Source organism: Cuculus canorus, chromosome 2 (assembly GCF_017976375.1).
Source record: "Cuculus canorus isolate bCucCan1 chromosome 2, bCucCan1.pri, whole genome shotgun sequence".
Classification (NCBI taxonomy): domain Eukaryota; kingdom Metazoa; phylum Chordata; class Aves; order Cuculiformes; family Cuculidae; genus Cuculus; species Cuculus canorus.
This window is the reverse complement of record NC_071402.1, coordinates 115,232-177,095: the sequence shown is the minus strand read 5'-3', so window position 1 is coordinate 177,095 and position 61,864 is coordinate 115,232. Positions and strand designations below refer to the sequence as shown.

The 61,864-nt window shown below is 59.5% G+C and overlaps 7 protein-coding genes and 3 long non-coding RNA genes across 21 annotated transcripts; all 10 read left to right on the top strand.

The window, feature by feature from the left end:
- The first annotated feature begins 3,463 nt into the window (after positions 1-3,463).
- LOC128851470 (glutamine-rich protein 2-like) lies at positions 3,464-7,354 on the top strand. The gene is made up of 7 exons (XM_054060547.1): positions 3,464-3,610; positions 3,780-3,977; positions 4,372-4,811; positions 5,775-5,840; positions 6,634-6,763; positions 6,927-7,014; positions 7,220-7,354. The coding sequence occupies exons 1-6, from the start codon at positions 3,464-3,466 to the stop codon at positions 6,990-6,992; spliced, it is 1,047 nt and encodes a 348-aa protein (XP_053916522.1). The 3' UTR covers positions 6,993-7,014; positions 7,220-7,354.
- A 3,100-nt stretch (positions 7,355-10,454) lies between these two features.
- Positions 10,455-13,778, top strand: LOC128851370 (glutamine-rich protein 2-like). Of its 4 annotated transcripts, none has more exons than XM_054059708.1 (8): positions 10,455-10,768; positions 10,910-11,004; positions 11,140-11,207; positions 11,368-11,473; positions 11,643-11,840; positions 12,235-12,399; positions 12,556-12,674; positions 13,631-13,778. In XM_054059708.1, exons 3-8 carry the CDS (start codon positions 11,143-11,145, stop codon positions 13,698-13,700), a joined length of 723 nt encoding a protein of 240 aa, XP_053915683.1. In that variant the 5' UTR covers positions 10,455-10,768; positions 10,910-11,004; positions 11,140-11,142; the 3' UTR covers positions 13,701-13,778. The 4 variants fall into 4 exon arrangements, with proteins under 4 accessions (XP_053915683.1, XP_053915682.1, XP_053915681.1 ...); XM_054059707.1 differs by having other exon boundaries at positions 10,886-11,004; XM_054059706.1 differs by having other exon boundaries at positions 10,845-11,004.
- A 755-nt stretch (positions 13,779-14,533) lies between these two features.
- LOC128851106 (uncharacterized) lies at positions 14,534-15,210 on the top strand. The gene is made up of 3 exons (XR_008448362.1): positions 14,534-14,619; positions 14,786-14,870; positions 15,076-15,210. It is a non-coding gene; the product is annotated as an uncharacterized LOC128851106 (long non-coding RNA).
- A 3,226-nt stretch (positions 15,211-18,436) lies between these two features.
- LOC128851374 (glutamine-rich protein 2-like) lies at positions 18,437-21,760 on the top strand. Of its 5 annotated transcripts, none has more exons than XM_054059723.1 (7): positions 18,437-18,750; positions 18,892-18,986; positions 19,122-19,189; positions 19,350-19,455; positions 19,625-19,822; positions 20,217-20,656; positions 21,613-21,760. In XM_054059723.1, the coding sequence occupies exons 3-7, from the start codon at positions 19,125-19,127 to the stop codon at positions 21,680-21,682; spliced, it is 879 nt and encodes a 292-aa protein (XP_053915698.1). In that variant the 5' UTR covers positions 18,437-18,750; positions 18,892-18,986; positions 19,122-19,124; the 3' UTR covers positions 21,683-21,760. The 5 variants fall into 5 exon arrangements, with proteins under 5 accessions (XP_053915698.1, XP_053915697.1, XP_053915696.1 ...); XM_054059722.1 differs by having other exon boundaries at positions 18,868-18,986; XM_054059721.1 differs by having other exon boundaries at positions 18,827-18,986.
- A 665-nt stretch (positions 21,761-22,425) lies between these two features.
- Positions 22,426-23,194, top strand: LOC128851101 (uncharacterized). The gene is made up of 3 exons (XR_008448358.1): positions 22,426-22,602; positions 22,769-22,853; positions 23,060-23,194. It is a non-coding gene; the product is annotated as an uncharacterized LOC128851101 (long non-coding RNA).
- A 2,974-nt stretch (positions 23,195-26,168) lies between these two features.
- Positions 26,169-31,050, top strand: LOC128851356 (glutamine-rich protein 2-like). 4 transcript variants are annotated; one of them, XM_054059595.1, is made up of 11 exons: positions 26,169-26,608; positions 26,726-26,844; positions 26,980-27,047; positions 27,208-27,313; positions 27,483-27,680; positions 28,075-28,239; positions 28,396-28,514; positions 29,471-29,536; positions 30,330-30,459; positions 30,623-30,710; positions 30,916-31,050. In XM_054059595.1, the coding sequence occupies exons 1-10, from the start codon at positions 26,251-26,253 to the stop codon at positions 30,686-30,688; spliced, it is 1,395 nt and encodes a 464-aa protein (XP_053915570.1). In that variant the 5' UTR covers positions 26,169-26,250; the 3' UTR covers positions 30,689-30,710; positions 30,916-31,050. The 4 variants fall into 4 exon arrangements, with proteins under 4 accessions (XP_053915570.1, XP_053915569.1, XP_053915568.1 ...); XM_054059594.1 differs by having other exon boundaries at positions 26,750-26,844; positions 28,075-28,514; XM_054059593.1 differs by having other exon boundaries at positions 28,075-28,514; positions 30,626-30,710.
- A 3,836-nt stretch (positions 31,051-34,886) lies between these two features.
- Positions 34,887-39,672, top strand: LOC128851469 (glutamine-rich protein 2-like). Its single transcript, XM_054060539.1, has 9 exons — positions 34,887-35,225; positions 35,602-35,685; positions 35,931-36,846; positions 36,985-37,079; positions 37,215-37,282; positions 37,443-37,548; positions 37,718-37,915; positions 38,182-38,307; positions 39,229-39,672. The coding sequence occupies exons 1-9, from the start codon at positions 34,887-34,889 to the stop codon at positions 39,670-39,672; spliced, it is 2,376 nt and encodes a 791-aa protein (XP_053916514.1).
- Positions 39,673-40,997: 1,325 nt separating this feature from the next.
- Positions 40,998-42,330, top strand: LOC128851404 (uncharacterized). Of its 2 annotated transcripts, none has more exons than XR_008448767.1 (4): positions 40,998-41,061; positions 41,592-41,721; positions 41,888-41,972; positions 42,177-42,330. It is a non-coding gene; the product is annotated as an uncharacterized LOC128851404 (long non-coding RNA). The 2 variants fall into 2 exon arrangements; XR_008448768.1 differs by having other exon boundaries at positions 41,885-41,972.
- Positions 42,331-46,137: 3,807 nt separating this feature from the next.
- LOC128851468 (glutamine-rich protein 2-like) lies at positions 46,138-53,580 on the top strand. Its single transcript, XM_054060534.1, has 16 exons — positions 46,138-46,476; positions 46,853-46,936; positions 47,182-48,097; positions 48,236-48,330; positions 48,466-48,533; positions 48,694-48,799; positions 48,969-49,166; positions 49,433-49,558; positions 50,124-50,192; positions 50,479-50,643; positions 50,800-50,918; positions 51,875-51,940; positions 52,209-52,310; positions 52,841-52,970; positions 53,134-53,221; positions 53,427-53,580. The coding sequence occupies exons 1-15, from the start codon at positions 46,138-46,140 to the stop codon at positions 53,197-53,199; spliced, it is 2,649 nt and encodes an 882-aa protein (XP_053916509.1). The 3' UTR covers positions 53,200-53,221; positions 53,427-53,580.
- A 3,742-nt stretch (positions 53,581-57,322) lies between these two features.
- LOC128851466 (glutamine-rich protein 2-like) lies at positions 57,323-61,561 on the top strand. Its single transcript, XM_054060530.1, has 10 exons — positions 57,323-57,661; positions 58,038-58,121; positions 58,367-59,282; positions 59,421-59,515; positions 59,651-59,718; positions 59,879-59,984; positions 60,182-60,352; positions 60,619-60,744; positions 61,312-61,380; positions 61,541-61,561. Exons 1-10 carry the CDS (start codon positions 57,323-57,325, stop codon positions 61,559-61,561), a joined length of 1,995 nt encoding a protein of 664 aa, XP_053916505.1.
- The last annotated feature ends 303 nt before the right edge of the window (positions 61,562-61,864 follow it).

Genomic DNA, 61,864 nt, shown 5'->3' with positions numbered 1-61,864 from the left:
AAGGGGGGCTGGGAGTGTTCCTTAGAGCTTGGTGTTGTTTGCCTTGAAGAGCTTGGAAGTTGAGAAGGAAGGAGCCAGCTAGCAGAAGTTGACTGATAAGTGGTCCTGGGAATGCAGTCCTAGACAGGTATGGTTGGATTGAAGATCTGAAAGGTTTTTTCCAACCAAACCATTCTATGATTCTATGAAAATGAATGTTGCTGAAGGTGAGAGCTGACCTGCACCGATTCATCCTATGGCAGCAGAGAGGTGGCCTCACTATGTCTAAGAGGATAGTTTTCCTGTAGGTTGCTCCATAAGAGAGAATTTGTGGCCAGCTGAGTTAGGCCTAATTGCTGCAGCTGTAAGATCCTTAGAAGTGGCAAATCACCGGGGTAGCTGCTAACGAGGTGCTAAAGGTGTAGAAAGCCTTGCTTGGGCATAATAAGGAGGAGTTGGTGGTTGCACCACCCAAAGGGAGGCTGGGCCTTTACTTGCTCCAAATGGTGCCCAAAGAGGGCCACAAACCCCGGAAGCAAATGCCTGATATCAGTCAGGGGAGGAATCTCGGAGAAACAGCAATGCCAATGACACTCGGTTGAACGTAATAAAGCCAGTGAAGAGTACCGAAGCAGTAGAACTGAAAGAAGATGAGGAACCAGGAATGAAACAGGGATAGGGTCCGGAGACGCTCAGTTGAACGTGCTAAAGCCAGTGAGAAGCACTGAAGCAGTACACCACCTGAAAGAAGGTGAGCAACCGAGAACTGGGTGCTAAGTACGATGAGCAGCTAGTACACCAAAGATAAGGAGCTAAATGAGAGATTACAGGCCCAAGAAAAGAAGTTCCAGGAGAAGATAAAGGCAGCTCTTGGGGGGGGGCGGGGAGAGGCAGGGGGAAAAAAAAAGGGGGGAAAAAAAGCTTCTCCCTCTCCTTCCTCCCTCCGGAGGCCTGGCGCTGGTGGGGTGGCCACGGGACATTTTTCTGTCCCATGACCCAGGAGGGGCGAGGAGAGCAGTTATCGGTGAAGACTGAGGCAAAAGATCCCACCCAAATCCCTTCCCCCAAAATCACCCCCAATCCCTTCCCCGAATTCCCCCCCAACCACATCTTTCCCCTCAAGTCCTCTTACATTTTGCTTTGAACTACCCCCCTTTGTGGGTTTTTACCCCAAACCCCCTCGCTACATCCACCAGAAAGCAACTTTCATCTCAGATCTCCTCACAACTCCCCCCAAAAGATGACTTTCACACAAATCCCTTCCCCAAACACCCCCAAACCACGTCTTTCCCCTCAAATAGTCTCAAATTGCCACTCAAACTCCCTCCAAATAGGATTGGTTTTACCCCAAGTCCCCTCAAAAACTACCCCCAAACGTAACTTATGACCACGCGTCTCCTTTCAAATGCCCCCAAAAGACCACCTTACACCCCAGTTCCCTTCTCAAACTCCACAAGACCACGACTTCCACCTCAAATCTTCTTCAACTCCTCCAAAATAGGACTGGTTTACCACAAATCACCTTCCAAATCCCCCAAAACGCAACTTCTACCACAAGTCTCCTTACAAAATCCCCCAGAGGAGCACTTTCACTCCAAATCTCTGCCCTAAATTCCCCACAACCATGTCTTTCACCTCAAATACTCTCAAACTTCCCTTCAAATGACCCCAAAATATGTTGCTTTTACCCCAAGTCGCCTTACAAGTTACCGCCAAACGTGACTTTCACTGCAACTCTCATTATAAGTGGCCCAAAACAACAACTTTAAACTGAAATCCCTTCCCAAAACTCCCACAAAACACGGCTTTCACTTCGAGCCTTCTCGAATTTCCCCTCTGGGAAAACGGTGGGAGGGTGACCTGGGCTCTGTCCTCACCTCTGCAGGGCTGCTTCTAAACGTGCTGCCCTTTGCCTCCTCTTCCCAGCAGGGCAGTGGGGGCCATTCAGGCCCTGTCAAGAGCTCCAGGACAGAAGAGGACACCCAGCACGGGACCAGATCAGCGCCTGGCACCCAGACCGGCAACCTGGGGACACAGCCAGGGTCCCCTGGCACTTCGATCCCCACCCTGTGGACAGAGCTAGGGTCACCCAACACCCAGACCCCGACGCTAGGGGCACAGCCAGGATCCCCTGGCACACAGGTCCCCACCCTGGGGACACAGACAGGGTCCTCTGGCACTTCAACTGCCACTCTGGGGGTAGAGCTAGGGTCACCCAACACCCAGACCTCGACTCTAGGGGCACAGCCAGGATCCCCTGGCACACAGGCCCCTACCCTGGGGACACAGAGAGGGTCCTCTGGCACTTCAACTCCCACGCTAGGGGTAGAGCTAGGGTCACCCAACACCCAGACCTCGACTCTAGGGGCACAGCCAGGATCCCCTGGCACACAGGCCCCTACCCTGGGTACACAGACAGGGTCCCCTGGCACTTCGACCCCCACGCTGGGGGTAGAGCTAGGGTCACCCAACACCCAGACCTCGACTCTAGGCACACAGCCAGGATCCCCTGGCACACAGGTCCCCACCCTGGGGACACAGCCAGGGTCCCCTGGCACTTCGACCCCCACGCTGGGGGTAGAGCTAGGGTCACCCAACAACCAGACCGTGACTCTAGGGGCACAGCCAGGATCCCCTGGAACCCAATCCCCCACTCTGGGGAAACAGCCCGGTTCCGCTGGCACCCATATCCCTACCCGGGGAGCAGAGCCAGGGTCCCCCAACACCCAATCCGCCACCCTGGGGGCAGAGTCAGGGTCCTCTTTCAGCCAGACCTCCATCGCAGGGACACAGGCGCAGGCGTTTCAGGAGATCGGGCAGCTCGGCATCCTCTATGCCACCCTGAAGGAGCAGGTAGCCCATCTGGCAGCCAGCAAGGCGGAGCGCTCCGAGCTTGAAAAGCTCCACCAGCTCTTCGCGGAGGGAGGTGAGAGTCCTGGTGGGGCTGGTGGGAGCTGTTTGGGGTGGGGGCACTCTGGGTGAGAGAAACACCATGCTCACAGCCTGGCCCCGAGGGCGAGACCTCCTCACCAACCATGTGTAGTCCCCTTGGACCACGACTCTCCAGGTCAGAAGAACATCACCAGTGCCCTGTCCGACCTCCAGAGCCAGCTGTCCTCTCTGCAGAGCCCAGCCAGCGACCTGCAGGGTGAGACAGGCAAGGTGAGCCAGCGGCTGGCCCCGAGGGGGCTGCGGGGATGCCAGGGAGGAGTTGGGCACGGAGGGGGCAGGCAATGAGCCCCTGTGCCGGGACGATAAGGGGGTTGTGCCCTGACTCTGCCCCACCACCGTTTCCAGATCATGCAGCTGGAGCACGCCCTTGGAAAGCTGCAGGTGCCTGGAGCTGAAGGGAAAGAGGACGTCAGGTATGAGACCACCCTGCAACTGGGGTGAAAGGGTGGGAGAGGGTTTCCCATGCTATGGGGCTGCATGGGAGCTCGGGGTGCTGGAACCATGGCGCATTGGGGCACACTGCAGCAGCCCCATGGAGGCTAAGCCTGCCTGTGCCTCTGTCTCTCTGTCCAGGTTACTGCTGCAGGAATTAAAGCAGGAGCTGGGAGAGCAGCAGCAGAAGAGCCAGGCTGCGCTGGAGCAGCTGGTGGACAAGAGTGCCGACCAGCTGCAGGCACAGGTGAGGTGCGGGGGCACAGTCCTACCAGCCACTGGCTGAGTGGAGTGATCCTGGTGGGTTTCCCAGCCACATCGCTGGGATGGATGGGGCCATGCAGCCTCCATGGCACCTAGGCTCGCTGGCTGCGTCCATCCCACCTCAGAGCCTGTTCCTTCTCCACTTCCTGCAGCTGGATGAGTTGAGGGTGGTGGTGGAGAGCCTGAGGCAGGCAGAGGGGCACGCAGCGCACCCCATCTGCAGCAAGGACACCGGCACGCAGGTGGAGCAGCTCCTGCAGCGCTATGAGAAGCTGCAGGAGCAGGGGGACTCTGTCATGTGCCAGCAGGCAGCGGGCAAGGTGGCGAGGCAGCAGCATGAGAAGAGCCAGGTAGGGAGGTGGTGGCGTGGGGACCTTGGGAGGGGCTGCTGGGACCCCACCACGACTGGCTGTGCTTTGCTGAGATGTGGAGGAGTCCCTCGCTGCTCCCGTGCTTGGCTTCTACAAGCCAGCAGCATGGAAGGAAAAGAAAGCCTTGGGCGAAATGTCCTGCTGGCACCGACAGCCCGTGGCCGCTGGCCAAGTCACCGGACAGAGGGAGGGAGGATTTCCAGACCAACTGTGGGCCCCTCACCAGGCCTCGGTGTCTCCCTGCAGGGACCAAGCCCACAGGGCTGATGGGGCAAGGGGGGCCATATCGCCACTTCTCCTTCCGACACCGGCGGGCCCTGCCCGTCTCCCATCAAACCTTCCTCACCTCTCTCCTGCCTCTCCCTGTTGCCAGAAAGCAACCAAATCCACCGCGGGCAGCCAAGTCAGCCGAAGCCAGTTTGAGGCCAGTATGGAGCAGCTGATGGAGATAAGAAAGAAGATCCAGAGCCAGGGGATGGCCCAGGAGCAGGGCTTGCAGCAGGTGCAGCAGCAGCTCAGGGAGGTGATGGACTCCAAGGTGAGGGCTGATTCGTCCCCGCTGCCAAACGCAGGCACTTTTGGGCCGGGCAGACTAAGGCAGCCTCCGTCCGAGGGTCTCCCCTCCCGGCTCTCTCCCGGGGACCACCACGTCCCACGCCGGGGCAGCACGCTGAGGTGGTCCACCTGTCCACAGCTGGATCGCCCGGAGCTGGCGCCTGTCCAGAGCCAACTGGAGCACTGTAACAACACCCTGAAGCAGCTCAAGGACATCGTGCCACAGACAGGGACAGCCGATGGAGCAGCTGGGATGAAGTGAGTGTGATGGGCACAGGGGTGGCTTTGGGGAGAGCCACCTGTTTATGCCCTGTTTATGCCCTGTGGCCATCGCGGCCAGCATGGTACCCTGGCACGGGAGCGATTTAGCCAGCAAACAGTGGGGATGGAGAGGAAGCAGCTGGGTCTTCTCCTCCCACCAGGAGCCAGCAGCAGCTTCCCCATGCCAGAGAAGGCACAAGGAGGGGATACTGGGGTGTGGGTACAAAGGCTTTTCTGGGTTGAGGGTCAGGGCTGGTGGCTTGTCCTCCCGGGCAGGGCTGTGACACGCAGTGCCCTGCGGACCTGGCTTGTGACCTGCCCTCCTGGCAAGGCCCAGGGGTGTAATTAGTGCTGAGGCAAGCGCTGTGAGGGCCACTTGGGATGGCAGGTGTGGGTGCCTGTGCCCTTCACTCCATGTCCCTGCCAGCCCTGGGCAGCTGCCGGGTTTCGGAGTTGGGTGGCAGGGCAAAAGCAAGCATGTGCTGGTCCTCAGGCAGTGGTGACAAAGCCTATACTAAACCCATGGGAACGCTGCATCCCCCAGGCTCAGCGCTGGCTCCCAGGCTGGGAGCATCCCGTCCCAGTAAGGTCTACTATAATCGCTTCCTTTGGCCTTGCCAGCACGCCCAGATCCCATGGGACTGCAGTGGTGTGGGTGTCCGTAGGAGCAGTTCCTGTGCTTCTGGTGGGGTTTGGATACTCCCCTCTGTGGATTCCCTGGTGCCTAATACGAGGTTGAGCTGGTTCCCAGCCCACAAACAACTGCTCTCCCTACTCCACACCCCTCGGTTCTGGAAGCAGACAGACCGTGTTAGGCTGGTGGCAGACAAATCGGGCTGAACGCCCGGTGGCCCCCCAGCAAATGTGGTAACTCCCTACAGGGCAGTGCCCGGCTCCTTGCTGCTGCCTGTGAGCCGTGTCCCCCCTGGAGCTCACCCAGCCTTTCTCTCCCCTCCCCAGGTACCCGCAGGCCCATTCCCCCTACCTGTCCTGTGACCAACCCCTCGCTGTGACGGCACCCGGACCGTGAGTAACACCCGGCACCGTGGGTGGGATGAGGGTGATGGGTGCTGGCACTGCCCCGCTGTGTGGGACACGGGGGCTTGGGTGTCCAGCCCTGCCAAGCGCCCTGCAAAGCCCCCTGGACCGCCCTGTCTGGCAGCAGGGGCACAGGGGGCTGCCATTGGGTACAAGCCCAAGGCTCTGGGGTGCTGCCCTGAGCCAGGGTGGGTCGATTGTCCCAGTCACCCACACGCAGCCTCTGCCATCCCCAGGAAAAGGGTGACCCTCCCATTGCTGCCGGCGTTGCCCACCCGCCTCACTGCAAGCTCCACCACCAATCCCGAGTCCTGGCAAGGGGGAGCTCTTCCTGAGGGCAGGGTAGAGGGCTTGGGGAGGAGATGTCGCAGGGGGTCGGCTGTGCTTGCCCCAGCTCTGCGGGGTTTTACAGCTCCCCCCAAAGCTGCCCTGCCCTGCCCAGGTCCCCGTCTCAAGGGCGTTTGAGCTGCGCATGATGAGTTGTGTCTGGTCTCAGCCTGACTTCAGGCTAGGGGCGGCATCAGGTGCCTCCTGTGAAACGCCTACCCGAAATGCAGCCCTGCAGCTGGGGCAGCCCAGCTCCTGCCTCCTGGTGTCCCTCGCACGGGGTGCAGGGACTGACCACAGGCACAGCCAGTTCACTGGCACCTTGGGGAGAGAGCAGATCCAGTGGGATTGGGGGAGCTGGGAGGGCTTGATCCCAGCAGTGAGTGCCCCTGTGCCCTCCGCCTGGCACAGGGCGCACACGCTATGCCGAGCGCTGAGCACCCCCGTCCCACAGGGAGCCATCAGCTGAGTGCAGGTTCCTCAGCAAGGCACGGAGCAGCGGAGGCCTGCACATTACCACCTACCCACTGCAGCAATACCCGTTCCTCCAGCCCAAGCCACCCAGCACCCTGCCGCCGAGCCAGGTAAGAATGGTGAAGGTAGGGACACGGCAGGGACGAGAGAGGCTGAGAGGGAACACTGAGCCCGCCGAGGGGTCCATGCCTCAGTTCCCCCAAGGAGAGCTGGCGGTGGGAGGGTTGCTGGATTCAGCTCCGTGTCTGAGCCAGCCCGCCCTCTCCTTCCCAGCAGGAGGTGACAGCAAGAGTGGGCAAGGACGGCTGTGTCTCCCGAGGCTGGCGGAAGAGACGGTAGCCTGCTCTGGCGGGCAAGGAAGGTACAGCTGGAGCAGACTGGCACAGGGCCCCTGTGGGTGGGAAGGGGACAGCGCAGTGGGGGGGGTCCTGGACACCAGCACCCCTGCATCGGGGTGGGGGCAGGACCCCATGTCTGGGTGTCTGCTGCCGGGTAGGGGCCCTGTCCTGGGCTGGCAGAGCTGCCCTGGGGCTGCAGGGGTGCTCAGCCCTGCCCCTCGCCCCCAGGTTCTGCCACCTCAACAGAGGATGAGCCAGCACCTTCTCACAGACACCTCTCCTGGACACCAGAGAACCTCCGGCCGTAACCCAGCACCCAACAGCTGGGCAGCACGGGCAGCAACAGATGCTGGGAGAAAAGCGACTTTCTGATTTTAGTCGTTTTGGATCAATAAAAAACCTTCAACATCTTGTTATTGTTTTATTATTTTCTTTTTGGTTTTTTTTTTGTTTTTTTTTTTTAAGCAAGATTGGTTTCAAAACTAAAATCCAGCTCCGCTCTTCCCGAGGAAGGGCCATGGACAGCAGCGACAGGGATGGGGAGCATCAGCTTGATTAACCCCATCCCCCAGTTCCAATCCCCCCCCCCCCGGCCCTGTAGGGGTGGAGAAGGACAGAGGGAGGGTGGAGTGAAGTGGGGTCTGTGCAAGAAGCCAGGCTGAAATTCAGAAGCCAGAAGAGAAGTGTGCTTTGCTGCAACAAGGTGCTGCAACAAGGGCCTGGGAAATCCAGAGCCTGGAGAAAGAGGCCTTAGCAGCTTCCAGTATGCAAAGGGGCTCCAGGAATACCTGGGAGGGGCTCTTGCTCAGGGAGTGCAGGGATAGGACGAGGGCAACAGTTTTGAGCTGAAAGAGGGCAGAGGGAAAGCAGACAAGGGGGGCTGGGAGTGTTCCTTAGAGCTTGGTGTTGTTTGCCTTGAAGAGCTTGGAAGTTGAGAAGGAAGGAGCCAGCTAGCAGAAGTTGACTGATAAGTGGTCCTGGGAATGCAGTCCTAGACAGGTATGGTTGGATTGAAGATCTGAAAGGTTTTTTCCAACCAAACCATTCTATGATTCTATGAAAATGAATGTTGCTGAAGGTGAGAGCTGACCTGCACCGATTCATCCTATGGCAGCAGAGAGGTGGCCTCACTATGTCTAAGAGGATAGTTTTCCTGTAGGTTGCTCCATAAGAGAGAATTTGTGGCCAGCTGAGTTAGGCCTAATTGCTGCAGCTGTAAGATCCTTAGAAGTGGCAAATCACCGGGGTAGCTGCTAACGAGGTGCTAAAGGTGTAGAAAGCCTTGCTTGGGCATAATAAGGAGGAGTTGGTGGTTGCACCACCCAAAGGGAGGCTGGGCCTTTACTTGCTCCAAATGGTGCCCAAAGAGGGCCCCAAACCCCGGAAGCAAATGCCTGATATCAGTCAGGGGAGGAATCTCGGAGAAACAGCAATGCCAATGACACTCGGTTGAACGTAATAAAGCCAGTGAAGAGTACCGAAGCAGTAGAACTGAAAGAAGATGAGGAACCAGGAATGAAACAGGGATAGGGTCCGGAGACGCTCAGTTGAACGTGCTAAAGCCAGTGAGAAGCACTGAAGCAGTACACCACCTGAAAGAAGGTGAGCAACCGAGAACTGGGTGCTAAGTACGATGAGCAGCTAGTACACCAAAGATAAGGAGCTAAATGAGAGATTACAGGCCCAAGAAAAGAAGTTCCAGGAGAAGATAAAGGCAGCTCTTGGGGGGGGGCGGGGAGAGGCAGGGGGAAAAAAAAAGGGGGGAAAAAAAGCTTCTCCCTCTCCTTCCTCCCTCCGGAGGCCTGGCGCTGGTGGGGTGGCCACGGGACATTTTTCTGTCCCATGACCCAGGAGGGGCGAGGAGAGCAGTTATCGGTGAAGACTGAGGCAAAAGATCCCACCCAAATCCCTTCCCCCAAAATCACCCCCAATCCTTTCCCCGAATTCCCCCAAACCACATCTTTCCCCTCAAGTCCTCTTACATTTTGCTTTGAACTACCCCCCTTTGTGGGTTTTTACCCCAAACCCCCTCGCTACATCCACCAGAAAGCAACTTTCATCTCAGATCTCCTCACAACTCCCCCCAAAAGATGACTTTCACACAAATCCCTTCCCCAAACACCCCCAAACCACGTCTTTCCCCTCAAATAGTCTCAAATTGCCACTCAAACTCCCTCCAAATAGGATTGGTTTTAACCCAAGTCCCCTCAAAAACTACCCCCAAACGTAACTTATGACCACGCGTCTCCTTTCAAATGCCCCCAAAAGACCACCTTACACCCCAATTCCCTTCTCAAACTCCACAAGACCACGACTTCCACCTCAAATCTTCTTCAACTCCTCCAAAATAGGACTGGTTTACCACAAATCACCTTCCAAATCCCCCAAAACGCAACTTCTACCACAAGTCTCCTTACAAAATCCCCCAGAGGAGCACTTTCACTCCAAATCTCTGCCCTAAATTCCCCACAACCATGTCTTTCACCTCAAATACTCCCAAACTTCCCTTCAAATGACCCCAAAATATGTTGCTTTTACCCCAAGTCGCCTTACAAGTTACCGCCAAACGTGACTTTCACTGCAACTCTCATTATAAGTGGCCCAAAACAACAACTTTAAACCGAAATCCCTTCCCAAAACTCCCACAAAACACGGCTTTCACTTCGAGCCTTCTCGAATTTCCCCTCTGGGAAAACGGTGGGAGGGTGACCTGGGCTCTGTCCTCACCTCTGCAGGGCTGCTTCTAAACGTGCTGCCCTTTGCCTCCTCTTCCCAGCAGGGCAGTGGGGGCCATTCAGGCCCTGTCAAGAGCTCCAGCACAGAAGAGGACACCCAGCACGGGACCAGATCAGCGCCTGGCACCCAGACCGGCAACCTGGGGACACAGCCAGGGTCCCCTGGCACTTCGATCCCCACCCTGGGGACAGAGCTAGGGTCACCCAACACCCAGACCCCGACGCTAGGGGCACAGCCAGGATCCCCTGGCACACAGGTCCCCACCCTGGGGACACAGACAGGGTCCTCTGGCACTTCAACTGCCACTCTGGGGGTAGAGCTAGGGTCACCCAACACCCAGACCTCGACTCTAGGGGCACAGCCAGGATCCCCTGGCACACAGGCCCCTACCCTGGGGACACAGAGAGGGTCCTCTGGCACTTCAACTCCCACGCTAGGGGTAGAGCTAGGGTCACCCAACACCCAGACCTCGACTCTAGGGGCACAGCCAGGATCCCCTGGCACACAGGCCCCTACCCTGGGTACACAGACAGGGTCCCCTGGCACTTCGACCCCCACGCTGGGGGTAGAGCTAGGGTCACCCAACACCCAGACCTCGACTCTAGGCACACAGCCAGGATCCCCTGGCACACAGGTCCCCACCCTGGGTACACAGCCAGGGTCCTCTGGCACTTCGACCCCCATGCTGGGGGTAGAGCTAGGGTCACCCAACAACCAGACCGTGACTCTAGGGGCACAGCCAGGATCCCCTGGAACCCAATCCCCCACTCTGGGGACACAGCCAGGGTTCCGCTGGCACCCATATCCCTACCCGGGGAGCAGAGCCAGGGTCCCCCAACACCCAATCCGCCACCCTGGGGGCAGAGTCAGGGTCCTCTTTCAGCCAGACCTCCATCGCAGGGACACAGGCGCAGGCGTTTCAGGAGATCGGGCAGCTCGGCATCCTCTATGCCACCCTGAAGGAGCAGGTGGCCAAGCTGGCTGCCAGCAAGGCGGAGCGCTCCGAGCTTGAAAAGCTCCACCAGCTCTTCGCGGAGGGAGGTGAGAGTCCTGGTGGGGCTGGTGGGAGCTGTTTGGGGTGGGGGCACTCTGGGTGAGAGAAACACCATGCTCACAGCCTGGCCCCGAGGGCGAGACCTCCTCACCAACCATGTGTAGTCCCCTTGGACCACGACTCTCCAGGTCAGAAGAACATCACCAGTGCCCTGTCCGACCTCCAGAGCCAGCTGTCCTCTCTGCAGAGCCCAGCCAGCGACCTGCAGGGTGAGACAGGCAAGGTGAGCCAGCGGCTGGCCCCGAGGGGGCTGCGGGGATGCCAGGGAGGAGTTGGGCACGGAGGGGGCAGGCAATGAGCCCCTGTGCCGGGACGATAAGGGGGTTGTGCCCTGACTCTGCCCCACCACCGTTTCCAGATCATGCAGCTGGAGCACGCCCTTGGAAAGCTGCAGGTGCCTGGAGCTGAAGGGAAAGAGGACATCAGGTATGAGACCACCCTGCAACTGGGGTGAAAGGGTGGGAGAGGGTTTCCCATGCTATGGGGCTGCATGGGAGCTCGGGGTGCTGGAACCATGGCGCATTGGGGCACACTGCAGCAGCCCCATGGAGGCTAAGCCTGCCTGTGCCTCTGTCTCTCTGTCCAGGTTACTGCTGCAGGAATTAAAGCAGGAGCTGGGAGAGCAGCAGCAGAAGAGCCAGGCTGCGCTGGAGCAGCTGGTGGACAAGAGTGCCGACCAGCTGCAGGCACAGGTGAGGTGCGGGGGCACAGTCCTACCAGCCACTGGCTGAGTGGAGTGATCCTGGTGGGTTTCCCAGCCACATCGCTGGGATGGATGGGGCCATGCAGCCTCCATGGCACCTAGGCTCGCTGGCTGCATCCATCCCACCTCAGAGCCTGTTCCTTCTCCACTTCCTGCAGCTGGATGAGTTGAGGGTGGTGGTGGAGAGCCTGAGGCAGGCAGAGGGGCACGCAGCGCACCCCATCTGCAGCAAGGACACCGGCACGCAGGTGGAGCAGCTCCTGCAGCGCTATGAGAAGCTGCAGGAGCAGGGGGACTCTGTCATGTGCCAGCAGGCAGCGGGCAAGGTGGCGAGGCAGCAGCATGAGAAGAGCCAGGTAGGGAGGTGGTGGCGTGGGGACCTTGGGAGGGGCTGCTGGGACCCCACCACGACTGGCTGTGCTTTGCTGAGATGTGGAGGAGTCCCTCGCTGCTCCCGTGCTTGGCTTCTACAAGCCAGCAGCATGGAAGGAAAAGAAAGCCTTGGGCGAAATGTCCTGCTGGCACCGACAGCCCGTGGCCGCTGGCCAAGTCACCGGACAGAGGGAGGGAGGATTTCCAGACCAACTGTGGGCCCCTCACCAGGCCTCGGTGTCTCCCTGCAGGGACCAAGCCCACAGGGCTGATGGGGCAAGGGGGGCCATATCGCCACTTCTCCTTCCGACACCGGCGGGCCCTGCCCTTCTCCCATCAAACCTTCCTCACCTCTCTCCTGCCTCTCCCTGTTGCCAGAAAGCAACCAAATCCACCGCGGGCAGCCAAGTCAGCCGAAGCCAGTTTGAGGCCAGTATGGAGCAGCTGATGGAGATAAGAAAGAAGATCCAGAGCCAGGGGATGGCCCAGGAGCAGGGCTTGCAGCAGGTGCAGCAGCAGCTCAGGGAGGTGATGGACTCCAAGGTGAGGGCTGATTCGTCCCCGCTGCCAAACGCAGGCACTTTTGGGCCGGGCAGACTAAGGCAGCCTCCGTCCGAGGGTCTCCCCTCCCGGCTCTCTCCCGGGGACCACCACGTCCCACGCCGGGGCAGCACGCTGAGCTGGTCCACCTGTCCACAGCTGGATCGCCCGGAGCTGGCGCCTGTCCAGAGCCAACTGGAGCACTGTAACAACACCCTGAAGCAGCTCAAGGACATCGTGCCACAGACAGGGACAGCCGATGGAGCAGCTGGGATGAAGTGAGTGTGATGGGCACAGGGGTGGCTTTGGGGAGAGCGCTTGTCCTGTTTATGCCCTGTGGCCATCGCGGCCAGCGTGGTACCCTGGCACGGGAGCGATTTAGCCAGCAAACAGTGGGGATGGAGAGGAAGCAGCTGGGTCTTCTCCTCCCACCAGGAGCCAGCAGCAGCTTCCCCATGCCAGAGAAGGCACAAGGAGGGGATACTGGGGTGTGGGTACAAAGGCTTTTCTGGGTTGAGGGTCAGGGCTGGTGGCTTGTCCTCCCGGGCAGGGCTGTGACACGCAGTGCCCTGCGGACCTGGCTTGTGACCTGCCCTCCTGGCAAGGCCCAGGGGTGTAATTAGTGCTGAGGCAAGCGCTGTGAGGGCCACTTGGGATGGCAGGTGTGGGTGCCTGTGCCCTTCACTCCATGTCCCTGCCAGCCCTGGGCAGCTGCCGGGTTTCGGAGTTGGGTGGCAGGGCAAAAGCAAGCATGTGCTGGTCCTCAGGCAGTGGTGACAAAGCCTATACTAAACCCATGGGAACGCTGCATCCCCCAGGCTCAGCGCTGGCTCCCAGGCTGGGAGCATCCCGTCCCAGTAAGGTCTACTATAATCGCTTCCTTTGGCCTTGCCAGCACGCCCAGATCCCATGGGACTGCAGTGGTGTGGGTGTCCGTAGGAGCAGTTCCTGTGCTTCTGGTGGGGTTTGGATACTCCCCTCTGTGGATTCCCTGGTGCCTAATACGAGGTTGAGCTGGTTCCCAGCCCACAAACAACTGCTCTCCCTACTCCACACCCCTCGGTTCTGGAAGCAGACAGACCGTGTTAGGCTGGTGGCAGACAAATCGGGCTGAACGCCCGGTGGCCCCCCAGCAAATGTGGTAACTCCCTACAGGGCAGTGCCCGGCTCCTTGCTGCTGCCTGTGAGCCGTGTCCCCCCTGGAGCTCACCCAGCCTTTCTCTCCCCTCCCCAGGTACCCGCAGGCCCATTCCCCCTACCTGTCCTGTGACCAACCCCTCGCTGTGACGGCACCCGGACCGTGAGTAACACCCGGCACCGTGGGTGGGATGAGGGTGATGGGTGCTGGCACTGCCCCGCTGTGTGGGACACGGGGGCTTGGGTGTCCAGCCCTGCCAAGCGCCCTGCAAAGCCCCCTGGACCGCCCTGTCTGGCAGCAGGGGCACAGGGGGCTGCCATTGGGTACAAGCCCAAGGCTCTGGGGTGCTGCCCTGAGCCAGGGTGGGTCGATTGTCCCAGTCACCCACACACAGCCTCTGCCATCCCCAGGAAAAGGGTGACCCTCCCATTGCTGCCGGCGTTGCCCACCCGCCTCACTGCAAGCTCCACCACCAATCCCGAGTCCTGGCAAGGGGGAGCTCTTCCTGAGGGCAGGGTAGAGGGCTTGGGGAGGAGATGTCGCAGGGGGTCGGCTGTGCTTGCCCCAGCTCTGCGGGGTTTTACAGCTCCCCCCAAAGCTGCCCTGCCCTGCCCAGGTCCCCGTCTCAAGGGCGTTTGAGCTGCGCATGATGAGTTGTGTCTGGTCTCAGCCTGACTTCAGGCTAGGGGCGGCATCAGGTGCCTCCTGTGAAACGCCTACCCGAAATGCAGCCCTGCAGCTGGGGCAGCCCAGCTCCTGCCTCCTGGTGTCCCTCGCACGGGGTGCAGGGACTGACCACAGGCACAGCCAGTTCACTGGCACCTTGGGGAGAGAGCAGATCCAGTGGGATTGGGGGAGCTGGGAGGGCTTGATCCCAGCAGTGAGTGCCCCTGTGCCCTCCGCCTGGCACAGGGCGCACACGCTATGCCGAGCGCTGAGCACCCCCGTCCCACAGGGAGCCATCAGCTGAGTGCAGGTTCCTCAGCGAGGCACGGAGCAGCGGAGGCCTGCACATTACCACCTACCCACTGCAGCAATACCCGTTCCTCCAGCCCAAGCCACCCAGCACCCTGCCGCCGAGCCAGGTAAGAATGGTGAAGGTAGGGACACGGCAGGGACGAGAGAGGCTGAGAGGGAACACTGAGCCCGCCGAGGGGTCCATGCCTCAGTTCCCCCAAGGAGAGCTGGCGGTGGGAGGGTTGCTGGATTCAGCTCCGTGTCTGAGCCAGCCCGCCCTCTCCTTCCCAGCAGGAGGTGACAGCAAGAGTGGGCAAGGACGGCTGTGTCTCCCGAGGCTGGCGGAAGAGACGGTAGCCTGCTCTGGCGGGCAAGGAAGGTACAGCTGGAGCAGACTGGCACAGGGCCCCTGTGGGTGGGAAGGGGACAGCGCAGTGGGGGGGGTCCTGGACACCAGCACCCCTGCATCGGGGTGGGGGCAGGACCCCATGTCTGGGTGTCTGCTGCCGGGTAGGGGCCCTGTCCTGGGCTGGCAGAGCTGCCCTGGGGCTGCAGGGGTGCTCAGCCCTGCCCCTCGCCCCCAGGTTCTGCCACCTCAACAGAGGATGAGCCAGCACCTTCTCACAGACACCTCTCCTGGACACCAGAGAACCTCCGGCCGTAACCCAGCACCCAACAGCTGGGCAGCACGGGCAGCAACAGATGCTGGGAGAAAAGCGACTTTCTGATTTTAGTCGTTTTGGATCAATAAAAAACCTTCAACATCTTGTTATTGTTTTATTATTTTCTTTTTGTTTTTTTTTTGGTTTTTTTTTTTTAAGCAAGATTGGTTTCAAAACTAAAATCCAGCTCCGCTCTTCCCGAGGAAGGGCCATGGACAGCAGCGACAGGGATGGGGAGCATCAGCTTGATTAACCCCATCCCCCAGTTCCAATCCCCCCCCCCCCGGCCCTGTAGGGGTGGAGAAGGACAGAGGGAGGGTGGAGTGAAGTGGGGTCTGTGCAAGAAGCCAGGCTGAAATTCAGAAGCCAGAAGAGAAGTGTGCTTTGCTGCAACAAGGTGCTGCAACAAGGGCCTGGGAAATCCAGAGCCTGGAGAAAGAGGCCTTAGCAGCTTCCAGTATGCAAAGGGGCTCCAGGAATACCTGGGAGGGGCTCTTGGTCAGGGAGTGCAGGGATAGGACGAGGGCAACAGTTTTGAGCTGAAAGAGGGCAGAGGGAAAGCAGACAAGGGGGGCTGGGAGTGTTCCTTAGAGCTTGGTGTTGTTTGCCTTGAAGACCTTGGAAGTTGAGAAGGAAGGAGCCAGCTAGCAGAAGTTGACTGATAAGTGGTCCTGGGAATGCAGTCCTAGACAGGTATGGTCGGATTGAAGATCTGAAAGGTTTTTTCCAACCAAACCCTTCTATGATTCTATGAAAATGAATGTTGCTGAAGGTGAGAGCTGACCTGCACCGATTCATCCTATGGCAGCAGAGAGGTGGCCTCACTATGTCTAAGAGGATAGTTTTCCTGTAGGTTGCTCCATAAGAGAGAATTTGTGGCCAGCTGAGTTAGGCCTAATTGCTGCAGCTGTAAGATCCTTAGAAGTGGCAAATCACCGGGGTAGCTGCTAACGAGGTGCTAAAGGTGTAGAAAGCCTTGCTTGGGCATAATAAGGAGGAGTTGGTGGTTGCACCACCCAAAGGGAGGCTGGGCCTTTACTTGCTCCAAATGGTGCCCAAAGAGGGCCCCAAACCCCGGAAGCAAATGCCTGATATCAGTCAGGGGAGGAATCTCGGAGAAACAGCAATGCCAATGACACTCGGTTGAACGTAATAAAGCCAGTGAAGAGTACCGAAGCAGTAGAACTGAAAGAAGATGAGGAACCAGGAATGAAACAGGGATAGGGTCCGGAGACGCTCAGTTGAACGTGCTAAAGCCAGTGAGAAGCACTGAAGCAGTACACCACCTGAAAGAAGGTGAGCAACCGAGAACTGGGTGCTAAGTATGATGAGCAGCTAGTACACCAAAGATAAGGAGCTAAATGAGAGATTACAGGCCCAAGAAAAGAAGTTCCAGGAGAAGATAAAGGCAGCTCTTGGGGGGGGGCGGGGAGAGGCAGGGGGAAAAAAAAAGGGGGGAAAAAAAGCTTCTCCCTCTCCTTCCTCCCTCCGGAGGCCTGGCGCTGGTGGGGTGGCCACGGGACATTTTTCTGTCCCATGACCCAGGAGGGGCGAGGAGAGCAGTTATCGGTGAAGACTGAGGCAAAAGATCCCACCCAAATCCCTTCCCCCAAAATCACCCCCAATCCTTTCCCCGAATTCCCCCCAACCACATCTTTCCCCTCAAGTCCTCTTACATTTTGCTTTGAACTACCCCCCTTTGTGGGTTTTTACCCCAAACCCCCTCGCTACATCCACCAGAAAGCAACTTTCATCTCAGATCTCCTCACAACTCCCCCCAAAAGATGACTTTCACACAAATCCCTTCCCCAAACACCCCCAAACCACGTCTTTCCCCTCAAATAGTCTCAAATTGCCACTCAAACTCCCTCCAAATAGGATTGGTTTTACCCCAAGTCCCCTCAAAAACTACCCCCAAACGTAACTTATGACCACGCGTCTCCTTTCAAATGCCCCCAAAAGACCACCTTACACCCCAATTCCCTTCTCAAACTCCACAAGACCACGACTTCCACCTCAAATCTTCTTCAACTCCTCCAAAATAGGACTGGTTTACCACAAATCACCTTCCAAATCCCCCAAAACGCAACTTCTACCACAAGTCTCCTTACAAAATCCCCCAGAGGAGCACTTTCACTCCAAATCTCTGCCCTAAATTCCCCACAACCATGTCTTTCACCTCAAATACTCCCAAACTTCCCTTCAAATGACCCCAAAATATGTTGCTTTTACCCCAAGTCGCCTTACAAGTTACCGCCAAACGTGACTTTCACTGCAACTCTCATTATAAGTGGCCCAAAACAACAACTTTAAACCGAAATCCCTTCCCAAAACTCCCACAAAACACGGCTTTCACTTCGAGCCTTCTCGAATTTCCCCTCTGGGAAAACGGTGGGAGGGTGACCTGGGCTCTGTCCTCACCTCTGCAGGGCTGCTTCTAAACGTGCTGCCCTTTGCCTCCTCTTCCCAGCAGGGCAGTGGGGGCCATTCAGGCCCTGTCAAGAGCTCCAGCACAGAAGAGGACACCCAGCACGGGACCAGATCAGCGCCTGGCACCCAGACCGGCAACCTGGGGACACAGCCAGGGTCCCCTGGCACTTCGATCCCCACCCTGTGGACAGAGCTAGGGTCACACAACACCCAGACCCCGACTCTAGGGGCACAGCCAGGATCCCCTGGCACACAGGTCCCCACCCTGGGGACACAGACAGGGTCCTCTGGCACTTCAACTCCCACTCTGGGGGTAGAGCTAGGGTCACCCAACACCCAGACCTCGACTCTAGGGGCACAGCCAGGATCCCCTGGCACACAGGCCCCTACCCTGGGGACACAGAGAGGGTCCTCTGGCACTTCAACTCCCACGCTAGGGGTAGAGCTAGGGTCACCCAACACCCAGACCTCGACTCTAGGGGCACAGCCAGGATCCCCTGGCACACAGGCCCCTACCCTGGGTACACAGACAGGGTCCCCTGGCACTTCGACCCCCACGCTGGGGGTAGAGCTAGGGTCACCCAACACCCAGACCTCGACTCTACGGGCACAGCCAGGATCCCCTGGCACACAGGCCCCCACCCTGGGGACACAGACAGGGTCCTCTGGCACTTCAACCCCCACGCTGGGGGTAGAGCTAGGGTCACCCAACACCCAGACCTCGACTCTAGGCACACAGCCAGGATCCCCTGGCACACAGGTCCCCACCCTGGGTACACAGCCAGGGTCCTCTGGCACTTCGACCCCCATGCTGGGGGTAGAGCTAGGGTCACCCAACAACCAGACCGTGACTCTAGGGGCACAGCCAGGATCCCCTGGAACCCAATCCCCCACTCTGGGGACACAGCCAGGGTTCCGCTGGCACCCATATCCCTACCCGGGGAGCAGAGCCAGGGTCCCCCAACACCCAATCCGCCACCCTGGGGGCAGAGTCAGGGTCCTCTTTCAGCCAGACCTCCATCGCAGGGACACAGGCGCAGGCGTTTCAGGAGATCGGGCAGCTCGGCATCCTCTATGCCACCCTGAAGGAGCAGGTGGCCAAGCTGGCTGCCAGCAAGGCGGAGCGCTCCGAGCTTGAAAAGCTCCACCAGCTCTTCGCGGAGGGAGGTGAGAGTCCTGGTGGGGCTGGTGGGAGCTGTTTGGGGTGGGGGCACTCTGGGTGAGAGAAACACCATGCTCACAGCCTGGCCCCGAGGGCGAGACCTCCTCACCAACCATGTGTAGTCCCCTTGGACCACGACTCTCCAGGTCAGAAGAACATCACCAGTGCCCTGTCCGACCTCCAGAGCCAGCTGTCCTCTCTGCAGAGCCCAGCCAGCGACCTGCAGGGTGAGACAGGCAAGGTGAGCCAGCGGCTGGCCCCGAGGGGGCTGCGGGGATGCCAGGGAGGAGTTGGGCACGGAGGGGGCAGGCAATGAGCCCCTGTGCCGGGACGATAAGGGGGTTGTGCCCTGACTCTGCCCCACCACCGTTTCCAGATCATGCAGCTGGAGCACGCCCTTGGAAAGCTGCAGGTGCCTGGAGCTGAAGGGAAAGAGGACATCAGGTATGAGACCACCCTGCAACTGGGGTGAAAGGGTGGGAGAGGGTTTCCCATGCTATGGGGCTGCATGGGAGCTCGGGGTGCTGGAACCATGGCGCATTGGGGCACACTGCAGCAGCCCCATGGAGGCTAAGCCTGCCTGTGCCTCTGTCTCTCTGTCCAGGTTACTGCTGCAGGAATTAAAGCAGGAGCTGGGAGAGCAGCAGCAGAAGAGCCAGGCTGCGCTGGAGCAGCTGGTGGACAAGAGTGCCGACCAGCTGCAGGCACAGGTGAGGTGCGGGGGCACAGTCCTACCAGCCACTGGCTGAGTGGAGTGATCCTGGTGGGTTTCCCAGCCACATCGCTGGGATGGATGGGGCCATGCAGCCTCCATGGCACCTAGGCTCGCTGGCTGCATCCATCCCACCTCAGAGCCTGTTCCTTCTCCACTTCCTGCAGCTGGATGAGTTGAGGGTGGTGGTGGAGAGCCTGAGGCAGGCAGAGGGGCACGCAGCGCACCCCATCTGCAGCAAGGACACCGGCACGCAGGTGGAGCAGCTCCTGCAGCGCTATGAGAAGCTGCAGGAGCAGGGGGACTCTGTCATGTGCCAGCAGGCAGCGGGCAAGGTGGCGAGGCAGCAGCATGAGAAGAGCCAGGTAGGGAGGTGGTGGCGTGGGGACCTTGGGAGGGGCTGCTGGGACCCCACCACGACTGGCTGTGCTTTGCTGAGATGTGGAGGAGTCCCTCGCTGCTCCCGTGCTTGGCTTCTACAAGCCAGCAGCATGGAAGGAAAAGAAAGCCTTGGGCGAAATGTCCTGCTGGCACCGACAGCCCGTGGCCGCTGGCCAAGTCACCGGACAGAGGGAGGGAGGATTTCCAGACCAACTGTGGGCCCCTCACCAGGCCTCGGTGTCTCCCTGCAGGGACCAAGCCCACAGGGCTGATGGGGCAAGGGGGGCCATATCGCCACTTCTCCTTCCGACACCGGCGGGCCCTGCCCGTCTCCCATCAAACCTTCCTCACCTCTCTCCTGCCTCTCCCTGTTGCCAGAAAGCAACCAAATCCACCGCGGGCAGCCAAGTCAGCCGAAGCCAGTTTGAGGCCAGTATGGAGCAGCTGATGGAGATAAGAAAGAAGATCCAGAGCCAGGGGATGGCCCAGGAGCAGGGCTTGCAGCAGGTGCAGCAGCAGCTCAGGGAGGTGATGGACTCCAAGGTGAGGGCTGATTCGTCCCCGCTGCCAAACGCAGGCACTTTTGGGCCGGGCAGACTAAGGCAGCCTCCGTCCGAGGGTCTCCCCTCCCGGCTCTCTCCCGGGGACCACCACGTCCCACGCCGGGGCAGCACGCTGAGGTGGTCCACCTGTCCACAGCTGGATCGCCCGGAGCTGGCGCCTGTCCAGAGCCAACTGGAGCACTGTAACAACACCCTGAAGCAGCTCAAGGACATCGTGCCACAGACAGGGACAGCCGATGGAGCAGCTGGGATGAAGTGAGTGTGATGGGCACAGGGGTGGCTTTGGGGAGAGCGCTTGTCCTGTTTATGCCCTGTGGCCATCGCGGCCAGCATGGTACCCTGGCACGGGAGCGATTTAGCCAGCAAACAGTGGGGATGGAGAGGAAGCAGCTGGGTCTTCTCCTCCCACCAGGAGCCAGCAGCAGCTTCCCCATGCCAGAGAAGGCACAAGGAGGGGATACTGGGGTGTGGGTACAAAGGCTTTTCTGGGTTGAGGGTCAGGGCTGGTGGCTTGTCCTCCCGGGCAGGGCTGTGACACGCAGTGCCCTGCGGACCTGGCTTGTGACCTGCCCTCCTGGCAAGGCCCAGGGGTGTAATTAGTGCTGAGGCAAGCGCTGTGAGGGCCACTTGGGATGGCAGGTGTGGGTGCCTGTGCCCTTCACTCCATGTCCCTGCCAGCCCTGGGCAGCTGCCGGGTTTCGGAGTTGGGTGGCAGGGCAAAAGCAAGCATGTGCTGGTCCTCAGGCAGTGGTGACAAAGCCTATACTAAACCCATGGGAACGCTGCATCCCCCAGGCTCAGCGCTGGCTCCCAGGCTGGGAGCATCCCGTCCCAGTAAGGTCTACTATAATCGCTTCCTTTGGCCTTGCCAGCACGCCCAGATCCCATGGGACTGCAGTGGTGTGGGTGTCCGTAGGAGCAGTTCCTGTGCTTCTGGTGGGGTTTGGATACTCCCCTCTGTGGATTCCCTGGTGCCTAATACGAGGTTGAGCTGGTTCCCAGCCCACAAACAACTGCTCTCCCTACTCCACACCCCTCGGTTCTGGAAGCAGACAGACCGTGTTAGGCTGGTGGCAGACAAATCGGGCTGAACGCCCGGTGGCCCCCCAGCAAATGTGGTAACTCCCTACAGGGCAGTGCCCGGCTCCTTGCTGCTGCCTGTGAGCCGTGTCCCCCCTGGAGCTCACCCAGCCTTTCTCTCCCCTCCCCAGGTACCCGCAGGCCCATTCCCCCTACCTGTCCTGTGACCAACCCCTCGCTGTGACGGCACCCGGACCGTGAGTAACACCCGGCACCGTGGGTGGGATGAGGGTGATGGGTGCTGGCACTGCCCCGCTGTGTGGGACACGGGGGCTTGGGTGTCCAGCCCTGCCAAGCGCCCTGCAAAGCCCCCTGGACCGCCCTGTCTGGCAGCAGGGGCACAGGGGGCTGCCATTGGGTACAAGCCCAAGGCTCTGGGGTGCTGCCCTGAGCCAGGGTGGGTCGATTGTCCCAGTCACCCACACACAGCCTCTGCCATCCCCAGGAAAAGGGTGACCCTCCCATTGCTGCCGGCGTTGCCCACCCGCCTCACTGCAAGCTCCACCACCAATCCCGAGTCCTGGCAAGGGGGAGCTCTTCCTGAGGGCAGGGTAGAGGGCTTGGGGAGGAGATGTCGCAGGGGGTCGGCTGTGCTTGCCCCAGCTCTGCGGGGTTTTACAGCTCCCCCCAAAGCTGCCCTGCCCTGCCCAGGTCCCCGTCTCAAGGGCGTTTGAGCTGCGCATGATGAGTTGTGTCTGGTCTCAGCCCTGACTTCAGGCTAGGGGCGGCATCAGGTGCCTCCTGTGAAACGCCTACCCGAAATGCAGCCCTGCAGCTGGGGCAGCCCAGCTCTTGCCTCCTGGTGTCCCTCGCACGGGGTGCAGGGACTGACCACAGGCACAGCCAGTTCACTGGCACCTTGGGGAGAGAGCAGATCCAGTGGGATTGGGGGAGCTGGGAGGGCTTGATCCCAGCAGTGAGTGCCCCTGTGCCCTCCGCCTGGCACAGGGCGCACACGCTATGCCGAGCGCTGAGCACCCCCGTCCCACAGGGAGCCATCAGCTGAGTGCAGGTTCCTCAGCGAGGCACGGAGCAGCGGAGGCCTGCACATTACCACCTACCCACTGCAGCAATACCCGTTCCTCCAGCCCAAGCCACCCAGCACCCTGCCGCCGAGCCAGGTAAGAATGGTGAAGGTAGGGACACGGCAGGGACGAGAGAGGCTGAGAGGGAACACTGAGCCCGCCGAGGGGTCCATGCCTCAGTTCCCCCAAGGAGAGCTGGCGGTGGGAGGGTTGCTGGATTCAGCTCCGTGTCTGAGCCAGCCCGCCCTCTCCTTCCCAGCAGGAGGTGACAGCAAGAGTGGGCAAGGACGGCTGTGTCTCCCGAGGCTGGCGGAAGAGACGGTAGCCTGCTCTGGCGGGCAAGGAAGGTACAGCTGGAGCAGACTGGCACAGGGCCCCTGTGGGTGGGAAGGGGACAGCGCAGGTGGGGGGGGTCCTGGACACCAGCACCCCTGCATCGGGGTGGGGGCAGGACCCCATGTCTGGGTGTCTGCTGCCGGGTAGGGGCCCTGTCCTGGGCTGGCAGAGCTGCCCTGGGGCTGCAGGGGTGCTCAGCCCTGCCCCTCGCCCCCAGGTTCTGCCACCTCAACAGAGGATGAGCCAGCACCTTCTCACAGACACCTCTCCTGGACACCAGAGAACCTCCGGCCGTAACCCAGCACCCAACAGCTGGGCAGCACGGGCAGCAACAGATGCTGGGAGAAAAGCGACTTTCTGATTTTAGTCGTTTTGGATCAATAAAAAACCTTCAACATCTTGTTATTGTTTTATTATTTTCTTTTTGTTTTTTTTTTGGTTTTTTTTTTTAAGCAAGATTGGTTTCAAAACTAAAATCCAGCTCCGCTCTTCCCGAGGAAGGGCCATGGACAGCAGCGACAGGGATGGGGAGCATCAGCTTGATTAACCCCATCCCCCAGTTCCAATCCCCCCCCCCCCCGGCCCTGTAGGGGTGGAGAAGGACAGAGGGAGGGTGGAGTGAAGTGGGGTCTGTGCAAGAAGCCAGGCTGAAATTCAGAAGCCAGAAGAGAAGTGTGCTTTGCTGCAACAAGGTGCTGCAACAAGGGCCTGGGAAATCCAGAGCCTGGAGAAAGAGGCCTTAGCAGCTTCCAGTATGCAAAGGGGCTCCAGGAATACCTGGGAGGGGCTCTTGCTCAGGGAGTGCAGGGATAGGACGAGGGCAACAGTTTTGAGCTGAAAGAGGGCAGAGGGAAAGCAGACAAGGGGGGCTGGGAGTGTTCCTTAGAGCTTGGTGTTGTTTGCCTTGAAGAGCTTGGAAGTTGAGAAGGAAGGAGCCAGCTAGCAGAAGTTGACTGATAAGTGGTCCTGGGAATGCAGTCCTAGACAGGTATGGTTGGATTGAAGATCTGAAAGGTTTTTTCCAACCAAACCATTCTATGATTCTATGAAAATGAATGTTGCTGAAGGTGAGAGCTGACCTGCACCGATTCATCCTATGGCAGCAGAGAGGTGGCCTCACTATGTCTAAGAGGATAGTTTTCCTGTAGGTTGCTCCATAAGAGAGAATTTGTGGCCAGCTGAGTTAGGCCTAATTGCTGCAGCTGTAAGATCCTTAGAAGTGGCAAATCACCGGGGTAGCTGCTAACGAGGTGCTAAAGGTGTAGAAAGCCTTGCTTGGGCATAATAAGGAGGAGTTGGTGGTTGCACCACCCAAAGGGAGGCTGGGCCTTTACTTGCTCCAAATGGTGCCCAAAGAGGGCCACAAACCCCGGAAGCAAATGCCTGATAGCAGTCAGGGGAGGAATCTCGGAGAAACAGCAATGCCAATGACACTCGGGTTGAACGTAATAAAGCCAGTGAAGAGTACCGAAGCAGTAGAACTGAAAGAAGATGAGGAACCAGGAATGAAACAGGGATAGGGTCCGGAGACGCTCAGTTGAACGTGCTAAAGCCAGTGAGAAGCACTGAAGCAGTACACCACCTGAAAGAAGGTGAGCAACCGAGAACTGGGTGCTAAGTATGATGAGCAGCTAGTACACCAAAGATAAGGAGCTAAATGAGAGATTACAGGCCCAAGAAAAGAAGTTCCAGGAGAAGATAAAGGCAGCTCTTGGGGGGGGGCGGGGAGAGGCAGGGGGAAAAAAAAAGGGGGGAAAAAAAGCTTCTCCCTCTCCTTCCTCCCTCCGGAGGCCTGGCGCTGGTGGGGTGGCCACGGGACATTTTTCTGTCCCATGACCCAGGAGGGGCGAGGAGAGCAGTTATCGGTGAAGACTGAGGCAAAAGATCCCACCCAAATCCCTTCCCCCAAAATCACCCCCAATCCTTTCCCCGAATTCCCCCAAACCACATCTTTCCCCTCAAGTCCTCTTACATTTTGCTTTGAACTACCCCCCTTTGTGGGTTTTTACCCCAAACCCCCTCGCTACATCCACCAGAAAGCAACTTTCATCTCAGATCTCCTCACAACTCCCCCCAAAAGATGACTTTCACACAAATCCCTTCCCCAAACACCCCCAAACCACGTCTTTCCCCTCAAATAGTCTCAAATTGCCACTCAAACTCCCTCCAAATAGGATTGGTTTTACCCCAAGTCCCCTCAAAAACTACCCCCAAACGTAACTTATGACCACGCGTCTCCTTTCAAATGCCCCCAAAAGACCACCTTACACCCCAATTCCCTTCTCAAACTCCACAAGACCACGACTTCCACCTCAAATCTTCTTCAACTCCTCCAAAATAGGACTGGTTTACCACAAATCACCTTCCAAATCCCCCAAAACGCAACTTCTACCACAAGTCTCCTTACAAAATCCCCCAGAGGAGCACTTTCACTCCAAATCTCTGCCCTAAATTCCCCACAACCATGTCTTTCACCTCAAATACTCCCAAACTTCCCTTCAAATGACCCCAAAATATGTTGCTTTTACCCCAAGTCGCCTTACAAGTTACCGCCAAACGTGACTTTCACTGCAACTCTCATTATAAGTGGCCCAAAACAACAACTTTAAACCGAAATCCCTTCCCAAAACTCCCACAAAACACGGCTTTCACTTCGAGCCTTCTCGAATTTCCCCTCTGGGAAAACGGTGGGAGGGTGACCTGGGCTCTGTCCTCACCTCTGCAGGGCTGCTTCTAAACGTGCTGCCCTTTGCCTCCTCTTCCCAGCAGGGCAGTGGGGGCCATTCAGGCCCTGTCAAGAGCTCCAGGACAGAAGAGGACACCCAGCACGGGACCAGATCAGCGCCTGGCACCCAGACCGGCAACCTGGGGACACAGCCAGGGTCCCCTGGCACTTCGATCCCCACCCTGGGGACAGAGCTAGGGTCACACAACACCCAGACCCCGACTCTAGGGGCACAGCCAGGATCCCCTGGCACACAGGTCCCCACCCTGGGGACACAGACAGGGTCCTCTGGCACTTCAACTGCCACTCTGGGGGTAGAGCTAGGGTCACCCAACACCCAGACCTCGACTCTAGGGGCACAGCCAGGATCCCCTGGCACACAGGCCCCTACCCTGGGGACACAGAGAGGGTCCTCTGGCACTTCAACTCCCACGCTAGGGGTAGAGCTAGGGTCACCCAACACCCAGACCTCGACTCTAGGGGCACAGCCAGGATCCCCTGGCACACAGGCCCCCACCCTGGGGACACAGACAGGGTCCTCTGGCACTTCAACCCCCACGCTGGGGGTAGAGCTAGGGTCACCCAACACCCAGACCTCGACTCTAGGCACACAGCCAGGATCCCCTGGCACACAGGTCCCCACCCTGGGTACACAGCCAGGGTCCTCTGGCACTTCGACCCCCATGCTGGGGGTAGAGCTAGGGTCACCCAACAACCAGACCGTGACTCTAGGGGCACAGCCAGGATCCCCTGGAACCCAATGCCCCTCTCTGGGGAAACAGCCCGGTTCCGCTGGCACCCATATCCCTACCCGGGGAGCAGAGCCAGGGTCCCCCAACACCCAATCCGCCACCCTGGGGGCAGAGTCAGGGTCCTCTTTCAGCCAGACCTCCATCGCAGGGACACAGGCGCAGGCGTTTCAGGAGATCGGGCAGCTCGGCATCCTCTATGCCACCCTGAAGGAGCAGGTGGCCAAGCTGGCTGCCAGCAAGGCGGAGCGCTCCGAGCTTGAAAAGCTCCACCAGCTCTTCGCGGAGGGAGGTGAGAGTCCTGGTGGGGCTGGTGGGAGCTGTTTGGGGTGGGGGCACTCTGGGTGAGAGAAACACCATGCTCACAGCCTGGCCCCGAGGGCGAGACCTCCTCACCAACCATGTGTAGTCCCCTTGGACCACGACTCTCCAGGTCAGAAGAACATCACCAGTGCCCTGTCCGACCTCCAGAGCCAGCTGTCCTCTCTGCAGAGCCCAGCCAGCGACCTGCAGGGTGAGACAGGCAAGGTGAGCCAGCGGCTGGCCCCGAGGGGGCTGCGGGGATGCCAGGGAGGAGTTGGGCACGGAGGGGGCAGGCAATGAGCCCCTGTGCCGGGACGATAAGGGGGTTGTGCCCTGACTCTGCCCCACCACCGTTTCCAGATCATGCAGCTGGAGCACGCCCTTGGAAAGCTGCAGGTGCCTGGAGCTGAAGGGAAAGAGGACATCAGGTATGAGACCACCCTGCAACTGGGGTGAAAGGGTGGGAGAGGGTTTCCCATGCTATGGGGCTGCATGGGAGCTCGGGGTGCTGGAACCATGGCGCATTGGGGCACACTGCAGCAGCCCCATGGAGGCTAAGCCTGCCTGTGCCTCTGTCTCTCTGTCCAGGTTACTGCTGCAGGAATTAAAGCAGGAGCTGGGAGAGCAGCAGCAGAAGAGCCAGGCTGCGCTGGAGCAGCTGGTGGACAAGAGTGCCGACCAGCTGCAGGCACAGGTGAGGTGCGGGGGCACAGTCCTACCAGCCACTGGCTGAGTGGAGTGATCCTGGTGGGTTTCCCAGCCACATCGCTGGGATGGATGGGGCCATGCAGCCTCCATGGCACCTAGGCTCGCTGGCTGCATCCATCCCACCTCAGAGCCTGTTCCTTCTCCACTTCCTGCAGCTGGATGAGTTGAGGGTGGTGGTGGAGAGCCTGAGGCAGGCAGAGGGGCACGCAGCGCACCCCATCTGCAGCAAGGACACCGGCACGCAGGTGGAGCAGCTCCTGCAGCGCTATGAGAAGCTGCAGGAGCAGGGGGACTCTGTCATGTGCCAGCAGGCAGCGGGCAAGGTGGCGAGGCAGCAGCATGAGAAGAGCCAGGTAGGGAGGTGGTGGCGTGGGGACCTTGGGAGGGGCTGCTGGGACCCCACCACGACTGGCTGTGCTTTGCTGAGATGTGGAGGAGTCCCTCGCTGCTCCCGTGCTTGGCTTCTACAAGCCAGCAGCATGGAAGGAAAAGAAAGCCTTGGGCGAAATGTCCTGCTGGCACCGACAGCCCGTGGCCGCTGGCCAAGTCACCGGACAGAGGGAGGGAGGATTTCCAGACCAACTGTGGGCCCCTCACCAGGCCTCGGTGTCTCCCTGCAGGGACCAAGCCCACAGGGCTGATGGGGCAAGGGGGGCCATATCGCCACTTCTCCTTCCGACACCGGCGGGCCCTGCCCTTCTCCCATCAAACCTTCCTCACCTCTCTCCTGCCTCTCCCTGTTGCCAGAAAGCAACCAAATCCACCGCGGGCAGCCAAGTCAGCCGAAGCCAGTTTGAGGCCAGTATGGAGCAGCTGATGGAGATAAGAAAGAAGATCCAGAGCCAGGGGATGGCCCAGGAGCAGGGCTTGCAGCAGGTGCAGCAGCAGCTCAGGGAGGTGATGGACTCCAAGGTGAGGGCTGATTCGTCCCCGCTGCCAAACGCAGGCACTTTTGGGCCGGGCAGACTAAGGCAGCCTCCGTCCGAGGGTCTCCCCTCCCGGCTCTCTCCCGGGGACCACCACGTCCCACGCCGGGGCAGCACGCTGAGGTGGTCCACCTGTCCACAGCTGGATCGCCCGGAGCTGGCGCCTGTCCAGAGGCAACTGGAGCACTGTAACAACACCCTGAAGCAGCTCAAGGACATCGTGCCACAGACAGGGACAGCCGATGGAGCAGCTGGGATGAAGTGAGTGTGATGGGCACAGGGGTGGCTTTGGGGAGAGCGCTTGTCCTGTTTATGCCCTGTGGCCATCGCGGCCAGCATGGTACCCTGGCACGGGAGCGATTTAGCCAGCAAACAGTGGGGATGGAGAGGAAGCAGCTGGGTCTTCTCCTCCCACCAGGAGCCAGCAGCAGCTTCCCCATGCCAGAGAAGGCACAAGGAGGGGATACTGGGGTGTGGGTACAAAGGCTTTTCTGGGTTGAGGGTCAGGGCTGGTGGCTTGTCCTCCCGGGCAGGGCTGTGACACGCAGTGCCCTGCGGACCTGGCTTGTGACCTGCCCTCCTGGCAAGGCCCAGGGGTGTAATTAGTGCTGAGGCAAGCGCTGTGAGGGCCACTTGGGATGGCAGGTGTGGGTGCCTGTGCCCTTCACTCCATGTCCCTGCCAGCCCTGGGCAGCTGCCGGGTTTCGGAGTTGGGTGGCAGGGCAAAAGCAAGCATGTGCTGGTCCTCAGGCAGTGGTGACAAAGCCTATACTAAAGCCATGGGAACGCTGCATCCCCCAGGCTCAGCGCTGGCTCCCAGGCTGGGAGCATCCCGTCCCAGTAAGGTCTACTATAATCGCTTCCTTTGGCCTTGCCAGCACGCCCAGATCCCATGGGACTGCAGTGGTGTGGGTGTCCGTAGGAGCAGTTCCTGTGCTTCTGGTGGGGTTTGGATACTCCCCTCTGTGGATTCCCTGGTGCCTAATACGAGGTTGAGCTGGTTCCCAGCCCACAAACAACTGCTCTCCCTACTCCACACCCCTCGGTTCTGGAAGCAGACAGACCGTGTTAGGCTGGTGGCAGACAAATCGGGCTGAACGCCCGGTGGCCCCCCAGCAAATGTGGTAACTCCCTACAGGGCAGTGCCCGGCTCCTTGCTGCTGCCTGTGAGCCGTGTCCCCCCTGGAGCTCACCCAGCCTTTCTCTCCCCTCCCCAGGTACCCGCAGGCCCATTCCCCCTACCTGTCCTGTGACCAACCCCTCGCTGTGACGGCACCCGGACCGTGAGTAACACCCGGCACCGTGGGTGGGATGAGGGTGATGGGTGCTGGCACTGCCCCGCTGTGTGGGACACGGGGGCTTGGGTGTCCAGCCCTGCCAAGCGCCCTGCAAAGCCCCCTGGACCGCCCTGTCTGGCAGCAGGGGCACAGGGGGCTGCCATTGGGTACAAGCCCAAGGCTCTGGGGTGCTGCCCTGAGCCAGGGTGGGTCGATTGTCCCAGTCACCCACACACAGCCTCTGCCATCCCCAGGAAAAGGGTGACCCTCCCATTGCTGCCGGCGTTGCCCACCCGCCTCACTGCAAGCTCCACCACCAATCCCGAGTCCTGGCAAGGGGGAGCTCTTCCTGAGGGCAGGGTAGAGGGCTTGGGGAGGAGATGTCGCAGGGGGTCGGCTGTGCTTGCCCCAGCTCTGCGGGGTTTTACAGCTCCCCCCAAAGCTGCCCTGCCCTGCCCAGGTCCCCGTCTCAAGGGCGTTTGAGCTGCGCATGATGAGTTGTGTCTGGTCTCAGCCTGACTTCAGGCTAGGGGCGGCATCAGGTGCCTCCTGTGAAACGCCTACCCGAAATGCAGCCCTGCAGCTGGGGCAGCCCAGCTCCTGCCTCCTGGTGTCCCTCGCACGGGGTGCAGGGACTGACCACAGGCACAGCCAGTTCACTGGCACCTTGGGGAGAGAGCAGATCCAGTGGGATTGGGGGAGCTGGGAGGGCTTGATCCCAGCAGTGAGTGCCCCTGTGCCCTCCGCCTGGCACAGGGCGCACACGCTATGCCGAGCGCTGAGCACCCCCGTCCCACAGGGAGCCATCAGCTGAGTGCAGGTTCCTCAGCAAGGCACGGAGCAGCGGAGGCCTGCACATTACCACCTACCCACTGCAGCAATACCCGTTCCTCCAGCCCAAGCCACCCAGCACCCTGCCGCCGAGCCAGGTAAGAATGGTGAAGGTAGGGACACGGCAGGGACGAGAGAGGCTGAGAGGGAACACTGAGCCCGCCGAGGGGTCCATGCCTCAGTTCCCCCAAGGAGAGCTGGCGGTGGGAGGGTTGCTGGATTCAGCTCCGTGTCTGAGCCAGCCCGCCCTCTCCTTCCCAGCAGGAGGTGACAGCAAGAGTGGGCAAGGACGGCTGTGTCTCCCGAGGCTGGCGGAAGAGACGGTAGCCTGCTCTGGCGGGCAAGGAAGGTACAGCTGGAGCAGACTGGCACAGGGCCCCTGTGGGTGGGAAGGGGACAGCGCGGTGGGGGGGGTCCTGGACACCAGCACCCCTGCATCGGGGTGGGGGCAGGACCCCATGTCTGGGTGTCTGCTGCCGGGTAGGGGCCCTGTCCTGGGCTGGCAGAGCTGCCCTGGGGCTGCAGGGGTGCTCAGCCCTGCCCCTCGCCCCCAGGTTCTGCCACCTCAACAGAGGATGAGCCAGCACCTTCTCACAGACACCTCTCCTGGACACCAGAGAACCTCCGGCCGTAACCCAGCACCCAACAGCTGGGCAGCACGGGCAGCAACAGATGCTGGGAGAAAAGCGACTTTCTGATTTTAGTCGGTTTGGATCAATAAAAAACCTTCAACATCTTGTTATTGTTTTATTATTTTCTTTTTGGTTTTTTTTTGGTTTTTTTTTTTAAGCAAGATTGGTTTCAAAACTAAAATCCAGCTCCGCTCTTCCCGAGGAAGGGCCATGGACAGCAGCGACAGGGATGGGGAGCATCAGCTTGATTAACCCCATCCCCCAGTTCCAATCCCCCCCCCCCCGGCCCTGTAGGGGTGGAGAAGGACAGAGGGAGGGTGGAGTGAAGTGGGGTCTGTGCAAGAAGCCAGGCTGAAATTCAGAAGCCAGAAGAGAAGTGTGCTTTGCTGCAACAAGGTGCTGCAACAAGGGCCTGGGAAATCCAGAGCCTGGAGAAAGAGGCCTTAGCAGCTTCCAGTATGCAAAGGGGCTCCAGGAATACCTGGGAGGGGCTCTTGGTCAGGGAGTGCAGGGATAGGACGAGGGCAACAGTTTTGAGCTGAAAGAGGGCAGAGGGAAAGCAGACAAGGGGGGCTGGGAGTGTTCCTTAGAGCTTGGTGTTGTTTGCCTTGAAGAGCTTGGAAGTTGAGAAGGAAGGAGCCAGCTAGCAGAAGTTGACTGATAAGTGGTCCTGGGAATGCAGTCCTAGACAGGTATGGTTGGATTGAAGATCTGAAAGGTTTTTTCCAACCAAACCATTCTATGATTCTATGAAAATGAATGTTGCTGAAGGTGAGAGCTGACCTGCACCGATTCATCCTATGGCAGCAGAGAGGTGGCCTCACTATGTCTAAGAGGATAGTTTTCCTGTAGGTTGCTCCATAAGAGAGAATTTGTGGCCAGCTGAGTTAGGCCTAATTGCTGCAGCTGTAAGATCCTTAGAAGTGGCAAATCACCGGGGTAGCTGCTAACGAGGTGCTAAAGGTGTAGAAAGCCTTGCTTGGGCATAATAAGGAGGAGTTGGTGGTTGCACCACCCAAAGGGAGGCTGGGCCTTTACTTGCTCCAAATGGTGCCCAAAGAGGGCCACAAACCCCGGAAGCAAATGCCTGATATCAGTCAGGGGAGGAATCTCGGAGAAACAGCAATGCCAATGACACTGGGTTGAACGTAATAAAGCCAGTGAAGAGTACCGAAGCAGTAGAACTGAAAGAAGATGAGGAACCAGGAATGAAACAGGGATAGGGTCCGGAGACGCTCAGTTGAACGTGCTAAAGCCAGTGAGAAGCACTGAAGCAGTACACCACCTGAAAGAAGGTGAGCAACCGAGAACTGGGTGCTAAGTATGATGAGCAGCTAGTACACCAAAGATAAGGAGCTAAATGAGAGATTACAGGCCCAAGAAAAGAAGTTCCAGGAGAAGATAAAGGCAGCTCTTGGGGGGGGGCGGGGAGAGGCAGGGGGAAAAAAAAAGGGGGGAAAAAAAGCTTCTCCCTCTCCTTCCTCCCTCCGGAGGCCTGGCGCTGGTGGGGTGTCCACGGGACATTTTTCTGTCCCATGACCCAGGAGGGGCGAGGAGAGCAGTTATCGGTGAAGACTGAGGCAAAAGATCCCACCCAAATCCCTTCCCCCAAAATCACCCCCAATCCTTTCCCCGAATTCCCCCAAACCACATCTTTCCCCTCAAGTCCTCTTACATTTTGCTTTGAACTACCCCCCTTTGTGGGTTTTTACCCCAAACCCCCTCACTACATCCACCAGAAAGCAACTTTCATCTCAGATCTCCTCACAACTCCCCCCAAAAGATGACTTTCACACAAATCCCTTCCCCAAACACCCCCAAACCACGTCTTTCCCCTCAAATAGTCTCAAATTGCCACTCAAACTCCCTCCAAATAGGATTGGTTTTACCCCAAGTCCCCTCAAAAACTACCCCCAAACGTAACTTATGACCACGCGTCTCCTTTCAAATGCCCCCAAAAGACCACCTTACACCCCAATTCCCTTCTCAAACTCCACAAGACCACGACTTCCACCTCAAATCTTCTTCAGCTCCTCCAAAATAGGACTGGTTTACCACAAATCACCTTCCAAATCCCCCAAAACGCAACTTCTACCACAAGTCTCCTTACAAAATCCCCCAGAGGAGCACTTTCACTCCAAATCTCTGCCCTAAATTCCCCACAACCATGTCTTTCACCTCAAATACTCTCAAACTTCCCTTCAAATGACCCCAAAATATGTTGCTTTTACCCCAAGTCGCCTTACAAGTTACCGCCAAACGTGACTTTCACTGCAACTCTCATTATAAATGGCCCAAAACGACAACTTTAAACCGAAATCCCTTCCCAAAACTCCCACAAAACACGGCTCTCACTTCGAGCCTTCTCGAATTTCCCCTCAAACACCCCCCAAATGTGATTGTTTTACCTCAAATCCCCTCACGCGCTCCCCAAAAAAGTCTTACCTCATTATGATTCTTACCTCAAAACTCCTCTCAAACTCACCAAAAACGCAACTTTCCTCCAGATCTCCTCACAGCCCTCTCCAAACTCTCCCAAATCGCAGCTGCACGGGGCATCGGTTTGAGAATATATCTGCCTGAGATCTCATAACGGTCTCCTCACACACCCCTCGAACTCTCCCACAATTATGGCTTAGACCACAAATCTCCTCATAAATGCCTCAAAAGCGTGACTTTCAACCCCAAACCCTTCCCCAAACTCTCCAAAACCATGACTTTCACCTCAAAACCTCTGAATTTTCCACTCGAGCTCCCACAAAATGTGATTTTTTTGCCCCGTATCCCCTCACAAACTCCCCAAAACATGATATTTTTTTCTTTACGCCAAATCACCTCATGCGGTCCCCAAAAAGGTGATTTTTTTTTTTTTTTCACCTCAAATCTCCTCTCACAAACACCCCAAAAACACAAATTTCCCCCAGATCTCCTCACAGCCCTCTCCAAACTCTCCCAAACCGCAGCTGCACGGGGTATCGCTTTGCCCACGAGTCAGTTCAAGGGCTCTGCGTAATGGGCAGTGGGAGGAAAGGCAGGAGGAGGTTTTGCATGGATTTTAATGAGGGCTGGACGGAGCCCAGAGAGGAAGACAAAATTGGGATTTCCCCCTCAGAAATTGTTTTGGTTCTTTATTCCCCTCTCGCTGCGCACCCAGACTTGGGGGGTTTGGGGTATTTTTGAGCAGTGGTGGCAGCTCCCGCACTGCCTGCGTGGTTCAAGCTGCCAGGGAGGGGCTGGAGAAGGCAGCAGGGACCCCGGGCATCTGCCATGCGCAGAGAGAATTTGATCCCAGGTCCTGGCAGGGACCCCGTGATGGTGCCCACGGTTCCTGGGGGCATTGCCTGGAAACGGATAGTGTCACAATGAGCCCTGTCCCGCCCCCATTGTGACACTAGCTGTGGGCACGCACAGTGTGGGGGCACCCACTGCCTGTGGGTCACTCAGTGTCCGTGTGACACTCGGCGTGCGTGGCTCACTCGCTCTCTGTGGGTCACCCACTGCCTTTGGGTCACTCAGTGTCCGTGTGACACTCGGCGTGCGTGGCTCACTCGCTCTCTGTGGGTCACCCACTGCCTGTGGGTCACTCAGTGTCCGTGTGACACTCGGCGTGCGTGGCTCACTTTTCTCTGTGGGTCACCCACTGCCTGTGGGTCACTCAGTGTCCCTGTGACACTCGGCGTGTGTGGCTCACTCGCTCTCTGTGGGTCACCCACTGCCTGTGGGTCACTCAGTGTCCCTGTGACACTCGGCGTGCGTGGCTCACTCGCTCTCTGTGGGTCACCCACTGCCTGTGGCCACTCAGTGCTGGTCCTTTGCTGTCAGTGGGTGTTCAGGCAGAAAGGCTCCTGTCCCGCCGTGGGGGCAGCGTTGTGATACCAGGCAGGGCAGCAGCCATGGCCTCGCTCACCCTGTCCCAGAGGCTGGATGCTGCCTTCGGTTCTCCCTTTTCGGTCGACTTTGGGGAGCTGCATGGCCTGCTGGAGGCCATACTCCAGCACCTGGGGTTGCAGGACCTGCCTCTCCGGGCGGTGGGGCGCAGCCCGACACCCCTCCTGGGGAGCACCCACAGCCTGCAGTGCCCCAGCAAAGAAGGGGAAGAGGGTGGAGGCCCCGGCACAGAGCTGGAGCCACTCGTCAGTGTGAAGGACGCACTGGCGGGGACAGCGAGCAGTCTCCAGGTCACCTCTGTGGGGCAGCTGGAGAAAGACGCAAGCGAGAGCAGCGTCTCCAAGGTGAGGCTCTGCCCAGTGCCCTGGGTGCTCCCCTGCAAGACGCCTGCTCCTCCGGGCTCTGCGCTGTCACTGTGCTGGCCTCAGACCAAGGTCTGGTTTTAAACCCAGCTCACAGTGGCATGTGGGGCTGCACTGCGGGAAAGGGATGGAGTTTCGGGGTGGAAGAGCTGGGGCCGAAATGCTGCTCCGCGTGCTCTGGGTCCTCCCTACGTTGCCACCAGTGAGTTCTGGCGGCTCTGACGCAGCCAACGGTGGCTGCAGTTGTGGGGCCGGATCATGTGCTGCCCGCGCGCTCTGTGCTGGACACAGCGGGGCTGAAGGTCCTGGTCCCCAGGGGCCCTCCCAGGGACTCATCCCTGCCACCCCTCTTCCCCAGGCTCTCCTTGAGATCGACGCAATGAAGGCAGCGCAGGAACGCATGGAAGCGGAAATCCAGCAGCTGCAGAAGGCACTTGGCTTGGTGAGCTTGGTGCCCCTAGGATGAAGCTGAGCCCTCACCCTGCTCTCTGCCTCTCTGCTCATCCCCCCTGCCACCCCGGCCCTAACTTCTGTGGCCCGGCTGAGCCCTGTATCCCTTCTTTCCCCAGAAGAGGCTGAAGGACAGGCAGACAGGGACTGGGGAAACGGTGGGAGGGTGACCTGGGCTCTGTCCTCACCTCTGCAGGGCTGCTTCTAAACGTGCTGCCCTTTGCCTTCTCTTCCCAGCAGGGCAGTGGGGGCCCCTCAGGCCCTGTCAAGAGCCCCAGGGCAGAAGAGGACACCCAGCGCGGGACCAGATCAGCGCCTGGCACCCAGACCGGCAACCTGGGGACCCAGCCAGGGTCCCCTGTCACCCAGACCCCCACCCTGGGGGCAGAGCTAGGGTCCCCCAACACCCAGACCCTGACTCTAGGGGCACAGCCAGGATCCCCTGGCACACAGGCCCCCACTCTGGGGACACAGCCAGGGTCCCCTAGCACTTCGACCCGCACCCCGGGGGCAGAGCCAGGCTCCCCTGGCACCCAATCCCCCACGCTGGGGAAACAGCCAGGATCCCCTGGCACACAGGCCCCCACCCTGGGGACACAGCCAGGGTCCCCTGGCACCTCGACCCTGACCCCGGGGGCAGAGCCAGGCTCCCCTGGCACCCAATCCCCCACGCTGGGGAAACAGCCGGGGTCCCCTGGCACTTCAACCCCCACCCAGGGGGTTAAGCCTGGAACCCATGGCACCCAGACCCCCACCCTGGGGGCAGAGCCAGGGTTCCCTGGCACCCAATCCCCCACTCTGGGGAAACAGCCAGGGTCCGCTGGCACCTCAACCCCCACCCTGGGGGCAGAGCCAGGGTTCACTGGCACCCAATCCCCCACTCTGGGGAAACAGCCTGGGTCCGCTGGCACCCAGATCCCTACCCAGGGAGCAGAGCCAGGGTCCCCCACCACCCAATCCGCCACCCTGGAGGCAGAGTCAGGGTCCTCTTGCAGCCAGACCTCCATCGCAGGGACACAGGCACAGGTGTTTCAGGAGATCGGGCAGCTCGGCATTCTCTATGCCAACCTGAAGGAGCAGGTGGCCCAGCTGGCAGCCAGCAAGGCGGAGCGCTCCGAGCTTGAAAAGCTCCACCAGCTCTTCGCGGAGGGAGGTGAGAGTCCTGGTGGGGCTGGTGGGAGCTGTTTGGGGTGGGGGCACTCTGGGTGAGAGAAACACCATGCTCACAGCCTGGCCCCGAGGGCGAGACCCCCTCACCAACCACGTGTCCCCTTGGACCACGACTCTCCAGGTCAGAAGAATATCACCAGTGCCCTGTCCGACCTCCAGAGCCAGCTGTCCTCTCTGCAGAGCCCAGCCAGCGACCTGCAGGGTGAGACAGGCAAGGTGAGCCAGCGGCTGGCCCCGAGGGGGCTGCGGGGATGCCAGGGAGGAGTTGGGCACGGAGGGGGCAGGCAATGAGCCCCCGTGCCGGGACAATAAGGGGGTTGTGCCCTGACTCTGCCCCACCACCGTTTCCAGATCATGCAGCTGGAGGACGCCCCTGGAAAGCTGCAGGTGCCTGGAGCTGAAGGGAAAGAGGACATCAGGTATGAGACCACCCTGCAACTGGGGTGAAAGGGTGGGAGAGGGTTTCCTACGCCATGGGGCTGCATGGGAGCTCAGGGTGCTGGAACCATGGCGCATTGGGGCACACTGCAGCAGCCCCATGGAGGCTAAGCCTGCCTGTGCCTCTGTCTCTCTGTCCAGGTTGCTGCTGCAAGAATTGAAGCAGGAGCTGGGAGAGCAGCAGCAGAAGAGCCAGGCCACGCTGGAGCAGCTGGTGGACAAGAGTGCCGATCAGCTGCAGGCACAGGTGAGGTGCGGGGGCACAGTCCCACCAGCCACTGGCTGAGTGGGGTGATCCTGGTGGGTTTCCCAGCCACGTCGCTGGGATGGATGGGGCCATGCAGCCTCCATGGCACCTAGGCTCGCTGGCTGCGTCCATCCCACCTCAGAGCCTGTTCCTTCTCCACTTCCTGCAGCTGGATGAGTTGAGGGTGGTGGTGGAGAGCCTGAGGCAGGCAGAGGGGCACGCAGCGCACCCCATCTGCAGCAAGGACACCGGCACGCAGGTGGAGCAGCTCCTGCAGCACTATGAGAAGCTGCAGGAGCAGGTGGAATCCGTCATGTGCCAGCAGGCAGCGGGCAAGGTGGCGAGGCAGCGGCATGAGAAGAGCCAGGTAGGGAGGTGGTGGCGTGGGGACCTTGGGAGGGGCTGCTGGGACCCCACCACGACTGGCTGTGCTTTGCTGTGACGTGGAGGAGTCCCTCGCTGCCCCCGTGCTTGGCTTCTACAAGCCAGCAGCATGGAAGGAAAAAAAAGCCTTGGGCGAAATGTCCTGCTGGCACCGACAGCCCGTGGCCGCTGGCCAAGTCACCTGGGTTTGCCTCCACGGGGCAGCCAGTCCCCCTCGCACAGCACCAACTTGTCGCCTTCCTCCTGCAGCAGGAGGAGAAGCTCCTGAAGCACATGCAGGCCAGCATTGCGCAGCTGCAAGCACAACATGAGTGGCTGGGCTCTGCTGTGAGAGACCTCCTGGATGGCTCTGAGAAGAAGCAGAGAGATATAGAGGTGGGTGGCTGAAAACCCCGTGGGGTCTGAGCATCCTCTAGGCCAGCCCCAGGCTGGGGATGGCGAGAGATTTGTCCCCCCCACTAACCTGCTCGCAGCCCTGCAGAGCCCCAAAATTACCTTCCAGTACCTGAAGGGGGCCTACAGGAAAGCTGGAGAGGGGCTATTCACAAAGGCTCGTGGGGCTAGGACGATGGGGAATGGGTAGAAACTGGAGAGGGGCAGATCTAGACTGGACATGAGGAAGAATTTCTTCACCTATGAGAGTGGTGAGACAGTGGAACAGGTTGCCCGGGGAAGTTGTGTCTGCCCCATCCCCGGAGGTGTTCAAGGCCAGGTTGGACGGGGCCTTGGTCAGCCTGATTTGGTGGGATGTCCCTGCCCATGGCAAGGGTTTGGAACTAAATGATCTTTAAGGTCCCTTCCAACCCTAACTATTCTACGATTCTACGATTCTATGAACATGTCTTTCCTGGAGGTTTGGGGCGTGTGGGGGATGTGCTCGGCTGGCTGGGAGGCAGCTCCCACCGTGCTGCGTCATCATGGGGTGCTTTCTGCTTTGGAAGGCTCTGTTCCTGTTCCTGGAGAGGCTGGAGGAGAAGAAAGGAGAGAAGGAAGTCCTGGAAGTCGATTCGGTATGTCCTCAAGGGGCCGCTGTGCCAGGCAAGGGGATCCCGGGCAGAGTGACAAATGCCCCCTGTCCCTTGGGTGCTCGATGGCAGAACCGGACAGAGGGAGGGAGGATTTCCAGACCAACTGTGGGCCCCTCACCAGGCCTCGGTGTCTCCCTGCAGGGACCAAGCCCACAGGGCTGATGGGGCAAGGGGGGCCATATCGCCACTTCTCCTTCCGACACCGGCGGGCCCTGCCCGTCTCCCATCAAACCTTCCTCACCTCTCTCCTGCCTCTCCCTGTTGCCAGAAAGCAACCAAATCCACCGCGGGCAGCCAAGTCAGCCGAAGCCAGTTTGAGGCCAGCATGGAGCGGCTGATGGAGATAATAGAGAAGATCCAGAGCCAGGGGATGGCCCAGGAGCAGGGCTTGCAGCAGCTGCAGCAGCAGCTCAGGGAGGTGATGGACTCCAAGGTGAGGGCTGATTCGTCCCCGCTGCCAAACGCAGGCACTTTTGGGCCGGGCAGACTAAGGCAGCCTCCGTCCGAGGGTCTCCCCTCCCGGCTCTCTCCCGGGGACCACCACGTCCCACGCCGGGGCAGCACGCTGAGCTGGTCCACCTGTCCACAGCTGGATCGCCCGGAGCTGGCGCCTGTCCAGAGCCAACTGGAGCACTGTAAGAACACCCTGAAGCAGCTCAAGGACATCGTGCCACAGACAGGGACAGCCGATGGAGCAGCTGGGATGAAGTGAGTGTGATGGGCACAGGGGTGGCTTTGGGGAGAGCGCTTGTCCTGTTTATGCCCTGTGGCCATCACGGCCAGCGTGGTACCCTGGCACGGGAGCAATTTAGCCAGCAAACAGTGGGGATGGAGAGGAAGCAGCTGGGTCTTCTCCTCCCACCAGGAGCCAGCAGCAGCTTCCCCATGCCAGAGAAGGCACAAGGAGGGGATACTGGGGTGTGGGTACAAAGGCTTTTCTGGGTTGAGGGTCAGGGCTGGTGGCTCGTCCTCCCGGGCAGGGCTGTGACACGCAGTGCCCTGCGGACCTGGCTTGTGACCTGCCCTCCTGGCAAGGCCCCGGGGTGTAATTAGCGCTGAGGCAAGCGCTGCGAGGGCCACTTGGGATGGCAGGTGTGGGTGCCTGTGCCCTTCACTCCATGTCCCTGCCAGCCCTGGGCAGCTGCCGGGTTTCGGAGCTGGGTGGCAGGGCAAAAGCAAGCATGTGCTGGTCCTCAGGCAGTGGTGACAAAGCCTATACTAAACCCATGGGAACGCTGCATCCCCCAGGCTCAGCGCTGGCTCCCAGGCTGGGAGCATCCCATCCCAATAAGGACTACTATAATCGCTTCCTTTGGCCTTGCCAGCACGCCCAGATCCCATGGGACTGCAGTGGCGTGGGTGTCCGTAGGAGCAGTTCCTGTGCTTCTGGTGGGGTTTGGACACTCCCCTCTGTGGATTCTCTGGTGCCTAATACGAGGTTGAGCTGGTTCCCAGCCCACAAACAACTGCTCTCCCTACTCCAAACCCCTCGGTTCTGGAAGCAGACAGACCGTGTTAGGCTGGTGGGGGACAAATCGGGCTCAACGCCCGGTGGCCCCCCTGCAAATGTGGTAACTCCCTACAGGGCAGTGCGCGGCTCCTTGCTGCTGCCTGTGAGCCGTGTCCCCCCTGGAGCTCACCCAGCCTTTCTCTCCCCTCCCCAGGTACCCGCAGGCCCATTGCCACTGCCTGTCCTGTGACCAACCCCTCGCTGTGACGGCACCCGGACCGTGAGTAACACCCGGCACCGTGGGTGGGATGGGGGAGATGGGTGCTGGCGCTGCCCCGCTGTGTGGGACACGGGGGCTTGGGTGTCCAGCCCTGCCAAGCGCCCTGCAAAGCCCCCTGGACAGCCCTGTCTGGCAGCAGGGGCACAGTGACCCCTGCCCGGGGACAGGGGGCTGCCATTGGGTACAAGCCCAAGGCTCTGAGGTGCTGCCCTGAGCCGGGGTGGGCCGATTGTCCCAGTCACCCACACGCAGCCTCTGCCCTCCCCAGGAAAAAGGTGACCCTCCCATTGCTGCCGCCGTTGCCCTACCCGCCTCACTGCAAGCTCCACCACCAATCCCCAAACCAAGGAGACGCAGCAGCACAGCAACAGGTAGGGGAGACGGGGACCCATCTGCAGCCCCGTGGGTGCGAGCTGGCCCAGCCCGAGTCCTGGCAAGGGGGAGCTCTTCCCGAGGGGAGGGTAGAGGGCTTGGGGAGGAGATGTCGCAGGGGGTCGGCTGTGCTTGCCCCAGCTCTGCGGGGTTTTACAGCTCCCCCCAAAGCTGCCCTGCCCTGCCCAGGTCTCCGTCTCAAGGGCGTTTGAGCTGCGCGTGATGAGTTGTGTCTGGTCTCAGCCCTGACTTCGGGCTTGGGGCGGCATCAGGTGCCTCCTGTGAAACGCCTACCCCAAATGCAGCCCTGCAGCTGGGGCAGCCCAGCTCCTGCCTCCTGGTGTCCCTCGCACGGGGTGCAGGGACTGACCACAGGCACAGCCAGTTCACTGGCACCTTGGGGAGAGAGCAGATCCAGCGGGATTGGGGGAGCTGGGAGGGCTTGATCCCAGCAGGGTGTGCCCCTGTGCCCTCCGCCTGGCACAGGGCGCACACGCTGTGCCGAGCGCTGAGCACCCCCGTCCCACAGGGAGCCATCAGCTGAGTGCAGGTTCCTCAGCGAGGCACGGAGCAGCGGAGGCCTGCACGTTACCACCTACCCACTGCCGCAATACCCGTTCCTCCAGCCCAAGCCACCCAGCACCCCGCCGCCGAGCCAGGTAAGAATGGTGAAGGTAGGGACACGGCAGGGACGAGAGAGGCTGAGAGGGGACACTGAGCCCGCCGAGGGGTCCATGCCTCAGTTCCCCCAGGGAGAGCTGGCGGTGGGAGGGTTGCTGGATTCAGCCCCGTGTCTGAGCCAGCCCGCCCTCTCCTTCCCAGCAGGAGGTGACAGCAAGAGTGGGCAAGGACGGCTGTGTCTCCCGAGGCTGGTGGAAGAGACGGTAGCCTGCTCTGGCGGGCAAGGAAGGTACAGCTGGAGCAGACTGGCACAGGGCCCCTGCGGGTGGGAAGGGGACAGCGCGGTAGGGGGGTCCTGGACACCAGCACCCCTGCGTCGGGGCGGGGGCAGTACCCCATGTCTGGGTGTCTGCTGCCGGGCAGGGGCCCTGTCCTGGGCTGGCAGAGCTGCCCTGGGGCTGCAGGGGTGCTCAGCCCTGCCCCTCGCCCCCAGGTTCTGCCGCCTCAACAGAGGATGAGCCAGCACCTTCTCACAGACACCTCTCCTGGACACCAGAGAACCTCCGGCCGTAACCCAGCACCCAACAGCTGGGCAGCACGGGCAGCAACAGATGCTGGGAGAAAAGCGACTTTCTGATTTTAGTCGGTTTGGATCAATAAAAAAACTTCAACATCTTGTTATTGTTTTATTATTTTCTTTTTGGGGTTTTTTGGTTTTTTTTTAAGCAAGATTGGTTTCAAAACTAAAATCCAGCTCCGCTCTTCCCGAGGAAGGGCCATGGACAGCAGCGACAGGGACGGGAAGCATCACCTTGATTAACCTCAGCCCCCAGTTCCAATTCCCCCCGGCCCTGTAGGGGTGGAGAAGGACAGAGGGGGAGGGTGGAGTGAAGTGGGGGGTCTGTGCGGTCTGTGCAAGAAGCCAGGCTGAAATTCAGAAGCCAGAAGGGAAGTGTGCTTTGCTGCAACAAGGGCCTGGGAAATCCAGAGCCTGGAGAAAGAGGCCTTAGCAGCTTCCAGTATGCAAAGGGGCTCCAGGAATACCTGGGAGGGGCTCTTGCTCAGGGAGTGCAGGGATAGGACGAGGGCAACAGTTTTGAGCTGAAAGAGGGCAGAGGGAAAGCAGACAAAGGGGGTTGGGAGTGTTACTTAGAGCTTGGTGCTGTTTGCCTTGAAGACCTTGGAAGTTGAGAAGGAAGGAGCCAGCTAGCAGAAGTTGACTGATAAGTGGTCCTGGGAATGCAGTCCTAGACAGGTATGGTCGGATTGAAGATCTGAAAGGTTTTTTCCAAGCAAACCATTCTATGGTTCTATGAAAATGAATGTTGCTGAAGGTGAGAGCTGACCTGCACTGATTCATCCTATGGTAGCAGAGAGGTGGCCTCACTATGTCTAAGAGGATAGTTTTCCTGTAGGTTGCTCCATAAGAGAGAATTTGTGGCCAGCTGAGTTAGGCCTAATTGCTGCAGCTGTAAGATCCTTAGAAGTGGCAAATCACCGGGGTAGCTGCTAACGAGGTGCTAAAGGTGTAGAAAGCCTTGCTTGGGCATAATAAGGAGGAGTTGGTGGTTGCACCACCCAAAGGGAGGCTGGGCCTTTACTTGCTCCAAATGGTGCCCAAAGAGGGCCACAAACCCCGGAAGCAAATGCCTGATATCAGTCAGGGGAGGAATCTCGGAGAAACAGCAATGCCAATGACACTGGGTTGAACGTAATAAAGCCAGTGAAGAGTACCGAAGCAGTAGAACTGAAAGAAGATGAGGAACCAGGAATGAAACAGGGATAGGGTCCGGAGACGCTCAGTTGAACGTGCTAAAGCCAGTGAGAAGCACTGAAGCAGTACACCACCTGAAAGAAGGTGAGCAACCGAGAACTGGGTGCTAAGTATGATGAGCAGCTAGTACACCAAAGATAAGGAGCTAAATGAGAGATTACAGGCCCAAGAAAAGAAGTTCCAGGAGAAGATAAAGGCAGCTCTTGGGGGGGGCGGGAGAGGCAGGGGGAAAAAAAAAGGGGGGGAAAAAAGCTTCTCCCTCTCCTTCCTCCCTCCGGAGGCCTGGCGCTGGTGGGGTGTCCACGGGACATTTTTCTGTCCCATGACCCAGGAGGGGCGAGGAGAGCAGTTATCGGTGAAGACTGAGGCAAAAGATCCCACCCAAATCCCTTCCCCCAAAATCACCCCCAATCCTTTCCCCGAATTCCCCCAAACCACATCTTTCCCCTCAAGACCTCTTACATTTTGCTTTGAACTACCCCCCTTTGTGGGTTTTTACCCCAAACCCCCTCACTACATCCACCAGAAAGCAACTTTCATCTCAGATCTCCTCACAACTCCCCCCAAAAGATGACTTTCACACAAATCCCTTCCCCAAACACCCCCAAACCACGTCTTTCCCCTCAAATAGTCTCAAATTGCCACTCAAACTCCCTCCAAATAGGATTGGTTTTACCCCAAGTCCCCTCAAAAACTACCCCCAAACGTAACTTATGACCACGCGTCTCCTTTCAAATGCCCCCAAAAGACCACCTTACACCCCAATTCCCTTCTCAAACTCCACAAGACCACGACTTCCACCTCAAATCTTCTTCAGCTCCTCCAAAATAGGACTGGTTTACCACAAATCACCTTCCAAATCCCCCAAAAGGCAACTTCTACCACAAGTCTCCTTACAAAATCCCCCAGAGGAGCACTTTCACTCCAAATCTCTGCCCTAAATTCCCCACAACCATGTCTTTCACCTCAAATACTCTCAAACTTCCCTTCAAATGACCCCAAAATATGTTGCTTTTACCCCAAGTCGCCTTACAAGTTACCGCCAAACGTGACTTTCACTGCAACTCTCATTATAAATGGCCCAAAACGACAACTTTAAACCGAAATCCCTTCCCAAAACTCCCACAAAACACGGCTCTCACTTCGAGCCTTCTCGAATTTCCCCTCAAACACCCCCCAAATGTGATTGTTTTACCTCAAATCCCCTCACGCGCTCCCCAAAAAAGTCTTACCTCATTATGATTCTTACCTCAAAACTCCTCTCAAACTCACCAAAAACGCAACTTTCCTCCAGATCTCCTCACAGCCCTCTCCAAACTCTCCCAAATCGCAGCTGCACGGGGCATCGGTTTGAGAATATATCTGCCTGAGATCTCATAACAGTCTCCTCACACACCCCTCGAACTCTCCCACAATTACGGCTTAGACCACAAATCTCCTCATAAATGCCTCAAAAGCGTGACTTTCAACCCCAAACCCTTCCCCAAACTCTCCAAAACCATGACTTTCACCTCAAAACCTCTGAATTTTCCACTCGAGCTCCCACAAAATGTGATTTTTTTGCCCCGTATCCCCTCACAAACTCCCCAAAACATGATATTTTTTTCTTTACGCCAAATCACCTCATGCGGTCCCCAAAAAGGTGATTTTTTTTTTTTTTTCACCTCAAATCTCCTCTCACAAACACCCCAAAAACACAAATTTCCCCCAGATCTCCTCACAGCCCTCTCCAAACTCTCCCAAACCGCAGCTGCACGGGGTATCGCTTTGCCCACGAGTCAGTTCAAGGGCTCTGCGTAATGGGCAGTGGGAGGAAAGGCAGGAGGAGGTTTTGCATGGATTTTAATGAGGGCTGGACGGAGCCCAGAGAGGAAGACAAAATTGGGATTTCCCCCTCAGAAATTGTTTTGGTTCTTTATTCCCCTCTCGCTGCGCACCCAGACTTGGGGGGTTTGGGGTATTTTTGAGCAGTGGTGGCAGCTCCCGCACTGCCTGCGTGGTTCAAGCTGCCAGGGAGGGGCTGGAGAAGGCAGCAGGGACCCCGGGCATCTGCCATGCGCAGAGAGAATTTGATCCCAGGTCCTGGCAGGGACCCCGTGATGGTGCCCACGGTTCCTGGGGGCATTGCCTGGCAACGGATAGTGTCACAATGAGCCCTGTCCCGCCCCCATTGTGACACTAGCTGTGGGCACGCACAGTGTGGGGGCACGCACTGCCTGTGGGTCACTCAGTGTCCGTGTGACACTCGGCGTGCGTGGCTCACTCGCTCTCTGTGGGTCACCCACTGCCTTTGGGTCACTCAGTGTCCGTGTGACACTCGGCGTGCGTGGCTCACTCGCTCTCTGTGGGTCACCCACTGCCTGTGGGTCACTCAGTGTCCGTGTGACACTCGGCGTGCGTGGCTCACTTTTCTCTGTGGGTCACCCACTGCCTGTGGGTCACTCAGTGTCCCTGTGACACTCGGCGTGTGTGGCTCACTCGCTCTCTGTGGGTCACCCACTGCCTGTGGGTCACTCAGTGTCCCTGTGACACTCGGCGTGCGTGGCTCACTCGCTCTCTGTGGGTCACCCACTGCCTGTGGCCACTCAGTGCTGGTCCTTTGCTGTCAGTGGGTGTTCAGGCAGAAAGGCTCCTGTCCCGCCGTGGGGGCAGCGTTGTGATACCAGGCAGGGCAGCAGCCATGGCCTCGCTCACCCTGTCCCAGAGGCTGGATGCTGCCTTCGGTTCTCCCTTTTCGGTCGACTTTGGGGAGCTGCATGGCCTGCTGGAGGCCATACTCCAGCACCTGGGGTTGCAGGACCTGCCTCTCCGGGCGGTGGGGCGCAGCCCGACACCCCTCCTGGGGAGCACCCACAGCCTGCAGTGCCCCAGCAAAGAAGGGGAAGAGGGTGGAGGCCCCGGCACAGAGCTGGAGCCACTCGTCAGTGTGAAGGACGCACTGGCGGGGACAGCGAGCAGTCTCCAGGTCACCTCTGTGGGGCAGCTGGAGAAAGACGCAAGCGAGAGCAGCGTCTCCAAGGTGAGGCTCTGCCCAGTGCCCTGGGTGCTCCCCTGCAAGACGCCTGCTCCTCCGGGCTCTGCGCTGTCACTGTGCTGGCCTCAGACCAAGGTCTGGTTTTAAACCCAGCTCACAGTGGCATGTGGGGCTGCACTGCGGGAAAGGGATGGAGTTTCGGGGTGGAAGAGCTGGGGCCGAAATGCTGCTCCGCGTGCTCTGGGTCCTCCCTACGTTGCCACCAGTGAGTTCTGGCGGCTCTGACGCAGCCAACGGTGGCTGCAGTTGTGGGGCCGGATCATGTGCTGCCCGCGCGCTCTGTGCTGGACACAGCGGGGCTGAAGGTCCTGGTCCCCAGGGGCCCTCCCAGGGACTCATCCCTGCCACCCCTCTTCCCCAGGCTCTCCTTGAGATCGACGCAATGAAGGCAGCGCAGGAACGCATGGAAGCGGAAATCCAGCAGCTGCAGAAGGCACTTGGCTTGGTGAGCTTGGTGCCCCTAGGATGAAGCTGAGCCCTCACCCTGCTCTCTGCCTCTCTGCTCATCCCCCCTGCCACCCCGGCCCTAACTTCTGTGGCCCGGCTGAGCCCTGTATCCCTTCTTTCCCCAGAAGAGGCTGAAGGACAGGCAGACAGGGACTGGGGAAACGGTGGGAGGGTGACCTGGGCTCTGTCCTCACCTCTGCAGGGCTGCTTCTAAACGTGCTGCCCTTTGCCTTCTCTTCCCAGCAGGGCAGTGGGGGCCCCTCAGGCCCTGTCAAGAGCCCCAGGGCAGAAGAGGACACCCAGCGCGGGACCAGATCAGCGCCTGGCACCCAGACCGGCAACCTGGGGACCCAGCCAGGGTCCCCTGTCACCCAGACCCCCACCCTGGGGGCAGAGCTAGGGTCCCCCAACACCCAGACCCTGACTCTAGGGGCACAGCCAGGATCCCCTGGCACACAGGCCCCCACTCTGGGGACACAGCCAGGGTCCCCTAGCACTTCGACCCGCACCCCGGGGGCAGAGCCAGGCTCCCCTGGCACCCAATCCCCCACGCTGGGGAAACAGCCAGGATCCCCTGGCACACAGGCCCCCACCCTGGGGACACAGCCAGGGTCCCCTGGCACCTCGACCCTGACCCCGGGGGCAGAGCCAGGCTCCCCTGGCACCCAATCCCCCACGCTGGGGAAACAGCCGGGGTCCCCTGGCACTTCAACCCCCACCCAGGGGGTTAAGCCTGGAACCCATGGCACCCAGACCCCCACCCTGGGGGCAGAGCCAGGGTTCCCTGGCACCCAATCCCCCACTCTGGGGAAACAGCCAGGGTCCGCTGGCACCTCAACCCCCACCCTGGGGGCAGAGCCAGGGTTCACTGGCACCCAATCCCCCACTCTGGGGAAACAGCCTGGGTCCGCTGGCACCCAGATCCCTACCCAGGGAGCAGAGCCAGGGTCCCCCACCACCCAATCCGCCACCCTGGAGGCAGAGTCAGGGTCCTCTTGCAGCCAGACCTCCATCGCAGGGACACAGGCACAGGTGTTTCAGGAGATCGGGCAGCTCGGCATTCTCTATGCCAACCTGAAGGAGCAGGTGGCCCAGCTGGCAGCCAGCAAGGCGGAGCGCTCCGAGCTTGAAAAGCTCCACCAGCTCTTCGCGGAGGGAGGTGAGAGTCCTGGTGGGGCTGGTGGGAGCTGTTTGGGGTGGGGGCACTCTGGGTGAGAGAAACACCATGCTCACAGCCTGGCCCCGAGGGCGAGACCCCCTCACCAACCACGTGTCCCCTTGGACCACGACTCTCCAGGTCAGAAGAATATCACCAGTGCCCTGTCCGACCTCCAGAGCCAGCTGTCCTCTCTGCAGAGCCCAGCCAGCGACCTGCAGGGTGAGACAGGCAAGGTGAGCCAGCGGCTGGCCCCGAGGGGGCTGCGGGGATGCCAGGGAGGAGTTGGGCACGGAGGGGGCAGGCAATGAGCCCCCGTGCCGGGACAATAAGGGGGTTGTGCCCTGACTCTGCCCCACCACCGTTTCCAGATCATGCAGCTGGAGGACGCCCCTGGAAAGCTGCAGGTGCCTGGAGCTGAAGGGAAAGAGGACATCAGGTATGAGACCACCCTGCAACTGGGGTGAAAGGGTGGGAGAGGGTTTCCTACGCCATGGGGCTGCATGGGAGCTCAGGGTGCTGGAACCATGGCGCATTGGGGCACACTGCAGCAGCCCCATGGAGGCTAAGCCTGCCTGTGCCTCTGTCTCTCTGTCCAGGTTGCTGCTGCAGGAATTAAAGCAGGAGCTGGGAGAGCAGCAGCAGAAGAGCCAGGCCACGCTGGAGCAGCTGGTGGACAAGAGTGCCGATCAGCTGCAGGCACAGGTGAGGTGCGGGGGCACAGTCCCACCAGCCACTGGCTGAGTGGGGTGATCCTGGTGGGTTTCCCAGCCACGTCGCTGGGATGGATGGGGCCATGCAGCCTCCATGGCACCTAGGCTCGCTGGCTGCGTCCATCCCACCTCAGAGCCTGTTCCTTCTCCACTTCCTGCAGCTGGATGAGTTGAGGGTGGTGGTGGAGAGCCTGAGGCAGGCAGAGGGGCACGCAGCGCACCCCATCTGCAGCAAGGACACCGGCACGCAGGTGGAGCAGCTCCTGCAGCACTATGAGAAGCTGCAGGAGCAGGTGGAATCCGTCATGTGCCAGCAGGCAGCGGGCAAGGTGGCGAGGCAGCGGCATGAGAAGAGCCAGGTAGGGAGGTGGTGGCGTGGGGACCTTGGGAGGGGCTGCTGGGACCCCACCACGACTGGCTGTGCTTTGCTGTGACGTGGAGGAGTCCCTCGCTGCCCCCGTGCTTGGCTTCTACAAGCCAGCAGCATGGAAGGAAAAAAAAGCCTTGGGCGAAATGTCCTGCTGGCACCGACAGCCCGTGGCCGCTGGCCAAGTCACCTGGGTTTGCCTCCACGGGGCAGCCAGTCCCCCTCGCACAGCACCAACTTGTCGCCTTCCTCCTGCAGCAGGAGGAGAAGCTCCTGAAGCACATGCAGGCCAGCATTGCGCAGCTGCAAGCACAACATGAGTGGCTGGGCTCTGCTGTGAGAGACCTCCTGGATGGCTCTGAGAAGAAGCAGAGAGATATAGAGGTGGGTGGCTGAAAACCCCGTGGGGTCTGAGCATCCTCTAGGCCAGCCCCAGGCTGGGGATGGCGAGAGATTTGTCCCCCCCACTAACCTGCTCGCAGCCCTGCAGAGCCCCAAAATTACCTTCCAGTACCTGAAGGGGGCCTACAGGAAAGCTGGAGAGGGGCTATTCACAAAGGCTCGTGGGGCTAGGACGATGGGGAATGGGTAGAAACTGGAGAGGGGCAGATCTAGACTGGACATGAGGAAGAATTTCTTCACTATGAGAGTGGTGAGACAGTGGAACAGGTTGCCCGGGGAAGTTGTGTCTGCCCCATCCCCGGAGGTGTTCAAGGCCAGGTTGGACGGGGCCTTGGTCAGCCTGATTTGGTGGGATGTCCCTGCCCATGGCAAGGGTTTGGAACTAAATGATCTTTAAGGTCCCTTCCAACCCTAACTATTCTACGATTCTACGATTCTATGAACATGTCTTTCCTGGAGGTTTGGGGCGTGTGGGGGATGTGCTCGGCTGGCTGGGAGGCAGCTCCCACCGTGCTGCGTCATCATGGGGTGCTTTCTGCTTTGGAAGGCTCTGTTCCTGTTCCTGGAGAGGCTGGAGGAGAAGAAAGGAGAGAAGGAAGTCCTGGAAGTCGATTCGGTATGTCCTCAAGGGGCCGCTGTGCCAGGCAAGGGGATCCCGGGCAGAGTGACAAATGCCCCCTGTCCCTTGGGTGCTCGATGGCAGAACCGGACAGAGGGAGGGAGGATTTCCAGACCAACTGTGGGCCCCTCACCAGGCCTCGGTGTCTCCCTGCAGGGACCAAGCCCACAGGGCTGATGGGGCAAGGGGGGCCATATCGCCACTTCTCCTTCCGACACCGGCGGGCCCTGCCCGTCTCCCATCAAACCTTCCTCACCTCTCTCCTGCCTCTCCCTGTTGCCAGAAAGCAACCAAATCCACCGCGGGCAGCCAAGTCAGCCGAAGCCAGTTTGAGGCCAGCATGGAGCGGCTGATGGAGATAATAGAGAAGATCCAGAGCCAGGGGATGGCCCAGGAGCAGGGCTTGCAGCAGCTGCAGCAGCAGCTCAGGGAGGTGATGGACTCCAAGGTGAGGGCTGATTCGTCCCCGCTGCCAAACGCAGGCACTTTTGGGCCGGGCAGACTAAGGCAGCCTCCGTCCGAGGGTCTCCCCTCCCGGCTCTCTCCCGGGGACCACCACGTCCCACGCCGGGGCAGCACGCTGAGCTGGTCCACCTGTCCACAGCTGGATCGCCCGGAGCTGGCGCCTGTCCAGAGCCAACTGGAGCACTGTAAGAACACCCTGAAGCAGCTCAAGGACATCGTGCCACAGACAGGGACAGCCGATGGAGCAGCTGGGATGAAGTGAGTGTGATGGGCACAGGGGTGGCTTTGGGGAGAGCGCTTGTCCTGTTTATGCCCTGTGGCCATCACGGCCAGCGTGGTACCCTGGCACGGGAGCAATTTAGCCAGCAAACAGTGGGGATGGAGAGGAAGCAGCTGGGTCTTCTCCTCCCACCAGGAGCCAGCAGCAGCTTCCCCATGCCAGAGAAGGCACAAGGAGGGGATACTGGGGTGTGGGTACAAAGGCTTTTCTGGGTTGAGGGTCAGGGCTGGTGGCTCGTCCTCCCGGGCAGGGCTGTGACACGCAGTGCCCTGCGGACCTGGCTTGTGACCTGCCCTCCTGGCAAGGCCCCGGGGTGTAATTAGCGCTGAGGCAAGCGCTGCGAGGGCCACTTGGGATGGCAGGTGTGGGTGCCTGTGCCCTTCACTCCATGTCCCTGCCAGCCCTGGGCAGCTGCCGGGTTTCGGAGCTGGGTGGCAGGGCAAAAGCAAGCATGTGCTGGTCCTCAGGCAGTGGTGACAAAGCCTATACTAAACCCATGGGAACGCTGCATCCCCCAGGCTCAGCGCTGGCTCCCAGGCTGGGAGCATCCCATCCCAATAAGGACTACTATAATCGCTTCCTTTGGCCTTGCCAGCACGCCCAGATCCCATGGGACTGCAGTGGCGTGGGTGTCCGTAGGAGCAGTTCCTGTGCTTCTGGTGGGGTTTGGACACTCCCCTCTGTGGATTCTCTGGTGCCTAATACGAGGTTGAGCTGGTTCCCAGCCCACAAACAACTGCTCTCCCTACTCCAAACCCCTCGGTTCTGGAAGCAGACAGACCGTGTTAGGCTGGTGGGGGACAAATCGGGCTCAACGCCCGGTGGCCCCCCTGCAAATGTGGTAACTCCCTACAGGGCAGTGCGCGGCTCCTTGCTGCTGCCTGTGAGCCGTGTCCCCCCTGGAGCTCACCCAGCCTTTCTCTCCCCTCCCCAGGTACCCGCAGGCCCATTGCCACTGCCTGTCCTGTGACCAACCCCTCGCTGTGACGGCACCCGGACCGTGAGTAACACCCGGCACCGTGGGTGGGATGGGGGAGATGGGTGCTGGCGCTGCCCCGCTGTGTGGGACACGGGGGCTTGGGTGTCCAGCCCTGCCAAGCGCCCTGCAAAGCCCCCTGGACAGCCCTGTCTGGCAGCAGGGGCACAGTGACCCCTGCCCGGGGACAGGGGGCTGCCATTGGGTACAAGCCCAAGGCTCTGAGGTGCTGCCCTGAGCCGGGGTGGGCCGATTGTCCCAGTCACCCACACGCAGCCTCTGCCCTCCCCAGGAAAAAGGTGACCCTCCCATTGCTGCCGCCGTTGCCCACCCGCCTCACTGCAAGCTCCACCACCAATCCCCAAACCAAGGAGACGCAGCAGCACAGCAACAGGTAGGGGAGACGGGGACCCATCTGCAGCCCCGTGGGTGCGAGCTGGCCCAGCCCGAGTCCTGGCAAGGGGGAGCTCTTCCCGAGGGGAGGGTAGAGGGCTTGGGGAGGAGATGTCGCAGGGGGTCGGCTGTGCTTGCCCCAGCTCTGCGGGGTTTTACAGCTCCCCCCAAAGCTGCCCTGCCCTGCCCAGGTCTCCGTCTCAAGGGCGTTTGAGCTGCGCGTGATGAGTTGTGTCTGGTCTCAGCCCTGACTTCGGGCTTGGGGCGGCATCAGGTGCCTCCTGTGAAACGCCTACCCCAAATGCAGCCCTGCAGCTGGGGCAGCCCAGCTCCTGCCTCCTGGTGTCCCTCGCACGGGGTGCAGGGACTGACCACAGGCACAGCCAGTTCACTGGCACCTTGGGGAGAGAGCAGATCCAGCGGGATTGGGGGAGCTGGGAGGGCTTGATCCCAGCAGGGTGTGCCCCTGTGCCCTCCGCCTGGCACAGGGCGCACACGCTGTGCCGAGCGCTGAGCACCCCCGTCCCACAGGGAGCCATCAGCTGAGTGCAGGTTCCTCAGCGAGGCACGGAGCAGCGGAGGCCTGCACGTTACCACCTACCCACTGCCGCAATACCCGTTCCTCCAGCCCAAGCCACCCAGCACCCCGCCGCCGAGCCAGGTAAGAATGGTGAAGGTAGGGACACGGCAGGGACGAGAGAGGCTGAGAGGGGACACTGAGCCCGCCGAGGGGTCCATGCCTCAGTTCCCCCAGGGAGAGCTGGCGGTGGGAGGGTTGCTGGATTCAGCCCCGTGTCTGAGCCAGCCCGCCCTCTCCTTCCCAGCAGGAGGTGACAGCAAGAGTGGGCAAGGACGGCTGTGTCTCCCGAGGCTGGTGGAAGAGACGGTAGCCTGCTCTGGCGGGCAAGGAAGGTACAGCTGGAGCAGACTGGCACAGGGCCCCTGCGGGTGGGAAGGGGACAGTGCGGTAGGGGGGGTCCTGGACACCAGCACCCCTGCGTCGGGGCGGGGGCAGTACCCCATGTCTGGGTGTCTGCTGCCGGGCAGGGGCCCTGTCCTGGGCTGGCAGAGCTGCCCTGGGGCTGCAGGGGTGCTCAGCCCTGCCCCTCGCCCCCAGGTTCTGCCGCCTCAACAGAGGATGAGCCAGCACCTTCTCACAGACACCTCTCCTGGACACCAGAGAACCTCCGGCCGTAACCCAGCACCCAACAGCTGGGCAGCACGGGCAGCAACAGATGCTGGGAGAAAAGCGACTTTCTGATTTTAGTCGGTTTGGATCAATAAAAAAACTTCAACATCTTGTTATTGTTTTATTATTTTCTTTTTGGGGTTTTTTTGGTTTTTTTTTTAAGCAAGATTGGTTTCAAAACTAAAATCCAGCTCCGCTCTTCCCGAGGAAGGGCCATGGACAGCAGCGACAGGGACGGGAAGCATCACCTTGATTAACCTCAGCCCCCAGTTCCAATTCCCCCCGGCCCTGTAGGGGTGGAGAAGGACAGAGGGGGAGGGTGGAGTGAAGTGGGGGGTCTGTGCGGTCTGTGCAAGAAGCCAGGCTGAAATTCAGAAGCCAGAAGGGAAGTGTGCTTTGCTGCAACAAGGGCCTGGGAAATCCAGAGCCTGGAGAAAGAGGCCTTAGCAGCTTCCAGTATGCAAAGGGGCTCCAGGAATACCTGGGAGGGGCTCTTGCTCAGGGAGTGCAGGGATAGGACGAGGGCAACAGTTTTGAGCTGAAAGAGGGCAGAGGGAAAGCAGACAAAGGGGGTTGGGAGTGTTCCTTAGAGCTTGGTGTTGTTTGCCTTGAAGACCTTGGAAGTTGAGAAGGAAGGAGCCAGCTAGCAGAAGTTGACTGATAAGTGGTCCTGGGAATGCAGTCCTAGACAGGTATGGTCGGATTGAAGATCTGAAAGGTTTTTTCCAAGCAAACCATTCTATGGTTCTATGAAAATGAATGTTGCTGAAGGTGAGAGCTGACCTGCACTGATTCATCCTATGGTAGCAGAGAGGTGGCCTCACTATGTCTAAGAGGATAGTTTTCCTGTAGGTTGCTCCATAAGAGAGAATTTGTGGCCAGCTGAGTTAGGCCTAATTGCTGCAGCTGTAAGATCCTTAGAAGTGGCAAATCACCGGGGTAGCTGCTAACGAGGTGCTAAAGGTGTAGAAAGCCTTGCTTGGGCATAATAAGGAGGAGTTGGTGGTTGCACCACCCAAAGGGAGGCTGGGCCTTTACTTGCTCCAAATGGTGCCCAAAGAGGGCCCCAAACCCCGGAAGCAAATGCCTGATATCAGTCAGGGGAGGAATCTCGGAGAAACAGCAATGCCAATGACACTGGGTTGAACGTAATAAAGCCAGTGAAGAGTACCGAAGCAGTAGAACTGAAAGAAGATGAGGAACCAGGAATGAAACAGGGATAGGGTCCGGAGACGCTCAGTTGAACGTGCTAAAGCCAGTGAGAAGCACTGAAGCAGTACACCACCTGAAAGAAGGTGAGCAACCGAGAACTGGGTGCTAAGTATGATGAGCAGCTAGTACACCAAAGATAAGGAGCTAAATGAGAGATTACAGGCCCAAGAAAAGAAGTTCCAGGAGAAGATAAAGGCAGCTCTTGGGGGGGGGGGCGGGAGAGGCAGGGGGAAAAAAAAAGGGGGGGAAAAAAAGCTTCTCCCTCTCCTTCCTCCCTCCGGAGGCCTGGCGCTGGTGGGGTGTCCACGGGACATTTTTCTGTCCCATGACCCAGGAGGGGCGAGGAGAGCAGTTATCGGTGAAGACTGAGGCAAAAGATCCCACCCAAATCCCTTCCCCCAAAATCACCCCCAATCCTTTCCCCGAATTCCCCCAAACCACATCTTTCCCCTCAAGACCTCTTACATTTTGCTTTGAACTACCCCCCTTTGTGGGTTTTTACCCCAAACCCCCTCACTACATCCACCAGAAAGCAACTTTCATCTCAGATCTCCTCACAACTCCCCCCAAAAGATGACTTTCACACAAATCCCTTCCCCAAACACCCCCAAACCACGTCTTTCCCCTCAAATAGTCTCAAATTGCCACTCAAACTCCCTCCAAATAGGATTGGTTTTACCCCAAGTCCCCTCAAAAACTACCCCCAAACGTAACTTATGACCACGCGTCTCCTTTCAAATGCCCCCAAAAGACCACCTTACACCCCAATTCCCTTCTCAAACTCCACAAGACCACGACTTCCACCTCAAATCTTCTTCAGCTCCTCCAAAATAGGACTGGTTTACCACAAATCACCTTCCAAATCCCCCAAAACGCAACTTCTACCACAAGTCTCCTTACAAAATCCCCCAGAGGAGCACTTTCACTCCAAATCTCTGCCCTAAATTCCCCACAACCATGTCTTTCACCTCAAATACTCTCAAACTTCCCTTCAAATGACCCCAAAATATGTTGCTTTTACCCCAAGTCGCCTTACAAGTTACCGCCAAACGTGACTTTCACTGCAACTCTCATTATAAATGGCCCAAAACGACAACTTTAAACCGAAATCCCTTCCCAAAACTCCCACAAAACACGGCTCTCACTTCGAGCCTTCTCGAATTTCCCCTCAAACACCCCCCAAATGTGATTGTTTTACCTCAAATCCCCTCACGCGCTCCCCAAAAAAGTCTTACCTCATTATGATTCTTACCTCAAAACTCCTCTCAAACTCACCAAAAACGCAACTTTCCTCCAGATCTCCTCACAGCCCTCTCCAAACTCTCCCAAATCGCAGCTGCACGGGGCATCGGTTTGAGAATATATCTGCCTGAGATCTCATAACGGTCTCCTCACACACCCCTCGAACTCTCCCACAATTACGGCTTAGACCACAAATCTCCTCATAAATGCCTCAAAAGCGTGACTTTCAACCCCAAACCCTTCCCCAAACTCTCCAAAACCATGACTTTCACCTCAAAACCTCTGAATTTTCCACTCGAGCTCCCACAAAATGTGATTTTTTTGCCCCGTATCCCCTCACAAACTCCCCAAAACATGATATTTTTTTCTTTACGCCAAATCACCTCATGCGGTCCCCAAAAAGGTGATTTTTTTTTTTTTTTTCACCTCAAATCTCCTCTCACAAACACCCCAAAAACACAAATTTCCCCCAGATCTCCTCACAGCCCTCTCCAAACTCTCCCAAACCGCAGCTGCACGGGGTATCGCTTTGCCCGCGAGTCAGTTCAAGGGCTCTGCGTAATGGGCAGTGGGAGGAAAGGCAGGAGGAGGTTTTGCATGGATTTTAATGAGGGCTGGACGGAGCCCAGAGAGGAAGACAAAATTGGGATTTCCCCCTCAGAAATTGTTTTGGTTCTTTATTCCCCTCTCGCTGCGCACCCAGACTTGGGGGGTTTGGGGTATTTTTGAGCAGTGGTGGCAGCTCCCGCACTGCCTGCGTGGTTCAAGCTGCCAGGGAGGGGCTGGAGAAGGCAGCAGGGACCCCGGGCATCTGCCATGCGCAGAGAGAATTTGATCCCAGGTCCTGGCAGGGACCCCGTGATGGTGCCCACGGTTCCTGGGGGCATTGCCTGGCAACGGATAGTGTCACAATGAGCCCTGTCCCGCCCCCATTGTGACACTAGCTGTGGGCACGCACAGTGTGGGGGCACCCACTGCCTGTGGGTCACTCAGTGTCCGTGTGACACTCGGCGTGCGTGGCTCACTCGCTCTCTGTGGGTCACCCACTGCCTGTGGGTCACTCAGTGTCCGTGTGACACTCGGCGTGCGTGGCTCACTTTTCTCTGTGGGTCACCCACTGCCTGTGGGTCACTCAGTGTCCCTGTGACACTCGGCGTGCGTGGCTCACTCGCTCTCTGTGGGTCACCCACTGCCTGTGGGTCACTCAGTGTCCCTGTGACACTCGGCGTGCGTGGCTCACTCGCTCTCTGTGGGTCACCCACTGCCTGTGGCCACTCAGTGCTGGTCCTTTGCTGTCAGTGGGTGTTCAGGCAGAAAGGCTCCTGTCCCGCCGTGGGGGCAGCGTTGTGATACCAGGCAGGGCAGCAGCCATGGCCTCGCTCACCCTGTCCCAGAGGCTGGATGCTGCCTTCGGTTCTCCCTTTTCGGTCGACTTTGGGGAGCTGCATGGCCTGCTGGAGGCCATACTCCAGCACCTGGGGTTGCAGGACCTGCCTCTCCGGGCGGTGGGGCGCAGCCCGACACCCCTCCTGGGGAGCACCCACAGCCTGCAGTGCCCCAGCAAAGAAGGGGAAGAGGGTGGAGGCCCCGGCACAGAGCTGGAGCCACTCGTCAGTGTGAAGGACGCACTGGCGGGGACAGCGAGCAGTCTCCAGGTCACCTCTGTGGGGCAGCTGGAGAAAGACGCAAGCGAGAGCAGCGTCTCCAAGGTGAGGCTCTGCCCAGTGCCCTGGGTGCTCCCCTGCAAGACGCCTGCTCCTCCGGGCTCTGCGCTGTCACTGTGCTGGCCTCAGACCAAGGTCTGGTTTTAAACCCAGCTCACAGTGGCATGTGGGGCTGCACTGCGGGAAAGGGATGGAGTTTCGGGGTGGAAGAGCTGGGGCCGAAATGCTGCTCCGCGTGCTCTGGGTCCTCCCTACGTTGCCACCAGTGAGTTCTGGCGGCTCTGACGCAGCCAACGGTGGCTGCAGTTGTGGGGCCGGATCATGTGCTGCCCGCGCGCTCTGTGCTGGACACAGCGGGGCTGAAGGTCCTGGTCCCCAGGGGCCCTCCCAGGGACTCATCCCTGCCACCCCTCTTCCCCAGGCTCTCCTTGAGATCGACGCAATGAAGGCAGCGCAGGAACGCATGGAAGCGGAAATCCAGCAGCTGCAGAAGGCACTTGGCTTGGTGAGCTTGGTGCCCCTAGGATGAAGCTGAGCCCTCACCCTGCTCTCTGCCTCTCTGCTCATCCCCCCTGCCACCCCGGCCCTAACTTCTGTGGCCCGGCTGAGCCCTGTATCCCTTCTTTCCCCAGAAGAGGCTGAAGGACAGGCAGACAGGGACTGGGGAAACGGTGGGAGGGTGACCTGGGCTCTGTCCTCACCTCTGCAGGGCTGCTTCTAAACGTGCTGCCCTTTGCCTTCTCTTCCCAGCAGGGCAGTGGGGGCCCCTCAGGCCCTGTCAAGAGCCCCAGGGCAGAAGAGGACACCCAGCGCGGGACCAGATCAGCGCCTGGCACCCAGACCGGCAACCTGGGGACCCAGCCAGGGTCCCCTGTCACCCAGACCCCCACCCTGGGGGCAGAGCTAGGGTCCCCCAACACCCAGACCCTGACTCTAGGGGCACAGCCAGGATCCCCTGGCACACAGGCCCCCACTCTGGGGACACAGCCAGGGTCCCCTAGCACTTCGACCCGCACCCCGGGGGCAGAGCCAGGCTCCCCTGGCACCCAATCCCCCACGCTGGGGAAACAGCCAGGATCCCCTGGCACACAGGCCCCCACCCTGGGGACACAGCCAGGGTCCCCTGGCACCTCGACCCTGACCCCGGGGGCAGAGCCAGGCTCCCCTGGCACCCAATCCCCCACGCTGGGGAAACAGCCGGGGTCCCCTGGCACTTCAACCCCCACCCAGGGGGTTAAGCCTGGAACCCATGGCACCCAGACCCCCACCCTGGGGGCAGAGCCAGGGTTCCCTGGCACCCAATCCCCCACTCTGGGGAAACAGCCAGGGTCCGCTGGCACCTCAACCCCCACCCTGGGGGCAGAGCCAGGGTTCACTGGCACCCAATCCCCCACTCTGGGGAAACAGCCTGGGTCCGCTGGCACCCAGATCCCTACCCAGGGAGCAGAGCCAGGGTCCCCCACCACCCAATCCGCCACCCTGGAGGCAGAGTCAGGGTCCTCTTGCAGCCAGACCTCCATCGCAGGGACACAGGCACAGGTGTTTCAGGAGATCGGGCAGCTCGGCATTCTCTATGCCAACCTGAAGGAGCAGGTGGCCCAGCTGGCAGCCAGCAAGGCGGAGCGCTCCGAGCTTGAAAAGCTCCACCAGCTCTTCGCGGAGGGAGGTGAGAGTCCTGGTGGGGCTGGTGGGAGCTGTTTGGGGTGGGGGCACTCTGGGTGAGAGAAACACCATGCTCACAGCCTGGCCCCGAGGGCGAGACCCCCTCACCAACCACGTGTCCCCTTGGACCACGACTCTCCAGGTCAGAAGAATATCACCAGTGCCCTGTCCGACCTCCAGAGCCAGCTGTCCTCTCTGCAGAGCCCAGCCAGCGACCTGCAGGGTGAGACAGGCAAGGTGAGCCAGCGGCTGGCCCCGAGGGGGCTGCGGGGATGCCAGGGAGGAGTTGGGCACGGAGGGGGCAGGCAATGAGCCCCCGTGCCGGGACAATAAGGGGGTTGTGCCCTGACTCTGCCCCACCACCGTTTCCAGATCATGCAGCTGGAGGACGCCCCTGGAAAGCTGCAGGTGCCTGGAGCTGAAGGGAAAGAGGACATCAGGTATGAGACCACCCTGCAACTGGGGTGAAAGGGTGGGAGAGGGTTTCCTACGCCATGGGGCTGCATGGGAGCTCAGGGTGCTGGAACCATGGCGCATTGGGGCACACTGCAGCAGCCCCATGGAGGCTAAGCCTGCCTGTGCCTCTGTCTCTCTGTCCAGGTTGCTGCTGCAAGAATTGAAGCAGGAGCTGGGAGAGCAGCAGCAGAAGAGCCAGGCCACGCTGGAGCAGCTGGTGGACAAGAGTGCCGATCAGCTGCAGGCACAGGTGAGGTGCGGGGGCACAGTCCCACCAGCCACTGGCTGAGTGGGGTGATCCTGGTGGGTTTCCCAGCCACGTCGCTGGGATGGATGGGGCCATGCAGCCTCCATGGCACCTAGGCTCGCTGGCTGCGTCCATCCCACCTCAGAGCCTGTTCCTTCTCCACTTCCTGCAGCTGGATGAGTTGAGGGGTGGTGGTGGAGAGCCTGAGGCAGGCAGAGGGGCACGCAGCGCACCCCATCTGCAGCAAGGACACCGGCACGCAGGTGGAGCAGCTCCTGCAGCACTATGAGAAGCTGCAGGAGCAGGTGGAATCCGTCATGTGCCAGCAGGCAGCGGGCAAGGTGGCGAGGCAGCGGCATGAGAAGAGCCAGGTAGGGAGGTGGTGGCGTGGGGACCTTGGGAGGGGCTGCTGGGACCCCACCACGACTGGCTGTGCTTTGCTGTGACGTGGAGGAGTCCCTCGCTGCCCCCGTGCTTGGCTTCTACAAGCCAGCAGCATGGAAGGAAAAAAAAGCCTTGGGCGAAATGTCCTGCTGGCACCGACAGCCCGTGGCCGCTGGCCAAGTCACCTGGGTTTGCCTCCACGGGGCAGCCAGTCCCCCTCGCACAGCACCAACTTGTCGCCTTCCTCCTGCAGCAGGAGGAGAAGCTCCTGAAGCACATGCAGGCCAGCATTGCGCAGCTGCAAGCACAACATGAGTGGCTGGGCTCTGCTGTGAGAGACCTCCTGGATGGCTCTGAGAAGAAGCAGAGAGATATAGAGGTGGGTGGCTGAAAACCCGTGGGGTCTGAGCATCCTCTAGGCCAGCCCCAGGCTGGGGATGGCGAGAGATTTGTCCCCCCCACTAACCTGCTCGCAGCCCTGCAGAGCCCCAAAATTACCTTCCAGTACCTGAAGGGGGCCTACAGGAAAGCTGGAGAGGGGCTATTCACAAAGGCTCGTGGGGCTAGGACGATGGGGAATGGGTAGAAACTGGAGAGGGGCAGATCTAGACTGGACATGAGGAAGAATTTCTTCACTATGAGAGTGGGTGAGACAGTGGAACAGGTTGCCCCGGGGAAGTTGTGTCTGCCCCATCCCCGGAGGGTGTTCAAGGCCAGGTTGGACGGGGCCTTGGTCAGCCTGATTTGGTGGGATGTCCCTGCCCATGGCAAGGGTTTGGAACTAAATGATCTTTAAGGTCCCTTCCAACCCTAACTATTCTACGATTCTACGATTCTATGAACATGTCTTTCCTGGAGGTTTGGGGCGTGTGGGGGATGTGCTCGGCTGGCTGGGAGGCAGCTCCCACCGTGCTGCGTCATCATGGGGTGCTTTCTGCTTTGGAAGGCTCTGTTCCTGTTCCTGGAGAGGCTGGAGGAGAAGAAAGGAGAGAAGGAAGTCCTGGAAGTCGATTCGGTATGTCCTCAAGGGGCCGCTGTGCCAGGCAAGGGGATCCCGGGCAGAGTGACAAATGCCCCCCTGTCCCTTGGGTGCTCGATGGCAGAACCGGACAGAGGGAGGGAGGATTTCCAGACCAACTGTGGGCCCCTCACCAGGCCTCGGTGTCTCCCTGCAGGGACCAAGCCCACAGGGCTGATGGGGCAAGGGGGGCCATATCGCCACTTCTCCTTCCGACACCGGCGGGCCCTGCCCGTCTCCCATCAAACCTTCCTCACCTCTCTCCTGCCTCTCCCTGTTGCCAGAAAGCACCAAATCCACCGCGGGCAGCCAAGTCAGCCGAAGCCAGTTTGAGGCCAGCATGGAGCGGCTGATGGAGATAATAGAGAAGATCCAGAGCCAGGGGATGGCCCAGGAGCAGGGCTTGCAGCAGCTGCAGCAGCAGCTCAGGGAGGTGATGGACTCCAAGGTGAGGGCTGATTCGTCCCCGCTGCCAAACGCA

Excerpts from the sequence above, each read along its gene's own strand:
- LOC128851468 (XM_054060534.1), top strand. The coding sequence starts at position 46,138 with ATGGCCTCGCTCACCCTGTCCCAGAGGCTGGATGCTGCCTTCGGTTCT. Across the intron at positions 49,559-50,123 it reads AGAAGCAGAGAGATATAGAG|GCTCTGTTCCTGTTCCTGGA; the intron begins GTGGGTGGCTGA and ends CTGCTTTGGAAG. Across the intron at positions 52,311-52,840 it reads ACGCAGCAGCACAGCAACAG|GGAGCCATCAGCTGAGTGCA; the intron begins GTAGGGGAGACG and ends CCCGTCCCACAG.
- LOC128851470 (XM_054060547.1), top strand. The coding sequence starts at position 3,464 with ATGGAGGCTAAGCCTGCCTGTGCCTCTGTCTCTCTGTCCAGGTTACTG. Across the intron at positions 3,611-3,779 it reads CCGACCAGCTGCAGGCACAG|CTGGATGAGTTGAGGGTGGT; the intron begins GTGAGGTGCGGG and ends CACTTCCTGCAG. Across the intron at positions 6,764-6,926 it reads GCACCCTGCCGCCGAGCCAG|CAGGAGGTGACAGCAAGAGT; the intron begins GTAAGAATGGTG and ends TCTCCTTCCCAG.
- LOC128851466 (XM_054060530.1), top strand. The coding sequence starts at position 57,323 with ATGGCCTCGCTCACCCTGTCCCAGAGGCTGGATGCTGCCTTCGGTTCT. Across the intron at positions 59,516-59,650 it reads TGCAGGGTGAGACAGGCAAG|ATCATGCAGCTGGAGGACGC; the intron begins GTGAGCCAGCGG and ends CACCGTTTCCAG. Across the intron at positions 59,719-59,878 it reads GAAGGGAAAGAGGACATCAG|GTTGCTGCTGCAAGAATTGA; the intron begins GTATGAGACCAC and ends CTCTCTGTCCAG.
- LOC128851370 (XM_054059708.1), top strand. The coding sequence starts at position 11,143 with ATGCAGCTGGAGCACGCCCTTGGAAAGCTGCAGGTGCCTGGAGCTGAA. Across the intron at positions 11,474-11,642 it reads CCGACCAGCTGCAGGCACAG|CTGGATGAGTTGAGGGTGGT; the intron begins GTGAGGTGCGGG and ends CACTTCCTGCAG. Across the intron at positions 12,675-13,630 it reads GATGGAGCAGCTGGGATGAA|GTACCCGCAGGCCCATTCCC; the intron begins GTGAGTGTGATG and ends TCCCCTCCCCAG.
- LOC128851469 (XM_054060539.1), top strand. The coding sequence starts at position 34,887 with ATGGCCTCGCTCACCCTGTCCCAGAGGCTGGATGCTGCCTTCGGTTCT. Across the intron at positions 35,686-35,930 it reads TGCAGAAGGCACTTGGCTTG|CAGGGCAGTGGGGGCCCCTC; the intron begins GTGAGCTTGGTG and ends TTCTCTTCCCAG. Across the intron at positions 37,283-37,442 it reads GAAGGGAAAGAGGACATCAG|GTTGCTGCTGCAAGAATTGA; the intron begins GTATGAGACCAC and ends CTCTCTGTCCAG.
- LOC128851356 (XM_054059592.1), top strand. The coding sequence starts at position 26,251 with ATGCTGGGGGTAGAGCTAGGGTCACCCAACAACCAGACCGTGACTCTA. Across the intron at positions 26,609-26,725 it reads CCAGCTCTTCGCGGAGGGAG|TCCCCTTGGACCACGACTCT; the intron begins GTGAGAGTCCTG and ends AACCATGTGTAG. Across the intron at positions 28,515-29,470 it reads GATGGAGCAGCTGGGATGAA|GTACCCGCAGGCCCATTCCC; the intron begins GTGAGTGTGATG and ends TCCCCTCCCCAG.
- LOC128851374 (XM_054059723.1), top strand. The coding sequence starts at position 19,125 with ATGCAGCTGGAGCACGCCCTTGGAAAGCTGCAGGTGCCTGGAGCTGAA. Across the intron at positions 19,190-19,349 it reads GAAGGGAAAGAGGACATCAG|GTTACTGCTGCAGGAATTAA; the intron begins GTATGAGACCAC and ends CTCTCTGTCCAG. Across the intron at positions 20,657-21,612 it reads GATGGAGCAGCTGGGATGAA|GTACCCGCAGGCCCATTCCC; the intron begins GTGAGTGTGATG and ends TCCCCTCCCCAG.